The sequence below is a fragment of the Canis lupus genome, chromosome 14, assembly GCF_011100685.1.
Source record: "Canis lupus familiaris isolate Mischka breed German Shepherd chromosome 14, alternate assembly UU_Cfam_GSD_1.0, whole genome shotgun sequence".
Lineage (NCBI taxonomy): Eukaryota > Metazoa > Chordata > Mammalia > Carnivora > Canidae > Canis > Canis lupus.
This window is the reverse complement of record NC_049235.1, coordinates 38824155-38896243: the sequence shown is the minus strand read 5'-3', so window position 1 is coordinate 38896243 and position 72089 is coordinate 38824155. Positions and strand designations below refer to the sequence as shown.

Here is a 72089-nt window from a genome sequence, read left to right as displayed (position 1 = left end):
GCTGTGAGTTTGAGCCTGGAGGAGTACCAGTGATCCCATGAGAGTTTATCAGGACAGATAAAGCACAAATGAGCAAAACTGATATATTAGAGTCATGAATTGGATGGACATCCTGCTTTTGGTAGTTAGCACTTTCCTAGAATCTCCTGGATCCGGTATGAGACTTTTGATATGAAGGGGACTGAAATATGGGGAGAATCCATCTAACACGTGATTATACAATTGGGAAATAGCACTTGTGGGGAAATAATAACAAAACTGGCAGTGTACAGTTTGGAGAAGATGGGAGAATGATTATATGACCACACTATACAAAAGCCTTTACTATGAAAAAAGAAGGCCTTTTTAAAAACATGCCTATGCTTGTATCCCTGACATAATTTATGGGTGGATTTGCCTGAAGCATGTTGAAAAGGACCAAGTGACCCTTTCTCAAGGAAGAATTTTTATTCCTTGGTTGGAGAGGTCAAACTGTCAATGAACATCCAGAATTGGTCATTTTTGCCCATGGTAGACACTTCAGATTCTCTTGCGACAAATATTTTTTACCTAAATCCTGTTTACACCTGCTCACACCCTCTTCCTTAATTCCCAATTAAAGAGAAGATGGAATTGCCAAATGGACTCCGTTCCCTCTTGCTTTCCCACTCTATTTCAGACTGAGTCAACCAAATAGCTCATTATCTTCATCTGCTGTTTGCTAGTAGCATCAAAGTCTTTTTTCCTGTTACTCCTAATAAAGCTCTGTTTATTTGTGCCTTAATTGCTAAGCCCTTATTGCCACAAGAGACAGAATTCTTGTGCAAATTATATTGTATAAATTTGTTCAATAAATAAAATTCAAGTGTTACCATGCCTTTCTGATGGAGGTTTGAGGAAGTCCAGAAGCTGAGGGCAAATGAATTATTTGCCCAGGGAGTCACTAAGAAAGAGTTCATTGTTGGATAGAAGATAGAACGCATCTATCCCTAGAACATGGAGAAATTTGAGGCCCTGTCCGAGGGGATCCAAATAACATTAAGAATCTGGGCTACAGACTAAGAGGAGTTCTTTGTATCTTTCTTTGCATACAACCACACCCCTCCCCTTTCATTCTACCCCCCCTTCACATTTCCCTGGAGGCTGCCCTCTAACAGCTTGTGTATTGGCAGAGGGCCGGCTGCCCGCCTCCCTCAACCAGAGGGCAGCCCTGACCATGATCACACCACATGCTTAGTGAATCTGAATCGGGACTCTTGCCTGAGCCAAGACTGTCAGAGTGCCAAGCACTGCAGGAAACACCAGATTCCAAGTACCATCTTGTAGGACCCACTAAATAGACCTGCCACCTTGACTATCAATCAAGCTGCAAAGCTGTCCGATGCTCTGTCGCTCTTTGTGGGAAAGCTATGGTGCCTCAGAAGCTTCCTTGTCACCAGGCTGAATAAAGCTACTAATTTGTATCTAACTTATTTTTCAAAACTCCTCCAAGCTCTCCAACTTCGATGTCAAACTATGTTAACAACGGCTGGCTTGGAAAGTCCCTGTAGGATTTGTAAGAAATTAATGTTAGCTTCCTCTCAACAGAAAGCGAGGGCTTTGCAAAACACACCATATGCTTGTCACTTTGCCAATGAATCAAGATGTTTTTGCAGTCTTCTGAGTCTAAATAATTAATGGTAATGTCTAAAGATTACCCCAAGGTTCAGGGAGTAAGGATAGGGTCTTTGCACTGTCCAAAGTTACCCAGCCTCAGTACAGTCCAATATTTCATGTGATAAATGGTCGGGCTTCATGACCACCCTCCACACACACACACCCACTCATCACTAGTGTTCATTCTTTCATACTTTCTTCTTCTTTCTTCCATAATGAGGTTCTCTGGGTTGCTTTAAGTGAGGGCTGCTGCTTCTCCTCAATCCTCAAATAATAGGCTTCCACCCAGGTTCCTCCAGTTTCCCTTAATGGATAAGAGTGTGTGTCTAATATTTTATCTGTTAACATTAGCACTGTTCTTATCAAGAGATTAATCTCCTTTCAATACACTCTCACCAACTAATTAATCCAAACCAATAAATCAAACTAAATAAATCAATAGCCCCACGAATTTAGATGATTGTAGGGATTATAGGTTTTGCTAAGATTTTTTAAAAGAGTAGATTCTGAGCTCTTGCTTTATAAAATATAAATAGAGGGGCAGCCAGGGTGGCTCAGTGGTTTAGCGCTCCCTTCAGCCCAGGGCGTGATCCTGGGGACCCAGGATCAAGTCCCATGTCGGGCTCTCTGCATGGAACCTGCTTCTCCCTCTGCCTGTGTCTCTGACCGCCTCCCCCCGCCCCCGTCTCTCATGAAAAAATAAATAAATCTTTGGAAAAAGATATGCCTTCATGAGCTTCTAAAATATTTCCTCTTAATCAGCAGAACCCTTCTTTAATTCTGTGATACTTCAGGGGGTGAGAGGGAATGAACTTAGTACTTATTTTTGATGCATCTCATCTCTCATGTCAGCTTGTCAAAATGAAGTGCTGTTCAGCCCTCCCCAGAATGGGCCATCATGGTATTTTAATTGAATAAGCAGAAAAGTCTCATTCATTGTAGGAGACGATAGTAATAAGAGTTCATTGTAATAGACTATTTCCTGTGTGCCAGATGTTATGCTGAGAGTTTTACAATCATTATTTCATTTGATTCTCAAAAAAACTCATTTCTAGATGAGGAGACTGAAGCTTGAAATAGTTTCAAAACTTTTGTCCCAAGTCATACAATCATTAAATAAAAGAGCTAGAGTTTGGACTGGAATGTTCTGTAGAACATCCTTCTCCTTGGATTCACTTCTCACTGAAGGCTGAACCTAGCACAGCCTTCCAGGACAGAATGTCATAGATGGTGGGGGTAAAGAGATCCTTGCTACTAATAAGGAAGCCTTGATATAGCCTCCAGACTAGGATTCAGCTGAAGCTGCCTTCCAAAGGACCCATTTGTTAATTTACTTCAAATAAATTAGCAAGAAGTTTGCTGACAAAGGCTTTAAGATGTACCATCAATTCCTATAAGAGAAAATACCTTTACTCTAAGTCCAGGCTATTTTATTCATGAAATCATCATTATCATTACTTATGCATGTTTCATGGTAGTTCATATTCCTATTTTTCTCTCTTAAATTGTATGGATCTTCAGAAATATTAACTGGAAATGATGAAAGTCAGCATGGTAGAATGACTGAGTTCATTATCTATATTTTGAAATAATTATGAAAAGAACAGTGTATTGCCCAAAGCAAGAGTCAGTCTTCCAAGAATTCAGCAACCTTTCAGATACATTTTAGTATTAGTTCAGCATAACTGTGAATTAAACCCAGAATTATGCTTAATGTCTTATTTCATACAGAATGGCACTGGGCAGAAGAAAGACAGAGTCATCCTGGCTTCAGAAGTGTTGCCACCTAGACCAAGTAAGTCTGTAACCAGTGGGTGAGTACAGTGGCCATTAGAATGGGCATAGGACTGGGTAATCAGGAGTCTAGGATTCTGGGCCCAGAGCCCTTAACCTGCTGGGTGATGTTAATGTGCTTTCAGTTGGCTCTCTGAGCCCACATTTATTCACCTGTAAAGTAAAAGTGTTAGAATAGTTGACCTCCAGGAACCATTGCTAAGTCTAGGATTCTAAGATTCTGGTGACAACAACAAAAATCATATTATTTGTGATTTAAAAAATATTGGTTCTCTAAAATATGAGCAGAAAGATTATTGAAAAATTATAAATGCATAGCTGTCAAGATTGAGCTAAAATTTCCTATTACTTTCCAGTAATAGGAAAATATAGATTTCATCACTGAATTACTAAGTACAGCTTTTACTAAGTATGACTGACTACTAATCCCCAAAGGAATAGGGTGTACAGAATCTTCGTCAAGTAAAAATAAAGGTCATCCGATAATATTTTAAAGAAGTTTTCTTTTGTATTCCATCTTATTTTGAAGGACAGACAATAGGACAACTGCACACATATTCAGAATCTAGACATTCTTTGGGACAAATGACTGTTTCTTGAACAAACAATAGCATTTGAAAGAGAAAAGGGGTTGACACAGATTAAGAGAAATCTGAGACATACTAAATGCAAGGTATGGACCTTGTTTAGATCCAAACTGTAAGACAAGCAAGCATGATCTTGTTATTCATTATTGTTAAATCTGTTAGGTGTCATAATGGCCTTGCAGTTTTTTCGTAAGTACCTGCTTATTAGATTCGAGAGTCATACGGAATTGTTTGTGGGTTATTTGATTGTGTCCTTTGTTCATGGTCCTGCATTACCATCTTACATATTTGTTTTTCTAGGAGGGAACTTCCCTGGGATGCCTGGGTGGCTCAGTGGTTGAGTGTCTGACTTTGGCTCAGGGTGGGATCCTACAATCTGGGATGGAGTCCTGCATTGGGCTCCCTGCATGGAGCCTGCTTCTTCCTCTGCCTGTGTCTCTGCCTGTCTCTCTCTGTGTCTCTCATGAATACATAAATACATCTTTTTTTTTAAAAAAAGGAAGCACTTCCCTTAGTGTGAATATGGTCATCCATAGATTATCTAAATGTGAATTAGCCACTCTGATAACATTCTGGGACAAAATTCTAATCCAAAGTGTTGTTTGTTTGTTTGTTTCTTTGTTTGTTTGTTTTTGTCACCAAGTACATATGGCTAGGTAATATCAGTGTATTTTTATATTGGCCTAGGAAAAATATCACCAATTCCAGAACCAAGATCAAATGGACTTTGTTTCAATTTATCTCCCCACCACTCCTCTCAACTTTCATATCCTTGCTTAGGCTCCTCAGAAAGTAAAGCCTGGAACTAAGGCATACGTGTGAGCATTTGATTGATACAATCTTTGGGAACAAGAATGAAGGGCAAGAGGAGAGATGAAGGAAAGAAGAAATACCAGTACAAGAACGTATCATAGGAGTAAATGGTGACTTGGTCCTCCAGAACCAAATAACCAGCCACAGGATTATAGATGGTGTATCTGAACCACCCATTCAAGGGGAACATAGGGAAGAATTGATGCTTCAGCTCCCACCCTCCATGAGGCAGGAGTTTGTCCCAGGGGACGTTAATTACTCTGCACTGCTAGTTAAGCATGTGTAAGCCCTGAGTAGTTCCATAGTGACTCCATTGAGAAAGAGAGTGCAAGGGTACAAAGGAAGTAGGTTGAAACCCATGCAGATACATCTAAGAGGCTGTCTGATATGCATAAATGTTGAGAATTGACTATTAAATGATAAACTTTTGGATGTGTTAATGCAGAAAAGAAAATTGAGGCCAAAAAAATAAAATAAAGAACACCTTTCACTTAAGATCCCTATATTTGGAGCTAAAGAAAAGTTTTGGAAGCATGAGTTACCTAATTTCCTCAGTTCTCAATTTCACCTTGGGTATATAGTATTAGTAGTAATATACCATATTGTTCTATATATTATTATTATTGCATTAGGAAAAGTGGAGAAAAGGGACTCTTGAAGCATAATAAAAATTGAGAAGTGATTCATTATTACCATTTTTTTCATAATGAAAGGGTAGATATAATCCAGTTAAGTTTCTGTAAGGAGTTATTTCTAAAATTCATTTTCATTTTGAAACTCTACTCTTGGTAAAAAACAACAACAACAACAACAAAACACTTCCATTCTTTGTTATTTGTGACTATTAACCAGAGAAAAATGTTAATTTTAAAGTACAAAAACATCAAACTACTGTGAATTATATTCACCGGAGTTCTTGAGGTTGAATGAGTAGAAACTATGTAATTTAACTCAGTCAATAGTGATACATTACCTGCTAGGTCATCACCCATCAGGTACTTTCTATAGTTGATACAAATTAAAAAGATATCTTCCATCCCTGTGGTATCTATAATCTGGTTAGACAAACACACATACAAAGCCCTTATATAAAGCAGAAAGTAAGTGCTTTAACGGAAGTAATAAGATCCAAGGGAGAATGAGGTTTGGGGGCACTGTGGGGAGTAGTAGCAGTGGTTTCTGTGGGGGTGATCTCCACAAAAAAAAAATAGTTTAGGGGGATTTAGATTCCCACAAGAGGAAAACTGAGCCCTCTGTTGAAACCAAATGAATATTATCAGATACTTGGGCTGTAAGCAAGATAATTTCTCCAGGGAATTCTACTTGTAATGTTGTTTGATCACTTTTTAAAAAAATATTTATTTATTTTAGAGAGAGTGATGGGGGGTGTGGCGCAGAGGGAGAGAGAGAATCCTCAAGCAGACCTCTCTCTGAGTGCAGATCCCGACCTTGATGCAGGGCTCCATCATAGGACCCTGAGATCATGACCTGAGCTGAAACCGAGTTAGACACTCAACCGACTGAGCCACCCAGGTGGCCCTCTGTCTATTTGCTTTTATGTCACTAAATTATATATATACACGAGTGGCATAATAGTTTTGAGGCTTACTCTAGGACTATAAAACAGTCTTCAGCAGACATACGAGATGTTTCTCTTCCTCAAAAGTTTGTTCCCAAACTAGGAGACCTCCATATTATCCTTAAGGAAATGACAACTTTATTCACTGAGAGCAGGTTCCATGATGCTGGGTGAGATTAATGAGAAGGGAGCATGTTCATGGAATTCCATCATAAGTGGATCTTCTGAATCCTGGGAGCCCAATCTCTCAAGCAGGTTTTCTCCAAGTGAGTCCATAGTTGAACCACCTCTATGTTAAAAATGCAGACAATCGGGCTTCAACTCAGACTCACTGAATTAAACCATCTACAATTGAGGCCAGGAATCTATACATATATACATTTTTAAAATTTCTCCAGATTATTTTTGTGCATGCAGAAGGTTGCAACCTGTACTCCAGAAAGGAGTTGATCTGAAGGGGTAGAGAGGCAGCTGTTTCACATTATCTAATCTGACTCTTTTGCTGATGTCATTCTCCCCAAATTTCCTTGAAAAGGTAACTACAAAGGATATTGAGCTCCTCTCAGGGAGTTGGGTTGTGAAGGGAGCCAAGGGTCTGTACAAGCTCTAAGAACTTTGGGGACCAAAAAAGGAGCCTCCTGACATATGGCTGGATTTGTATTTAACTTTGGTTTTTCCCTCTTTGTTCCATTCACGTTAGCTATTTAAGAGTTGAAAGAAAAAAATATGGCTCATGACTCCAGACAGAAAAAATGTATTTATTTTTTAAATGGCAGTAAAACAAACAACTCCAAACCCATAGATTTTTCCTTTTCACCCTTGTGAACTTCTGTTCAGGATGTGAACATTTCTAGCTGTTCCTAGCTGTCCTTCTGGGGATATCCCTTCACTGTCATCCTTGCAATTATCTTTCCGTCTCCTGTATGTAACCCCTTTTTCTTGGATTGTGTGTTGTCTTCTTTCTTAGTTTACCTCCTCAACATGGTAGAGCACATCATACAATAGTCTTCTCAGAAATGGTGCATGTGAAGCAAACTCCTTGAGCTTTTCTAAGAGGAAAAGGATAATTTGTCTAAGACTGATATCCTACAAACTGACCTCCCAGGAAGTGCTGACTTCCTTCAAAGCTCAGTTAAAACAGAGTAAGCCTAGTGCTTCGGGCAATCAATGCTGATCCTCAATAATATTTAGAGAAGGGCTGGTACTTTACTACCATGAACACTGATGACATAAGGCCCACCACTACTTGCCTCTTCATACAGCTGCAACCTCAAGGCTTGATCCTAGCACCCTGATCATTCCAACAGAGGGGTTGATGCTATCTCCACTTAAAAATAGTGTCTTGGCAGAAGAGGGCTGGAAATAAGTTTCTGCCAAGTACTATTACCATTATATCCTGACCTCTAATTACACAAAGGATGTACTGATGCTTCCTTAATCATGCAGTTTAAAAGCCCCGAAGCCCAAGCCACTGAGTACCTTCTCCAGTCTGACATTTAGCTCAGAATGTGCTCTTTCTCCAAGTGTGGTGGGCAGAGGGAGAACTTTACACCTGCTACTGATGCTGTTACCATGAATTTCCCCAGCAAACGTCTCTTCAGCAGCCCTGGAGTATATGCTCTCTAGACATTAGTCACTGTTGGGACAGTATCTTTAATATATGAAAAATCTCCACTTTCCTGCCCTCACCTCACCCCTACCACCTTTAGCACTCACATCACCCCTACCACTATCTAAGTGATAGTTTGGCTGGGCAAAAAATCCTGGGGTGAAATAAGTTTCCTCTTATAATGAATAAACACATTAATCCATGGTTTACTCATTTATATTGTTCAAGAGTTCAATTCCACTCTGATTTCCAGTGTTTTGTATATGATTTCCAGTTTGTTTGGATTTTTTAATTTTTTAAATTTTTTTATTTTGTTTTTTTATTTTTTTGGATTTTTTTTTTTTTGGCTCTATCTTCCTTTCCTCCTCTCCCTCCCCTCCCTTCTCCTCTCCTTTCCTCTCCTCTCCTCTCCTCTCCTCTCCTCTCCTCTCCTCTCCTCTCTTTTCCTTTCCTTTTTATTGAAACTTAGGATCTTCCCTCTGACCCAGTAGTCTGAAATTTTATACTTATAAACCTTGGCATTGGTATTGTTTTAATCTATTAAAAAAAAAAAAAACATATCAAAGGCCAGAGTTGTCGAGCCCATTCTACCTGGAAATTCACATTCTTTGGGTCTGGAAATTTTTCCTTGAATTCTTTCTTTGATAATGTCCTCTATTTAATCCAGGTCTCTTTTATTCAAATGTTGACTCTCCTGGACTAATCCTCACTATTTTTTGGTTCCCTGTTTTCCATTTCTTTGTCCTTTTTCAACTTTCTCAAGATTTCCTTGTCTTGAAAGTCTTGTGAATTTTTCATGTCTGCTCAGAATTTTAATGCCCAAGAGCTCCTTTTTGTCTTTTAAACATTCCTTTTATACAGTCGCCAGTTCCTTGTTTCATGAAATATCTTCTTAGTTCTCTGCGTATACTAATGAGTTATGTATTGTTGTTGTTTCTTTTTTTTTCTTTTTACTTTTCCCTGCATTATTGTCTCTATTCTTTATTTTTATTTCTTTCATTTTTTTATTTTTATTTATTTTATTTTATTTTATTTTATTTTATTTTATTTTATTTTATTTTATTTTATTTATTTATGATAGGCACACAGTGAGAGAGAGAGAGGCAGAGACATAGGCAGAGGGAGAAGCAGGCTCCATGCACCGGGAGCCCGACGTGGGATTCGATACCGGGTCTCCAGGATCGCGCCCTAGGCCAAAGGCAGGCACGAAACTGCTGCGCCACCCAGGGATCCCTATTTCTGTCTTTCATGTTAGGATTTATCCTCAATTGTCTGTTGATCCCTAATGGAACAGTCATGTTTAAAGGTGGAGCCATAAAGACCTGACAGCTTAAGAGAAGTTAACTCTTCACATGGAGAGTTAATTAATTGGTTTGTAATATGAAAGAGATTATAATAAAAAAACTCCTCTAAAAATGTGCACCTAAAAATAATTCTATATGCATGTTTGTGAGGTTCACAGATTAAGAACTCCTTAGTTCAAGTAAAATGTTCATTGCTGTTTTTACACCTTAAAACTAGTTAATGTACAAATACTCTTCTAGCCTTTGCTTGAACACCTTGAATGAGGTGAGCCCACCATTAGCCAAATTAGTCCATTATCTTGGAACAGTTCCATCATCAAAAACTATTCTTTGTTTGATACAAAATATGTCTCTCGGTAACTCCTATCCTTTTGTCTTACTTATACTAATTGGATATATTAAAATCCAATCAATGGCTTTTTCCCCCATACTTGGAGCTTTTTAACATAATCAATATTAATCCTACATTAATTCAACCTTTCTAGACTATTGCTATAAAACTAATACCTCTCTTTTCCTGAAAACAACTATAAAAAAATAGAAAATAGTGTATCTCCCACTCAGCTTTTCAAGAACAATCTTGGATTACTGAGTACTTAGGTTTGGGTTCTGCTTAAGATGCAGAGTTGCCAACTGGAGTAGTCAGAGAGAATAGATTCATTTATATTGGGAAGAGTTAACTATTGGGAGTCAGTGGCAGGTCAAGACAAGATCTGGTTAACCTGGTAGCCAGGGAAGAGCCTGAATCAGCAACATTTTAGGAGTCTTGAGAGAGAGAGAGAGAGAGGGAGAGAGAGAGAGAAATCCAAACTGGTTAGACCCTTATTCTCAAATCTCCAGTGACACCAGTAAACTCTTTGGCTTCTGACGTTTTATAATAGCTTAGTACATGACTTTATTCCCTATCTCCCCTACACTAACAGTGTTAATGAGATCAAGCCTATTTCTCAACTACACAAATCCTGGAGTACAGTCCTTATGCAACAGGGTGGCCAAGAAACTTGAAAAATCTTTCTCAGGCAACAAAAGCCGTTTATTTCTCCTACACACAGCCAAAGAAGAGCAAATAGCAAACATCCACCAATACACAGGGGCATGTTGCCTTGGCAGAGACCAAAATTGCAACTTTCAAAAAACTATTCTTGAAGTTACCATCTTATTCCTTTAAAAGCCAGTCATTCCAGAGCTTACTTCAGAATGGAATCAAGACTCCTTTAGGTTTTCCATCTCACATTCTCTCCCTTAGCTTTAATATCACAAAGGTGGACAAACTTCCAGTCTCTAACATGGCTCCACCCCAGCACCTGGCTCTCTTGCCTTTAAATGAGGACCAGCCAAGAATGAACTCAGCTGGAGAAAATGTGCAGAAAGGGTGGGAGCCAGAAAGCCAGGGGCAGAGCAAACCCTCCCTCCCGAGGTGATGGGCTCCACAGCTGTCCCAGGCCTCAGAACCCTACAGTGCCAGTCAGGGGGCTGGCTCTGCCTGTCTCCTCCTCTACATTCCTGGCAAGGGGTCTTTTTGTTGTTATTCCCCCTCCTACTCTCCTGATTCCAGGCCCAGTGTTTGCTTGTCTTGCAGCCAAAGATAAACTCCAGGCATTCAGAAGGCTACTCTTTAGATAACCAAATAGAGCACTGCCTAAGGGAAAGGAACAATTTGTCTTAGGTACTGCTCTCCCGTTTGTTTTTTCCTTTGTAGCTCATTTTGACAAGGCAACACAGTGTACATAGATTCAGAAAAACTCAGGATTGAATAGTAACATAAAATGCATTGAGGCTAACCCTATGTAATCCTTAAAGCCCATGTTCACACAATTCCAGATCTATCTTCCATCGACACCAAATTTACTGCCTCCCTAAAAAGTGCCCATATTTGCAGACAGTGCTATTCGAATTCTCTTCTTTCACTGCATTTACTGAAGGCAGGACATTTGAAAAGAAAAAAGTCAAATTTGTGGATATGTACTATGGACAGAAACTCTGTCCCTGTTTTTGGAGTTTGTGTTCAAATCAAGAAATCACACAGCTTGGGAAGTCTTTCTTTGGCTGCTGGTATATTAAAAAATTTAAAGCATATTAAAACTCTTTAGAGGACTAGGACTAAAAACTAAGTGCTAAAGGACATTGTTGTGTTTTAGACCTGTGTTCAGTTTTGGAGAGTCCAGCAGAGACAGTGGGAGACAAGAAGGCTAATCATTGCCTTCTGGAGAGGGCAGCTGATCTATAGTCCACTCCTGCTCAGTAAGAAGCCTTGTGTGTTCTGTGGCTTATTAAATGCAAAACGTGTACACTCTTTACTGAATAATAAATAGATGAAGCAAACAGCCCCTGAGGCCAACTAGGAAGAAAGACAACAGGGACAGTGGACACGGACACAGGCTAAAAAGAAAACATGGTGCAAAGCCAGAGGTGCCTGTTGGCTGTCCAAATCTAGGGCTCCACACAAAGGTGACCTCCTGACAAGTTGAGCAAAGGAGGCTCATGGGGGCACACCAGGGGTGTACTTGGAAGTCAAACCACACTTGCAAGATAAGGAAAAGCATGATTTGTTATTGTCTGCAAATAAGTGGATCTCTACTACACTGAAAATGAATGTAAAATAGGGATAGTCTCTGCTGCCCAGGCATTCAGCATGCCAATTAGAAAACCAGGGGCAGGGGCAACATGAGGAGGTGCCATGTAGTTTTATGAATGTTCCCCTGTCTCTGGGCAGACACTTGTGGGCCCTAGTGAGGACATAATGGATGGTGAGTGAGCTTCATGCCCTCCTCCGCACAGGAGGTGATGCCCATGAAGCCAAGGGCCAGAAGCGCTTGGAGGATTAGAAAATGGACATTTTCCTTCTGTTCTTAAACCATTCCGTGAACAGCTGGGTACCGAGAAAATGAGCAGGTGATTTCAGATTTACGAAGCTGCATCCTGACCCCCTAGGCAGAGCCTTTGAGAAGAGAAGGTGGGAGGCTGACAGAGATAGGTAGATGTGGGCATCTGAACCCAAAACAGTAGCTCTGATTACATATGGACCCTTGAACCAGCTGCTAGAAAGGGCTGCCATGGTGCCAGGAAACTGTCCCTCTCTCAGCGTGGAGAAGCCAGGTAAGGATCATCATTTATTGAAGATTTCTGTTGAATAGGTTAATTCTTGAATTGAGAATATAATTGAAATTTTCTTCTGGTCATATTTCTATGCTTTGGGTTTACTTCTAAAAACTTCTAAAATTTTCCCGTAGATCCTGTTGTCATTTATTGGTAACAAATTCATCTTCACTGGTGGAAGTATCTCCAACCCATCCCCCACCATTCCCTTCCTATGGCAATGAGAACAAAGATGGGAAGAATCAAAGGCAGGAGATGTGTAAAAATTCTCACATCAAGAAAGCAACATCACGTTAATTTTATAACAATTCTAATACTTGCAAAGGAGTGTAGAACATTAAACTAGCTCAGTGGCATAAGTAGTATTGTTCACAGATATTTGCCTGTGAGGATTATGTTTCTTGCCCATTGATATTAAACTTTGCCATTCATTTGTTTTCCAAAATGAAATGAAGGTCCTGTGTCACTTCCATGCAGAAGCTTAAGGGCCAGTGCATGATCTGTCATTTTCTCTTTTCTCTCTGCTAGCTGATTGTTCTAAACAGAGGCTGCTCCTTCACCTTGGTCCTTGGAATGAAGATAATATGAAGCAAAGCTGGAGCTGATAGGCAAGGGATGTGTAGCATGAATGAGAAATACACTTTTGATATTATAAGCCACTGAGACTTGAGGATCTTTTGTTATAGTAGCAGAACCTGGCCTATACTAATTAATACAAAGTATCCTTAAAGTACTTCAATTTTGTTTTTAAGTGTAATACTTGTATATTAATTTAAAAGATTGGTAAGAACCAGAGCAAAATAATAGCGATTATTTTCTGGGTAGGGGATTATGATTTTTTTCTACTCTGTGTTCTTCTATAATTCCTTAGTCTTCTACAGTCAAAAAAATACTACATTCATTATTAAAGAAAACATACATGTTATGTTCTGTAAAAGGCAAAATATGCCTAGGCTGCAAGTTCCATTGTGAGTTTCACAACATTTTCACAACATTTTTAAATGTCCCTAAGATCTGCATCACTAACTCCAGCTAGCCTCCTGTGTCACTTCTTCCTTGCTTCCCCTCAACCCATAGTCTTGCATTTACTCTCTCAAGCTGGGACTTAACTGTAGTGTCCTGGAGTCCGCATCAGCAGTGTGGTGGTCCACAAAACTAACATTCGCTTAGCACAGAAGAACCTCAATCATTCTTGGGAGCTCTGTGAACATGTCCTTCTTTTGTTTCTCCATCTGATCTCTGACCATCATAATCAGAGGAATTCTTTTCTAAAGCCTGTTCTTTCACCATCAAAATTCAAAAAAGGTATCTATTTGAGGGATTGGGAGTAGAGGAAATACCTCCTTCTTCCAGATTTCTCAGGAAATTAACAGTATATCCAAAAATTAAAACATCTTGGAACCCCTACTTGAAAAAAACAAGAATGAAGCCATGGCCTTCTGACCGTGGTGGGTATTCTGATTCATCCTGATTCCATTTTAAAATCCTTAAAAGTTGTGCTATGTTATTATGTTAAGTTATTAAGTTCCTTCAGGAATCAGGACAAGAAACACTATGCGCTATAACAATCCAAAAACCTTGGTAACTTATCCCCATGAAGGTTTTCTTCTCATTTATGTCAGACTGATGTGGGTTAAGAGGTAGCTCTCCTTAAAACAATGTCCCAAAATCCAGATTCTTTTTGTCTCAAGAGAGGAACATTTTCAACAGCAACACAATGGTTGCCATAAGAAGGGGAAAGAACAAATGATTGATTATTTAGGGATTTTTATGCAATAGATGGAATTGATATCATTTCACATCATTTCAACCCACATTCCAGGAACATTTTCAACAGCAACACAATGGTTGCCATAAGAAGGGGAAAGAACGAATGATTGATTATTTAGGGATTTTTATGCAATAGATGGAATTGATATCATTTCACATCATTTCAACCCACATTCCACTATCTAGAAACCAATCAGATGTACCAACCAAACTGAATAGGAAACCAGAAACTAGAATTTCTCTTAACTGAAAATATAAAACAAAATGAAATAAAATCACTAAGCATATGGCAGACTCCTCCCTTAGTTCTAGCTTCTAGTCACCAAATAGCCATTTCATTCTTTCTCCAATACATACAACTCACACTCACTTCTCCCAAGAGGGGCAATTCAAGTCCTATCCACTCACGGAGTCCAAAGTTGGGGTACTGAACCTCTGAGAGATGTGCAGACTTCTCTATCAGATCTAAACAAGACCACTCTAGACCTAAAAGGCTATGAACTAAAAGGAAAAGCTGCCTGCTTCACCCGCTGGCCCATCACCACCACATACATCCCACAGTGGGTAGTAAACACATTGAGAACAGCACTAATGAACCTTCTCATTTGGAAGAGGAAGAAGGAAAGTCTCATGTCAATCACTGAACTGTAAGGATTCTGAGGTCCCATGGAGCGAATATTCTAAAGGACCCCCAACACTAGAGTGGGCAAAGTGCCTTGACTAGTAGTCTAGGTTCTGCTCTCTGGAATGAAGTCCTCAGCCCACTGTTCTCCAGGGCCTTTGGCCCCACCCGTGAGTGCTCTTCCTGGTTCATTGTTGCCCTTGACCACATCTGAGGATGGCCTCCTGGAAATGAAACAACATTTGGAAGCTGTCTCTTTCCAGCTCCTGGTATCAACTTCCTTGCTACCCACTTACAATACCCCCCAACCATGCCACTTCCCTTAAAGAAATCAATTTCTGAAACTACAAGGCTTCAATCCAGAAAACAGAAACTGCTTTTGACATTCTGAGTAGGATGATGTTTAACACAGGGAATCAGAGGATATGCAGCTATTAGACAGTGAAGAGAAGACTAGTTCAGGAAGGCCACTTTTAGAAAATCCAGAAATATGGTATTGCTGGGAAGCCATCACCAGTGGTCTCCACTTCTACAGCACGAACATAATTGATTCTCAGAAAGACGTGCAATGCAGTTAGAAGTCCTTGCCAATTACCTTAGCTGCCTACAGTGTAGAAGAGAATGATTCTTAGGAAGATTTTCTAAACCAAGCCATGGCCACCAGCAAAATCCCACATCAGCTGTCTGCTCATGCTTATAAGAGGATAATAGCTTCTCCTTTCCTTCTGCCTTCCAAATCTCTGAGGAATGTGCCCTTGGGTGGGATGTAACTGAAACCCCCCCACCCACCCCAGAAGGGGAGTCTGGGAAATACAGTTGCCATGATTTGTCACCCTGCAGTTCAGAGAAGACTGTTTAGGAGTGTGGTGATGATATTTAAAAAATCAGAAATAATATTTTTCACACTGAAGTTCATAGAAATTGTTAGAAGTCGCAGCCATTTACCATTTTCCTTTTCCTGCCCATCTTAGCCTACTCTGTGTATCTTGCTTAGTATGTTCACAGTGCATGTGAGCACAAGACAAATTATTCTGGGACAATACCATGAGAAAAATAGTTTCCTTTAGGGTCTAAAATTGTGTGACTCTGATCCAAGAACATCCAATAAATCTGGCCTTTGATAAACATCATTGCAAAGCAGTAAAATGATACAATGGGGAATGAGCCCAGTGGGGTCCAGTCTAGAGTTCGCTACTAGTATTCCACTTGAAAGAAAGTTATATGCCTTCTCTAGGCCTCATTTTTTTTTCCTCACTTGGGATAAAGGGTTAGACTAGATATTAGACTAAATGCGTCATTTCCAGGCTTTCATGTAGCTATGGAGTCATTCTTCAAAAGAAATCTTACAAGGAGTTATAATAACTAAAATTGGTTAGGTAGGAGTTGCTTCTCTGTAGTAGCATGGAGTTCTCCAAGGCAGCTCCAGATAATTCATCTGGTTTCATGGGGCACAGTTTAAAAACTCCCTGGATGAGACTGCCTGAAAAATGCCCATCAACTTCCAAAGTAGTATGATGTAATCAACATTTCCAAGCCTTGACTCTGTTGGAAGTAATGCCAAATGCTCATCAAAAAATATATATTCAGAAAAACTCTAAGGCTAATTTGTATTTGCACTCAATAAAGAAGGGAGGGGATTAGAAGTCTGTTAAAGTGGAAAAATTTTAACATTTTGAAAGTACAATATTTGTGCCCCCAAACTCAGATTCCAAATGCTTTGAGACTTACTTAAAGATTTTATACATTATTCATATGGTACTCTGATAGCTGGAATAGTGTCACGGAAGAGTAACCATAAGCACTGTAAAAGAAAAATCAACAGGTACCACATAGGGGACAGGGGAGACAGCAATTAGATTTAACCAGAATCTATTGATTTTGTTCATATGGAAATAAAGCTAACATTGTTTCCAAGGGGGGGGGAAGGATTCCATAGCATTCACCAGAACTTCTCAGCTATATTAAGTGTAAGACCAGCCATGGTTAGGGTCCATTTGGAGTAATTTAAACTGTAGTAGATGCAAGAAGGGACAAAAATGTATGATTACTAGAGTTTTCTTGACAATTCTTTCTTTTTGCCCATTTTCCAATTGAGTTTCCATGTCTTTATTTTTCACCGTATGACCTTATTATTTGAGACACTCCATAGCCAGATCATGAACTCTGCCACAGAGAGCTCAAGTAGAAGTAGCCTGTTGTGACAACAACAGAGAGCCCAAGGATATCTATAATTTTATTATTGTCTTAGTCTGTTTAAGCTACTACAGCAAAAACACTAATAGGCTAGATGGCTTATAAAAAACAGGAATTTATTTCTCACAGTTCTAAGGCTGGGAAGCCCAAGATCAAGGCTCCAGGAGATTCTGTGTGTAGTGAGAGTCTGTATCCTGGTTCAAGATAGCCATTTTTTCTTTTTTTTTTTTTTTTTTTTTTTTTTTTTTTTGCTGTGTCCTCACATGGAAGAAGTGACAAGGGAGCTCTCTGTGTCTTTTTGTAAGGGTACTGATCCCATGACCTAATCACCTCCCAAAGGCCTCACCTCCAAATACCAGCACATTAAGGATTAGGTTTCAACACTGGGATTTGGTGGGGACAAAGAGAGGAATAAACATTCAGTCTATAGCAGCCGCATCCTGAGAACCATGAATTTGTACTGGCTATGACGTGTCCCCTGAATGTCTGGACTTAGCCCTTCTACTTACCTCTCTGATCTCTCTCAGAGATCACTGTGTGGCCAGAGATCTGCAAAGCACCAGAAGTAGTGTGGCTCTTTTGTTTAATCATAATTCCAAAAGCACCTCTAGATCATCTATTTCTTCAAAAATCAGCTCAAACCCCACATCTTGTTTGATTCTGCCCCTGACCATCAAACCATGATGACCTTATCATCTCTGTGACTTCATTAGGACCTGTTAAGGATTGTTAGTTATAACTCTCTCAGGTTACACCTTTCCTCTCAGCAGAACAAAATGGAGAGCTCACAGACTTTGATATCATAGCATACCAGGGTTTGAATCTAGACTCTGCCCCTCACTATCTAATGACCCTCATGTCATCACGAACCTCAGCTTTCTCATGTGTAAAAGGAATAGGATGATACCTCACAGCGCAGTTGCAAAATGCTCAGAATAATGCTTAGCATGTAGAAGTTACTCAATACTAGTTACCTTCCTCTCCCTCCCCTCTTCCCTGACAAATTCCATGTATTTGTCTGGGAAGATAAATAAATACACTACTCTTAATCTTTTTCCTCCTCCTTTAATATTGAAGATCCCATGGGCCTCCTCTGATAGGATCCTGACTAAACGATCATAGATGTTGTAGAAATCACCTATTATCCAAAGCCTCTGTTTGACTTGGCCTACACTTACAGTGAATTGGTGACCTGACCATTATCAGTGAACAATCTAAATATAGACAAACTACAAGTGACTAGTGCAGGGCTTTTGTTAATGATTACCTACAATATTGCCTCAAATTTCTAAGTCTCTGCCCTATTTCTATTGTGTTGGTGAAATATGAGTTTTTTTAAATCTAAGTAACACCTTGACAAAATTAGAGCATGAATCAGAATTCCCATCAACTAAACTCATTTTCCTCTGGGGAAAGAACCACACTAGTCATCCAGGACCCCAGTGCCCCATGGATGTCTAAAGATGTCTCTAAGCAAACTGTTTTAGTTATCAAATAAGGCTGAAAAAAATCATTTTTTGCCCATGGCCTCCCTCTAAGAAGATTCCTGATCGAACAATCATAGAAGTCACATATCTTTAAAGACCTCTCAGACTTGGTCTACACTTACTCATGGGGCTCTCGGTATTCTTCTTTAATTTAGCTCTACAGAGTTGTTTGTTCCATTGGGTTTTGGTTGCTCCAGAAGAGCTATTAACATATTGTAGACATTGGTGTCTACTGTAACACAATCTGGGAAAAGTTCATCTGGTCAAAACCCCTCATTTTAGAGGTGAGGTCATGAGACCCAGAGATGTTGTCTATCTCATGACAGAAAACCCAAATTTCTAGATCTTTCTCCTTGTCTCCCACAATCTCCTTGGCTGGATGTCGATCTCATCAGACTCTGCTCCTTTCCCTTGCTATCTTTCTGTTGGATTATTCTGTATGTGCGTGCACGCACATGTCACAAAACAGAAAAACGTCCTCTTGAGAAATGTTGGCTCTCAAATGTTGGACAATAATTCATGCATTCATTCCCCAGAACGAGAAACAGATGATAACGGGAGGGGTGCTGTGATGGCAGTTTGATCAGTGGACAGGATGCCTGACTCCACTCAGGAGCCGGGTTGTGATGATTCACTCACTCACTACTCATTTGTTCCCCAAAAGTTTCCTGGGCCCCAAACTGTGCTAGCTGCTGTGGATACAAAAATCCAGTAGGACGCAGCCAGGGCCTTCAAGCCGCTTACAGTCTAGTGTGAGATGCAGGTCTGCAACAGCCAAGTGTAAGCAAGTGATGAAGCTTCTATGAGAGAAGCTAGTTTCTACCCGAGACCTAGGAAATCAGGGAATGGGGTTTCAGGCAATAAAATCTTGAGCGCTCCTAAGAGTTGCATATTGACTTGGTTCCCTAAAGCTTTTGGGAGATCTCTTGGGAGCGGGAAGCGCAGCGCGTGTCAATTGCTCAAATCAATCAGAGGGCAGCACAGATAACACACAACGGGGACCAAGAAGAAGCCAATGCTCTGCTGTCGCATGTGTCATAGGACTCCCCCCCACCCCACCCCGCTGCCCGCAGCAGCAGCTTGCCTTGCTAATTGTGTTTTCTTAAAGCAAATGCTAACACTGGTTTATATCCCTCGAGCACACACCAGCTGGATAGTAGGAGGAAGCCGGTTCAGCATTAAAAATTGACCGCCCATAATTTACGGGGCCGACAAGCCACAGGCAGGTAAGAGGGACCGTGTCTTGCGTAACTGGCACCCCGCGAGGTACCGCGGCCAAGGGGGGTGCTGGTCCCCTTACCAGTCTTCCCGACCCTTGGCAGGCACCTATCAGTCAACAGGCTCATGGGCAATGTCGGGAACGTTGATGAGACCTATGTGAATTTAGACAGCTCGGAATGCGGTTGTTAGATCGTTTTCAAGTGAATAAAACCTGAAATGTGCTTTTCACTTTGCAAATCATCTCACCAGCTACTGTCCACTGCGAAGTACTCTCCCAAGCCCTGAAGGCAACGGGCCTATAAAGGATGTTGCATGGCATAACTGAATCAAATTAAACGGCTGTTTACTTGTGCCTTGGAAGCTCTGACAAATAAAATGGAAGATGCCGTTGCCGTTTTCATCGACTAAAACAAATCTTTACAGGGGAGAAAAAGAAGAGAAAGAAACTAAAATGTCAGTTGCTGACACTGTCATTCCCTGCCAGTCAGTAAATAAACATAACATCTATTAGTTGTCATGGAAACGTTCCGCCCGATGCCGAGCATCAAAGCTCAACAATAAAGAAACCCTGATATTTGTGGCTGGGCACAAACAACTCTTTTGGCATTTCTCATGAGCTCACTAGCGTTAAGAGCTAACATTTTCCCTGTTTGTTTTCTTTCTCAGGCATGAATGCATTTGCTTTGGAAAAAGACACATGTATCTTAGAAACCTATCAAAAATATGTGAATCCAGCTACCTTGCCAATCTCAGCTTTCCACACTCCCCCTGGCCCACCTCTCTTTTAACCTTTGCCTGAGAAGAATTTAAATGGCATATTTAGTCACTACATATTGTGCTTCCTGTACCCGATGCTGCACAAAAGGGATTGATTTAAATCATTTACAGTAACCGTGTGGAGGAGGAGGGTCCGGTTTTCTGCACCAAATGCTCTTGGATCCTTAATGAGCAGCCAAAATTACAGACAACAAATGAATACACTTGTATTTGTCTCTTCTTGGGTAAAGAATTATTCTTTAGTGAAAACTTATTGCATATTTACAGCATTCAACAAAAATGCAGCTCAGATATGTGAGCAGAGATAAAGGATGCTTAACCCTCCATCTCCCAGGAAACGAGTCTCTGGCTTTAAAAAGTCAGAGAATGTTCCTATTATAATTTTTTTTTAATCATGGAATTTATAACACCTCACAAAGCAGGAATGGACCAAGTCTAAAGGTTACAGCTGAGAGCCACTAAAGCTTTAGGAGCAACCATTGTTAATAATAATCAGCTGAAAGCAGAACACAGCTCACCCTTCAGAGCTTCACTCAAACATTTAGCATTTCTAAAGCTCTAGAGCCTTTGACAAGGTAGGCATAAATCAGGGGGGGATTTAAATTCCTGATTTTCTGGCATTTTCAAGCTATAAATCCCACACGTTCCTAAAACCACATCATCCCATAATCAGAGCTGAGGCCCAGAGTGAGGTCTGACTGCAACTCAAGTCAAATTGGAATAAGGGGCTCCTGCTTCGGCTCTGGGCCTTAAAACAATTCTCGCTGAAGGACAGTTAAAGATTTTTTTTTTAAGCCTTCTGAAGTGAAGCCAAGAGGGGATTACATTTATCCCAACACTCTACCAGACCTTTCTCATCTTTGAATATAGCCACCTCTGGATTTTTCTAGAAGATCCTTTTAATCCATGTCTACATACTCCAAATGGTTTGCATAGTCAGAGGTAAGGGAACAATTGAAAAGGGCCTGTAATTGAATGAAGTCAATTCATAGTTTCTCAAAGTGGGCTCAAGGACCACTGGCATTGGAAATTCAGAATCACCTGTGATGTTGAGATTCAGATTTTCCAGCCCAACTGAGACATACATACTAAGTCAGAGCTCCCAGGGGACAGAGGACTTAATCAATTTAGCAAATGTCACCAGCTGATCCTTTTTGTCTGGAAAACTGTGCATTAAACCTTAATCTGGAAAAGCAGAGCCCAGAAATCTGCATTTTTAACCAGAGGGCCAGGCCCAAGTATAGATCCGTGAATGCTTGCTGTGTTAAATTGAATGTACCCATTACCTGTTATATTCATTTCTCCAGAGAAAAAGTCATGGTCCACACTTCCATTTTCTTTTTTCTTTTCTTTTTTTTTTTTTAATATTTTTCAGAAAAGCTCTTCCCTCATGTGACAGTGTTGTCTCTCCCTGCCTGGGAGCCTTTGCCCCAGGATCTCTGTTCACCCTGGTGGCAGCTAACATCACAGCAGGAGCACAGGGATGGGACCCAGAAGACCTCTGGGGCCTTGATTAACTCCTGCTGCTCTGAGCACCAGTCTCCTCATAACTTGAGCTTGTCAAACTCCAATTTTCCTGGCTCATGGTCTAGCTTCTCTAACACTGGCTAGTAAGGAAGTAAGGAAGCAGAAGAGGGAGAAAGGGGAAAGTCTGTATAGTATTCTTGGCCAGTTAACACTTTTTTTTTTTTTTTAATAGTTGGGGAAAATGGAACCAGGGCTTCCAACTCTAGTAGTGCCTTGTCTCCCTTAAGGTAAAGTTCCCTGCTCTTTAAAACATGGGAGTCATTACCATGAAAACCCCTGTGTGGGCTCACTATAGGCAATGTGATTCCAGAAGAGCCTTTGGTATGAGAAAGGTAAGGACAGGTCCCAAGTGTACTAAGAATAATTGAACTGTTGATGGACTGACTTTTTTTATCCACTTCTTTCTCTTGAAAGGACCAGGGCAAATATATTTGTATGGTTTCTTGCCTTTTTGTCCATTTTGAAGAGACTACAGAAAGGAGGTAATCAAAGGGCTTAACAACACATTATGTTTTCACTCAATAGTTATAAATCTATCCCATAAAACTAGAAATAGAGGAAGTAGAGAGCTGGGGGCAGGGGAAGTATGCATCACTGGAGCAAAGGAGAGGAAGAAAATAGTTGACCCGCGTTGTAGGTATGTGGCGGGTATGTCAACAGCAACACCAGCCCAGGAGGATCCATCTCAAAGCCCCCAATTCCTCTTCAGCTTTGCTTGCCTTAGGACCTGCCTTTCGATGCCTCTAGCATGCAGGCCTCTATAGATTCCCCAAGATTCGTCTCTAGCCTGCCAAGGTATGGGGATACTCTGTTTCCTCTCAGTGCTGGGAAGGCAGTGTTTGACTTTTCCAAAGGGAGTTTTCCTAGCAAACTAAGGAAAAAAACAAAATCAATTTTCTATAAACACATAGAAGCATGATAAATCCATAATTCTAGATCTGCTCAGCTAACGTTAACTTACTTTCAACCAGGTTTGGTTTCCCTGGCACATATCCTGGAGAACCAGCTCCAGGATCTTCTCTTCATCCTCTTCTGGCTGAACTGGGTGCTAAACAAACATCCTCCAACTCTTAGCCAGAATTCAACTTGGATTTGTCTCACTTTTAGGCCTGGCAGGAATCCTAATGCTTTCCTGAACATCATTCCCCATGCCTTCTTGGAGGGAATTGTGAATGGAAGAGGGCTTTTGAGATAAGTAGTCAGGGTCCAAGTTCCCAGCTGTCAGTGGCAGGCTGTGTGACCTTACATGAGCTGTTTGGCATGTCTCACCTTACCATTTCCTCCTGTTAAAATGAGGTAACAATGCTGACCCCATGAATTGCTGACACATGAAATGCAAAAACATAGGACATCCTTTTCCCTTAAATCATATGGTACAAGTCCCCAGATCCGCCTATCCTCATGGTTCCTCAGCATGTATCTCCTCCATATTCTCCCTTCTGGGTATCCAGCCCTGATCCATGACTTTAGCACAGAGGAGGTATCCAGGGTGAAGGGAAGAGAGAACAGAGCAGAGTCAGGATGCCTTGCTAGGAAGCAGTAAGTCCAAATCAGGGGAAATGAGGACACAAACTGAAGGACAACACTGAAAATGGAGGATGAACATGAACAATTTAATGAAGGCAGGATCTCACTGGATGTGCATGATGAAAGCAGAAGAGTAGATCAGGCATGGCAGGGAGGGAAGAGCACTGCACTTAGAACCAGGAGACCTGGTTTCAAGGTCTTCATTCTACCATTTACCAGTTTCATAAACCCTGTGAAGCCATTCATCTCTGAGTCTCATTTTCATCTTTTGTAAAACAAAGCTGAAAATAGCTACAGATTCAATAGAAACTGCATAAAATGCCTGAAACATGATGGAATGGAACCATCATTCCATAATGGTCATTTTTAATCTTCTTATGACCTTGAAGTCACTTAGCTCTCCTGTGCCTCAGTTTCTCCATTTGTAAAGGGTGGACCTAAGTGAACCCTATAGGCCCTTACAACTGTAACATGTTTGCATCTATCAAGAAATGATGAGTTTGGTTTGTACATGTCAGATGCAGGCTGGTATTCCCATGGAAAGTTTCCTGGTCTACTGGCTAACCCAGATCAAGACTCTAGAGAAGTAGTTCTTAAAGGGTCACTCCAGCCCCTAGGGGGTATTGAAAAAATTTCTAGGCATTTATGGTTGTCACAATGATGGCAAGGCACTACTGACATTAGAGGACAGGAACCAGAGATACCATGATGTGTACAATGCGTACAGTACAAACACAATAGTGAATTGTCCTGTGTGACTTTCACATGTTTTCCTGGATATCCATGTAGGACAATAGTTCTCAGAGTACAGTCTGGGGACCCCAGGAGATCCCCTAGACCATTATAGGGATAATCAAGGTCTAAACCATTTTCATAGTCATACATCATATTATTTGCCTGTTTTTCTGAGTTGACATGTGCAATGATGAGACAAAAAGGAATGATGGATAAAAATGTTGGTGTCTTGCACACATCAAGGCAATAGCATCAACCTGTATTGCACTAATGATCACTGCATTCTTTATCACCATGCACTTGCAGTTAAACAAACAAAAACAATAACACCCTCTATTTTCACTTTAGAATGTTCTTGAAGCAATAAAATTGATCAACTTCATTAAATCTCAATTCTTGAGTATATACCTTTTAACTACTTTGACAAAATGCTACATATCAAAATACAATTTGAGTTGCCGTGTCTTTCATGGAATGTCAGTTTTACTTGAAAAAACAACAGGCAGACAAATTATGATTATTCGGATAAGTATCTTGCAGACCATTTTCTCAAAAATAAACAATTTTTTCATTTTCAAGGAAACAACTAAAAAGTACAGTTGTTATCTGTGATAACAGATAACAGTTGAGCATTCAAGCAAGAATTAGAATTGTGGGAAATTTGCACCTGCCACCATGAGCTTGCTAACTTTTCAAACTTAAAGCCCTTCCTGATGAGATTGGTGGCAATATTAATGAATGTGATTTTTTGATTTTGTATGATAAAATGTGTCAACATTTGGATATCTGTGTAACTCGGTGAACCAATACTTTACAAATGATCAATGTACAATGTTACAAAATCAAAAAAATTCATTCAAAATGCAAGATAGATCAATGGGGTTTAATATAACAGAGTTTAAAAGAATCATTGATAGGATTTCAGGTCTCATTTTGAATAGCCCTTAAGAAACCATCATTTGGGAGTACTTGGGTGGCTCAGTTGGTTATGCATCTGCCTTTGATTCAGGCCAGGATCCCAGGGTCCTAAGACCTAGCCTGAGTCCGCTCCCAGCTCAGCAGGGACTCAGCTTCTCCCTCTCCCTCTGCCTCTCCTTCTGTTCTTGCTTTCTCTCCCTTGCTTGCTCACTCTCTCAGATAATAAATCTTATTTTAAAAAAAAGAAACCACAGCTTGCTAAATAAATAAAAGAAACTATAGCTTGTTGAGCTTTGTGTCTTATCAAAGAAAAATATCCACAAATACCTGAAAAGTCTACTACCAAACTTCTGCCTTTTCCAACTACATATCTGAATAAGGCTTGGTTTTCTTCAAAAACTTCAAGCAAAATATCATATTGTAATAGATTGAATACAGAAGCAGATAAGGGAGTCTAGCTGTGTTTGATAAGCCAGATATTACAGAGATTTGCAAAATTGTCAAACACACCATTCTTCACACCAAATTGTCTTTTGTCTGGGGAGATATAGTTACTTCTAATAAAATGTTATTTATCTTAACATGTAATTGTCTTATTGCTATTTTAGAATAAATAATAAATACTGTTAAAATTTATGTTTTAATTTCTAATAGAGTAAATATCAATAGATATAACCCACATGAGCAAATGCTCCTGGGGTCCTCAATAATGATTAAGAATGTAAAGAGATTCTGAGACCAAAAAGTTTGAGAACCACTGACATAGGACAAAATTCAATTATCTAAGCCTAGAATCTAATTCTGTTTTATATATAAATTAAAAGTACTTTTATATCTCCTAATGTACACCAACTTCCTGGCATGCAGCTGTCATGTGAATCAGTGGTAGACTGTACATTGCTTGGCTTAAAACTTGACCAAGATCTATGGACCATTTCATAAAGTCATACCACCAATGGCAACACTAGTCATGATATTAGAGTTGCTGATAATAGTACACCCATATATTCTGGCTTCGTAATTGTGTCATCCCTGATTTTTTGGTAAGGCACAGACTTCTGGCACTTTATTTTGTCTTCTGGTATAATTTCATGCAAGGATTTGCATGCAGAAATACATACTGTATTATTAATTTTCCTTTACTTTTTATACTAGAGTTATGTATTTTAAAATTATGTATATAGGTAATTTATGTTATTTGTGAATTTCATAATAATAAAAAGGACATTATAAAATATTTGTTATGAAAGGGGCATTGGGGGGCACCTGGGTGGCTCAGTGGTTGAGCATCTGCCTTTGGCTCAAGTCATGATCCCAGGGTCCTGGGATCGAGTTCTGCATCAGGTTCCCCATGAGAAGCCTGCTTCTCTCTCTCCCTATGTCTCTGTCTCTGTCTGTGTCTCTCATGAATAAATAAATAAAATATTTTTAAAAGGGGGGGGGAAGGTATTGGGTCTGATATGGTTAAGAATCACTGCTCTAGGAGGTAGAGGCTGATATGAGAAATTTGAGAATTATCTACACAGAGGTAATAGCTGAAGCCACAGGAAAGAGTCATCTTATGAGAGGTCTCATTCAGAGTGTCAAGCCTTTTAAAAGTGATGGAGGAATAACCACTGGGTAGAGGATGTCCCAAAAGAATGCTGCTTGTGAAAGTTGGCTCAGAGTTCCCCAGCAACATGCTACCTCATTGTCAATCTCTTGACTCTAATTTCCCATTTGCCTACCAACTCTCGTTCATATGCTTTTCCTCCTTGGACTTACCTTGTCTCCTTACTTGAATCAATAGATGTCAGACCCTACCTCTAAACCCGTTCTATGAGCCACACCTTGGACAATTGACCTGAGCTCACCTCACCCTGGGATAGCTACTGTTGCTGGACTTTAACCCCAGAAAACTACCACAGAAAGGACAGTGATGAAACGGGCAAGTATAAAAAAAGGAAATGTGAAAAAATGAAATTCTTTGATAAGATGAGAGGTTAAGTTCTTGCTACAAAGAGCCTCTCAGTCTCAGCTATGCCTGTTCTCTCTCTCCCGTGAATTCTGAAATTCATTCAATTTCACATTTTTATAAAATGGCAAAATGTCTCAGTCTCTTAGCTCATGATTAAAACCCAGTTGTTTATTTATAGGGCCATTTGTTGCTGAAACCTCTCCTTAAAAAAAAATAATAATTGCTTCTTAAGATGGTTTTCCTCTATCTGCCAGAAGATGTCATTTTGGGATGAGGCCATTCAAACTTGCTCAAATCTGAGCGATAACTCAGCTAAAATGAGGTCAATGTAAATGACTACCCACAACGGGGGGAAAAATCTGTTAAATTAAATCCAGAGTAAGTACCAACATATCATGTGGTGAGAGTTACATGTGTCAAATGAAGGAGTGTTATGAGGATTAATGAGTCCGTTATTAAAAAACGCTTTGGGATTCTTGGATGAATGGCATTATTGAAAGTGGGGGTAGGACTGGCATTTACAGATTGTAGTTATATCAAGGCCTTGTAACAGACTCTGGGGAAACATGGAGAAAGTAATGGAAGAACTTAAAACAGATTTTTTTTTTATTGATTGTTGTATTTTATATTACATTTAGCAGTCCAAATACTTCATTTGACAAAATATGTGGATAGATGCAGGTGTCTACTTTGCAAAGTTCTACAAAAAGTAATGTAAGCTCATCTGAGAATCTCAACATTGTGTTGTAGCGTATGAAAGAAACACTGGGACAATAGTAAGAATCAACTCAGAACAAACTTACCTTACCTCCCCATAGTGGTGTGTGCAATAGGCAAATGTCAAAGTTGGAGAATGTTAAGGAATTCTCTGTTGGGTAAAGTACAGACTAAACCAGAGCCAACCCTAACATGATTCCCGGCTGTTTCCCTACAAGTTTGATGTTGTCATGGATAGTGGAAAATGCAGTCAATCTCCTGGTTGTTTCTAAATGCCTGAAAGTCTCAGGCTTCCAGATGACTGTTTTTTTTTTTTTTTTTCTTTTTCACTTGAAGTTTTCACATCATAAAATGTGTGACTGAGATTGTATCCTTTGAAAACTATAAAATTGTCCCAAGTCTCCTATCGCCCTTCCTGCAGAGCCTGACACCCTACGTAGCTCTCTGTGACTTCCCAGGGACTGAATCTTCATGGTCTCTTTTGGCTGTGAGCTCCTGTTGTACCCTGATCCTCCCTCAGTCTCCTGCTACTGTGTTGCCCACCCATACTCCCCAATCTAGTCATGGAGTCCAGGCCTTTGCCCAGATTTCACCAAAGCCTGCTGACATAAAGCACTTGGTGTGTAGCAGCACACTTTACCAGACAACTGGAAAAGCAAATGGCATTTAACTGACAGAAACAAAGACAATTTGAAGTTACAGTAATAAATATTCCTGTTCTCAGGGGTCCTCCAATCAACCCAGCATCAAGAATTGCCCATTGGCCCGTTTTCTCCTTAAGTTTCAGTCTCCTGTAGTGCCAGTGCCACTTGGCTCCAGGATCCCTCTCTGCCTTCCTCTGCCTCCCTTTTCCCCTACTCTTTCCTACTTCTGAGCTCCTATTCATTTTCTAGACAGAGCTGATTAGATACTTCTTTGTGATCTCCTTCTAATCCATGCCCTCAGAACATCATCGTCCATCCCTGATGCGGTTATCAAGGTATTTTCCTGATTAATACTATCTGTTCAGGAAAGGAATGAAAACAATTCTTCTCCCTAAGAAGGTTCTGTTGCCTTCCATGCAGAAGCTTTGGTCACACTGCAACCACTTAGGGCCTTTGGGAGGAGACTTAGGCATCAACTGCATTGCAGAATCCTTCATTTCCCTCCCACTTCCAGGTGAGAATCTTCCCCTTCCATGAACCAGTGCCTGCTTGTCATTTATGGTGTCCAGCAGAAATGCCATCATCCATGCTGAACTCAATCCAAATTATACTGTATGCAGTCCTGTTTAACATTGATACACTTTTAAATGTTCCAACAGTAAAAGAGGTCTCTCACAGCAGAAAATAACAGATTCCAATATGAAATACCACTTTGCCTGCTTGAAGAGGAAGGAAGAAATTTCTAGGTTGAAGAGATCAAAAGGATTGTTTATTTATGGATTTTTTTTTAAGTCAGAACTTTTACAGCTGAATTGAATGTATTATTTTGAACAGATAATATATGCACGAAGTGTAAATTTCAGAAGGTAAAAAGAGTGTAGAATGAAAAGTAACATTTCTCTGTCTTGTCCCATAATTGCCCAGCCTCCCTTCCCAGAGACAGCTACAGGTAACAGCTTCTTCTGCAACCTCCCAAAGATTTTCTGTACATTTACAAACGTACATATTATTTATTTTTCCTTAGACAGCTTGTGACCACTCTACATATTCTTCTGCCCTTTACTTTTCCATTTCACAATAGATCTTAGAGATCATTCCTCATTAGTAGATACAGAGATTTTCATTATTTCTATTGACTCTGTCATTTTGTGTTGTATGTATACACCATAATTTAGTCAATCACTGATGGACATTTAGATGGTTTTTCAGTATCTTCCTAGTACAAACACTCCTGCAATGAATTCCCTTGTGGATAGGTATTTGAACCCTGTACAATATATTTATAGGATAAATAATTGGGGATGAAACTCTTAGACCAAATTGTATGTGCATTTTAATTTTATTAGATATTGCCCAATTGCTTTCTATAGAGATTCACTAATTTGCCCTCCAGCAATGTGTTAAAGAGACACAAATTTACCTGCACTTAAAGAGATGGGTAAGAGTTGGAATGACATATAAAAGAGTGAGCAGAAATCTGCTAAGAAGAAGTGTCACACTCCTGGTGTATAAGCACCTTGAAGGCAAAACTATGCTGTTTATCATCATATCATCCGGCCTTTTAGCACAATGTCTGGCATTCATAAAAACGCAGATACTTTTGATAAGTGAATGGCATCATAACAGTTTAGAAGTGAGAACTAAACTTAGGCTGTCTGGAGGAGACAGAGTAGTTCAAATGACCTAAGGTGTATGTATAATGGGAGAAGAGGCCAAAAAAAAAGTTGAAAATGTGAATTGTTCCTTTTATGTCATCACCTAGGAAACAATTTTTATAGTCAGAATGAAGGGAGAAAATATGGTAAAATGTACCTTGGATACTATAAACTTCCATGAGAAAAAAATATTGATCATATCATCCTAGAAAGTACATGGACTATGCTATTTTTCCAAGTAGAGATCATTAGTTTTGTCAATATGTAGCCATTGGATCAGGATGTTTTAAGTCCAGACTAATGGTCTTAGCTGCCCCTTAAGGTCAGGCCAATTGCTTGGGTTGCCTCACTGGCCAGCAATCCATCCTGACCACCACATTGGGAGATATAATCAGATGAGCTTTTCTGTGGCCAGTCACTCTGAATGTGCAGAGCCAACTGAAGATTATAAAGGGAATAGAATTCATGAATCCAGCTACTGGCCTAGTAATTCCATAAAATCAAGGGTTTGTTATGAAGTGGGTACATTGATGATATAGAGATTACAGAAAGATTTTATACACACACATACATACAGAGAAAGGTATAAATATACCCCCATTGTCCCTACATTGTTGCTAAGTTTCACAGCTCTAGGTTACAGTATTATTGCCCCATTCTAGATATAAATAAACTGGTCTAAATAGGTGAATTGACTCTCTTGTAATCATTTAGCTGTAAAGTGAAGAAGTGAGAATTCCGACCTAAGTATACGAGGCTCTAAACTCAAATTTCTACTACATTGTTAGACTTGAATTACAAGCATGAACTAATACCATGGGCCATTCACCATTCAGGCCACTATTACACATTTTTTTTTCGGGCTGTTTCACTGAGTCAGTGACATGGCAACATTTACAACACACAGTTAAATCTCAGTCTTACTCACATGCAGGCCAATTTTTCTAAGTAACCGGTGTTCTATCCTTTCCACACACACACACACACACACACACACACACACACACAAAGAAGAAGGCTTAGATCTAGTAATGGCACATTTGTAGTGCATGACTTTCTTTCCAGAACACATCTGATCATGCTGGGCATTGGGGATATTTCAGCATTTATACTCTACATTTATCACAATATGTTGCCTGCAATGCTCTCTCTCTCTCTCTCTCTCTCTCTCTCTCTTTTTTCTCCCGGTACCTGGCTCATTAAAGAGACCACTAGTCATTTTAAAACCAAATTGAGTTTAAATACATTTCCTTGACACATCTGTTTTGTTAAATGTATCCCACGAAACCAACATTAAAAGCCAATGCCATTAAGAGGGCATAAGGTAAGCTCATTTAGTTGACCAAATTGTATAACACAATGAATTAATATGGTAATATGCCTTTGGAGACTAGCAGCAGATAATGGAGGTGAACAGAGGAGCTCGAGCCTGGTTTTGGAAAAGCAAAAGCAATTCATCATTATGCTGTAACAATATAGGAGAACATTTCTCATTTCCCACTCGCCTGCCCCCATTTCGAAAACCTTTTGGTTGTACTTTTTCAACACCAACTTCGACCAGTATGACTTTGCTCAGTTAGATTGCTGCATTTTGGCTACCCCAAGAATTCTCTCATTTGTGTTTTGAACCAGTAGCAAATAAGCAAAGATTTCAGTTATAAGTAAGAGTTGGTGGGACATCAATCGATGAAAACCATGCCCTTGTCACTCTGCAGAACAACTAGCAAAATATTCTCCAAATAGAAGGCAAAATCAAGGAGCAGAGAGGAGCAGGTAGGTCAGAAATACTATCAAAGATTCTAGCCATCCTTACTTCAGAATTAAGCTTTAGAAATAATGTACTACATAAATTGATAGTCATTTCTTGAACTTAGTCCTTCTCTCAGTAGCTTGGATTTCTGTTTCTATCCTGCCAGAAAAAAACTAATTAAAGCTTATTGTGTCGAGTCAGCAAGAATGTATCCTCTAGCTGCTAAAAAAAAAAAAACAAAAAACAAAAAACAAAAAACCTTTCTAAATAATGTTACCCTTCAATTATAAAATTAGATATGTCAAAAAAATTAGATATGTCCATATTATAGAAAATACAGAAAAAGCATAAAGAAGAAAGTGCAAAATCGTTTATAACCTCCATGCTCAGATACCACTATAAATATTTTAGTATATTTATATCTATTTCACATTCCATTGAATAGCCTTCAAAGACAGGATTTTAACTGCTATGTAAAATGATTTTAAAAGACTCCTGAGGTTGAACATTTAGGTTTTTCATTTTTCTTTTCCATTACAAACAAAGCTATATAACAAACACTTATACGTAAACGTTTCATCCAGTTTCAGTTTCAATTAGGAGGACATATTCCTAGAGTGGGATTTCTGGGTGTGAATACTTTTAGAGTTCTTATGTTAAATCCATTACCTTTCAATCCCTTTCTTGGCTTCTCTGTAACTTCCGATACCCCTGACCACTACTCCTTTCCTCAATCTCTTCTCCTCTGTGACACCAAGTTTTCTCAATTCCCTCTTATCTCTCTTTCACAATCCCTTTCTGGGTCCCCTCTGTCTCAACAATCAATGTTGAAATTCCTTAGCTTTCCATCCTAGGCCCTCTCTTCCTCAGGATCTCTACTTTCTCTGAGTGATCCCTGAAATCTCTCAGGATTTCACTAACAGTTTCTATCTCTAAAATCCCCAATTTAAAAATCTGTCCCAGCTCCCTTTCCAACCTCTAAAATGCATATCCTCGATTCTTGGACTTCTTCCACTTCAGTGCTCACCGGCACTTCAAACTCACGATCTCATCACACCAATCCTTTTGCCTGTTTTAGAAGAAGGATAAGTAATAGGAATAGTGTGTCATTTTCTTGTTCCTGATTTTAATGGGAATGTCTCCTACATAGCACATTTAGCAAGATATTGCTTGTTGGTCTGAGATAGAAATTTTGATCATGTGAAACTCTACAAAGGAAGACTTTCCCTCCTGATATATGGACTCAACCATAGGCCTGCAGTATGTTAATCCTACCATGCAGCCTGACCCTGGGCCTTTTTATTCTATCAGTGATCTTAGCTTTGGATGCTAAAATTAACCAGTGCATAATGAATAACATAAGCTTGACAAAGGCCAAAACTGCACAGTAAAATAGACCAAAATAGTAAACAGTCACATCTTTTTAAACACTCAGAAAATTAAATAAATGAAGACAAAAAGAGTCTATAAAAATATTAAAAACAAAATCAAAATCAGTAAATGCTAAAGTGCATGAGACAAGACTAGTATGGATTTAAACTGATAGAGGAATTAAATTTCCTCCCCAGAATTAGGATCTGCAAAATTTGACACATGAAACTGGAATTGGAAAAAATAATGGCCACAAAAGAAAACTCACAAAGGCAGAAATTATCTGTAAGAATTGATATACGCCAAAAGGGAAAGGGGAACTCAGCTAAATAATGAATCAAAACTTTACTGAGCTCAAAGAAACTCATTTCAAAAAAATAAAAATGGAAATGGGAAAAAAGTGGGATCGGTTTAACCACGCTATGAAAAATTAAGGAATTAGGTCTTACCAGTGGATTCTTCATGAGACAAAGGATAAATTATTTCCTCTGAGTATGTCTCTACAGGCAAGGGAAATATAAACAAAAATAAACTACTGGAACTACACTAAAATAAAAAGTTTTTACACAGCAAAGGGAATCATCAACAAAACAAAAGGACAACCTAATGAATGGAAAAAGATATTTGCATATTATATATCTGATTAAGGGGGTTAATATCCAAAATATATAAAGTGCTTATATAACTTGGAAAAAAAATATATATATAACTTGATAAAAATACCCCAAACAATCTAATTAAAAGATGAGCAGAAGACTTGAATAGATATTTTTCTGAAGAAGACATACAAATGGCCAATAAATACATGAAAAGATGTCAATACTCATCATCAGGAAAATGCAAATCAAAACCACAATGATATATCACCAGTCAGAATGGCTAGTATCAAAAAAACAAGAAATAACAAGTGTTGGTGAGGATGGAGAGAAAAGGGAGCCCTTGTGCACTGTTGGGGGAATGTAACTTGATGCAACCTCTGTGGAAAACAATGTGAAGTTTCCTCAAAACGTTAAAAATAGAAATACCATATGATCCAGTAAATTTCACTACTGGGTACTTATCCAAAGAAAATGAAAACACTTATTTGAAAAGACATATACACTCCATCCCTATGTTTATTGCAGCATTATTTACAATAACCAACATATGGAAGCAACCTAAGCACCCATCAATAGATGAATGAAATGAAAATGCTACTAAATTAATCCTACTGTTTTCTCATTCTGTGTCTTTTCAGTCAACAGATTCTAAATGCTCAAGAATTATCATGTGGGAGTTCATGACATCTTTTTAAGAGTAAATGAAATCTTCAAAGCCGAAATAGATCAAGTCCAATCTCTTCATTTTATAGATGAAGATTGGGTAAGTTAAGTTACTTACTCAGGGTCACCTATTTTTTTTCAGGGTCACTTATCGAATGAATAAAGGCTGGATCTAAATCTTTGTGATCCTGATTACACATCAAGGCCTCTTTCTACTAGATTCCTTTCTAAGGAAGGTCAAACTCACACCATGGCTTTATGTTTTCAAATTTGCTTCATGTGAGTTTTTGTTTTGTTGTCTGGTGTGTGTGTGTGTCTCTGTGTGTGTGTATGTGGGTGTAATTAGTGGTGGCTAAGCTCAAATATCCTAGAGAAACTGGAAAAACAGATGATCATGCTGATCTTCAGAACATAATTATTGTAAGATTTTCTTAAAATAATTATCATGGGGAAAAAAAGAAGCCTTTTTTTCTTTCTAAGCCACCTTAGAATAATGGCAACAAAGTCTCCATAATTGTTTCCTACTGTTCTCTCTTGCAGGCATATACTCATTTGGGTAGAGATCACATTTTCCAGCCTCCTTTGTGGTCAGGTGTATCTATGGAATGAAAGTGACTAAGTACTGGTCAGAAGAATGTGAAACAAAGGTGATGTGGGCTTTGTATGCCTCACTTGGTTGGAAGGAAATTTCTTGCCTTGGATATTTTTCTGATTTTTCTCCGTCCCATTAGCTGGAATATAAACATCTATGACATGGCTTTGGTTTAGTAGACAAAGTTAATGCCCCCACATTCTGACAGAGTAAAAATAAGACAGGCACTAAAATAAATGTCTGAGTGGCTGCATGGAGCATAACTGCCCATCAGCCCAGATCATAAAAGCTTTGGTCCAGGTCACTCGCTGCACTTTGGGGACTCCTGGTTATAGTTACTTTCCCTGAACCCTAACTTATATAATTAGCAAATATTTTTTGCCCTTTGTTGGCATTGAGAACAAAAAATAAGCTCATCAGCCTGTCACATTGGCCAAGATATATTCAATTCTAGATTAGCCTGTACAGTATCTGACTGAGGGGAAAAATGCCAACTCTGTGTTTTTGGATCAAAAGGGTGGGTCTGGTTCATGTTATAAAAGTAATCCATAGATGTCTAACCCATGTTTTAGGGATCTCTAGCACCTAACAAATGCAAAAAAAAAAAAATTCTCCTCCTGTTTTCATAATTCCTAGTGAAAGAATTATGTGAGCAGGCAGAGAGGAAAACATGAGAACTATGCTGTGCATTTCATTGAAAAAATATTTATACTTCTGAAATCTTGATAGGACATTAATTTAAATCATATTTGACATCATTAAAATATTTTCATGTTGATTTTTTAACCATTCTTGCCACTCTCTCTTTTAAACTAAGGTAGCTTTGTAATGGGCCTTATGGCAAGGAGATCGGACTTTTAGGTCCCTTTCCCCTTTTGCCACATCCTTGGATGCCTACTCTGACATTGTATCTGAACTCATATCCAGCCACAGCTGAATTGGAAGAGCAAGGCCTGTAAGTTTGGGTGTCTGGGTCTTCCCGAGAAATAAAGTGTTTCCTGGTGACCCCCTTTTTTCAAGGTTACAAGAGCCTGAAAGCAATGCTATTAATGCCCCTGGCAGCCACCAACAGAGGTGAGTATTGGAAGCTCTATGGAGCCCACACACAGAGAAAAAGGATGTTCACCTTTCTTTCCTCTCTCTCACCATCTTGCAAAACAAAACGAAGATCCACGCCTGTCCTAGAAAGTACCACTCTTCCCCACTGGGCATCTTCCAGGGATAATGGATTAAATGAAGCTTCTTATTACTTCCTGGTCTAAAAAGCTCATAATTCCATTATTTCTAATTGGATGTTTTTTCTCTCCAATGGGGAGAAAAGTACTGTTCCCCTCATCTGCTATGTCTATCTGAATCTTTCTTTCTCAGCCTATTTACAACTCCCATTGTTCCCCAGAGAACCGAAGGTGATTGAGTGCTCTTTGACTCAGAGTACATCTTTTTGTCCTTGACTGACCATTCAAGTAATATCCTGTTGGTAAATTAGTGATTTGAAATTAGTTGCTCTGAAATCCACAGTCTGTCATTAAAAAAAAAAAAAAGAATTATTACAGTGAACATAGTTCCCATTCCCCCCTCCTAACATGTGAAACAGATTGAATCAGGTTGGTCTACTGCATCCATCTAAAGTGCAGAAATATGTAACAGAGTAATCCCCACCCCCACTATAACCCCAAACTATACGGAAAGGATTTCTTAGCTCTAAGTTTTTCTACTCTGATCCAGGGATGTTTAGGGGCTTTCCAATCACTATCAAAAGGAATTGCAAGTTGTTCACAAAATATAACCTTCTCTTGTTTTGAAAATTAGATGATACTGAAATTTTTTAAAGGCTGTGGTATGATAGATAATAAATACTTAATAATTTGTAATAGATTTCTGTTCACGATCTGTTCATATTCATTTAAAGGTTGAATTGACTAGCATATCTTCAAAGAAATAAATAGTAAAGATACCATTATTTTATTGCTTTGTAACAGTGAGCAAGTTCTGTAAAACTTTTTCCTCATTCTACCCTGTCTTAAAACCATTCCTTATCTAGAAACATCTTTGACGGACTTTAGTCAGGATAATTCTCCCCCCAAGTTTAATTCTTGGCTTTTGCATGATACAAGTAGCTGACTAAGCCTAAATCTCAAGTCTGACCTGAAAGTGTTAGAACTTTTGGTGGGATATTTGGCAAATGGTGTCAAAAGTCATGTAAATACAGAGTTCCAGTTAATTTATTTTTAAGCTCATTCTCTCCATCTAATCCAGACTCCAACTTAGATCATAGAAATCTCTTCCTTCCTTTTCTGGCAGAAGCAAAAGTCAACACAGCATCTCTCCCAGCTATAAAACAGACAGACCAATATATTTTTGAAGACCATATTCAGTGATAGTCAAGTTTAGAGATAATGCTTTATTGCAACCATTGATTATAAATAGTGCAATAATTCAAGCATTCACCTTCCTTCCATTGTTTGACCCCAAAATGTTAAGTATAAATATGTGATGCTCCTCTGGACAAATGAGATTTCAGGAAGCAGAATTGCTTTATGATCAAACTAAAACCTATTTAATAAAAAGCCTTTAGTAGAGCTGTGGTTTAAAGCCAGTCAAAAGCAATGACATATGATAAATGTTCTACTTCAAACGTGCACATTATAATCAAATCACAAGGATAATTCAACCCAATGCTTGAATTGTTCCTATGTTCACCATTTATATGTTGAAACTCCATATTGTGACTCAGAACTGAGGAGAAATCAACATATTTTTTTAAAGTATTGCTTTTCTGACTTCAGATGGATAGAAGCCTGGCTGTCTTTATTTACACTGTGAATACACACACACATACACACATCACAGGTAAATATATACACTTCCCAAGCGACTTTAGGAGCTCATTTTGTATGAAAGCTTTATGAGTATTACAGAACTCATCCGTTCTTCAGGAAAAAAAACTCGGAACCCTCCATTTTTAATAGTTAAAAGATCCCTATTTCTTAAGTTAATTGTAAATATTCATGCAAGCTTCAAGTTAGATTTAAAGAGAAATATTTGCTAATTCACTGTCATAGAATGGATCAAGTTTGATCCATCTCGATGATTTGAGACCACTTAAATGATCAATGATAGTTCAAGTCCAAGATTGTAACCAACTTGTTTCCAAATTCCTTACAGATATTAGTTAGAATTCAGGATATAAAATTAGAATTGCAGGAATTCTCTGGAATTCCCCAAATCCTTTCAAAATTCCTCATACACTTGACTCATTATCATGGATATCTTAAACATTATTTAATTAATAAGAAATATTAACTTTAGCAACATTTACAAAAAACTGTAGCCTATAGAAAATATTAGAATGTTGGAAAACATCAGCAAACATTATTGGTTAGTATTTAAATAACATTCAGATCTCCTAGCAAAGTTAATAGCACTAAACAGAATCAAAGTCTATATTGCCAATTTAAGATCTCATTTTGCTTCCAAAACTCATTATTTCTTGGAACACCACTCATAAGATTTGTAGAAAGTATACTATACATATAAATTTATTAATACTTCTTTTATTTGCAAGAATGAGTCACCATTAGCAGCAGACTGGCCCATAGAGACATACTGATAATGGCCTCAGCTACAAGCAAGCCTGGCTGATTAGATTGTGACACTTCTCCTTTATGCTCCTCACCAGGCTCCTGGAAATGTCAACCTTAACCTCCAAATCACATGTTAATGTTTCCTGCTCTCACTTTCAATTTGATGTCCATGGACTCCTTCTGATCAGTAGTTGCTCTGTTGATCACCAAATTTTAACTCTCACAGGGGAATTACACTTTTTTCCCTTTTCCCCAATTTCTTGACAGTTTTTTCTTTGGATTTAGAAAAACATAAGTTTCCTGAGAAATGCTGGAGCTGAATTCCCACACGGACACACTAGGTTTGACAGGGGAAACAGATCAGTGAAATAATGCAGAGTTTCATAATAGCACTTTGCTGTATTTCCAAATGGTGCCCAGCAAAAATACAAGGAGCATGGAAAAACGATGCATCAGCCATCTTTTCTCCTAAACCTCACCACTAGCTCTCCGACCCTCACCCCCCCTTAGCCCCATACAAACAGCATCTTTCTTCCCTAATACCAAAACCTCTGGGGACTTCATTGGCATCCAGTTCATTCTGGTCACTGAGCTGATTTTGGCAAGACTGGGACTAGAACAGGGGGTCCAAATCATGTTCCACAGAACCCTCTGAACTCAGGGAACACCAGAAGAGGGCCTAGGGGTAGGACTCGTGCAGCCCCTCATCTCCACTTTCAGCCGGCAGTGCTACATCTATCAGTTTAACATAGCTGGCTTTTTCCAAGAATTTATTGTTTGTTTAAAAAGAACAGTTCCGCTACTAAAAAAGAAACAGAAAAAGTTTGACAACTGCTGACTCAGAGAGCCTTGCAAAGCTTTGGTGACCCTTGGTGGGTCAGATCTCTGGGAAACTGAAGTCAGTTTCAGGCTGGGGCCTACAAATCCAGTGCAGAATGGGACCACAGGAAAGTAGTGTCTGGGTACCAGAGACCAGCTAGAGTGATCTCCCGTCTGCTCAAACCTGGGTGATAAACAAGGAAGGACTTAGCCTTTACAAACCCAACCAAGGACTGAACCGGACCTTCTTGGTCTTTCTGGCCATGCATAGCCCATTTGAATCACCCCCAGGAGACCACGGAAAAGCTAGAAACTGAAAGTCCTGCAAACTCTCCATTTGTTTGTATTTCTAAATCTTTGTCCCCCAAAGTGAGTTTCATGTGATGTTGTAAACATTTCCATAGAGATTACAAACCAGGAAGGACTACTTATCCTCCTTCTCCTCCTCCTCCCCCTTTTCCTTGTTGCTATTGCTGCAACTGTTCCCTTTTACTAGGTAACAGAATCATTTCCTTCCTCAACTGTCATCCAAAATGCAGTCTACTTTGCCACCCAATCAGCTTAGACTCTCTCCCTTCCTCCTCAGTCCCATGACCTCGAAGCTCCAGGCCTGCTACACTAGTGTCTGGACACAAACTGCATTTTTTTCTGCCCCATACCTTTGCCCTGAGAATGGGTGTCCATCCATACAAAATCTCAACCTAGTGAAAGCCAACTGGCTCTCAAGGCTCTGCTCACACACACCTGAGCTGCCAATATTCCCCCAAAGTCATTGCCAATTCTCCTGAAAGTCGAATGATCCATTATGGCACAGAACACTGTGCCTTACATGTAACATATTTTCAACAAATATAGGGAAGAAATTAAACCAAACCCCCTCCTCCCAAAACACATATTATGCTCTTAATGTAGCAGGCTTGGAAAATAGTCTATTGACTACCCAAACAGGAGAAGATGAGGGAAACATCCCAGAATGTTTATGTTGTCTTTGGTCTTAATTTCATGGTATGCATTTTCTCATACAAAATGAAAAGAAACAAAAACATCGGGATTTTATTCAAGCAGAAAATGAATCCAGATTTTTTTCATAATTTCACAGATGTTCATTTTATAAATTTTTCAAATCTTATGCTCAGCATTGTCAGAACAAGTCTCAGCAAAAAGCTCCCTAGGTAGCAAACACATAGGGTGTGTTAGCAACAAGAACTTAGGGTGGGGACACCACACGTATCATTTGGGACTGCATGCTTTCCTCACTTGTCTTATCATCCTGGCCAGGTGACCTGGAGCACCAAATCCCCCCAGCAGCGAGGAAATGGAATATTATCTCACAGAGTACAGATTAGACTGTGGAAATGTATACACTGAATTCAAAACAAAAGCTGTCTTGTTGAATTATCTCCAACTCTGATAATAAAGGACATACAGACCAAAGAAGGACATACAGACCAATGTCCACTGCTGCCTCAACTTCCTCTTCTGTGAAATGGGAAGAACAATTATATGTAGCGCTATCAAGAAGGTTAAAAGACGTACTTTGCAAACTCTGTGAAAACAAGGATAATGTCTTATTTACAGTCCTTGCCCAGTGCCTACCAAAATGCCTGACACATAACACGCAATCAGCATATTTCTGGGGATTCGGACAAAGATATAAATGTCCCAAGAAATGTCAGAAGGAATTCTCACATGGGAATACTAAGTTTGACAGAACAGGTTGGTAAAATAATGCAGAGTTTCATAATAGCATTTTGCTGTGTTTTCCAATGAGACCCAACGAAAGTCCTATGAACACTGGAAATAGATGAATAAGTGAATAAATAAATTAACAGACCCTTAGCATGAGGCTTAGTATCTATTAAAAATTTACTGAATGGAAGCATTCAAAGTAGACTTCGTAAAGAGAATAACTCAATCAACAGAACACATGCTGTAAAGTGCTCGCTGCTCTTTGTGGCCAGATCAGGCTGAGGTTTGCATATGTGGTCTTGTACAAGGGAGAGGAAAGACCTGAGCTTGAAAGCTTTGTGGTTGCTCCTGCAACATACTTCACATTGGGCTTTTATCAACCCTAACTCTGTATTTGAAGAACTCCAAAGACCTTTCCTTGAACCTACAGAGAACTAGAACATTCTGAAGAGTGGGAGCAATCTGCCCTTTTTTCAAAGTCCCAGAGGACTATCTTCCAATTCCTCATTGCCCTACTAGGCCTCTTCTAGGGCTGTTCACCTTCCTCCCAGCATCTTCTGCCTCCTGAAAGTCAACAGAAAGACAAGGGAGGTGAAGCAGGACAATCATGGGTGATTTACTTTGTTCTTTTATCAAATATTTTTACTGAGTGCCTACTAAGTAATGCCCCTGAGAATACAATGGTCAATGAGGCATGTTGCTGCCTCAGGCAAGGAGGTGATATAGATACTGAAGTTGGATGTAAGGATAGCTGAAGCAGGAGCATGTGCTAGGCTAGGAGACAGCAATTCTATATGCTGGGTAGGGCGGGGGCAGGGTATGGTTTCTGTAGTGCGTCTTTGACATTATCTAAGGAGTATGAGGTACTCATCTGCCCCAAATACCTCCTCATTAGGTATTAGGCCCACCTAACATATGAACTATCATCATTCCATTAGAAAAGAGCACCATGAACTCTGAGGCCAGCAAGTCTGACCCTCACTCTTTTAACAGATGTGACACTGAAGTCCACATGGGCTAAGTGACTTACTCACTCAACTTACTCAACACCATGGAGCTAATCCAGAACAATGCTAAATCCACCAGGGCAAGTCCAAACCCGGACTCAGGCCTTGTACCTTCCTTTTCGTGTTAACAAAACCACATAGGGGTCTCCCTCCTTTGAAACATAACAGTCTCCAAAAGGGAAGGGACTTGGAAGGAATCACAGCCCTTCATTACAGCACTATTAATGCACCAACTCCAGTGACTGCACACAACAAGCCAGTTATGGAGGACGTCCCTCTGTTCTCACATGCCTTGGCTGCTACTGACTGAGCCAGTCTTTCTGAGAGCCTCTTTTTAGAAACATGGCGGCTAACACATGTACAGTGCTTGCTATGTAGCAAGTAGTGATCTAAGTGCTTTTGCATGTACAAACCCATTTAATGCTCACAGCAACCCATGAAGTAGTTAGGTACTACTATTAGTGTCACTCTGCAACTGACAAACCTGAGGCACAGAGTGATAGGTAAATTGCTCAAGGCCACAGAGCAGGTTCATGACAGAGCTAGGGTTCAGACCCAGGCAAGGGGGCTTCAGAATTCCAGCCCTTAAGTGCTACTTTATACTTAATCTGTCTGTTACTTACTGCAACAGAAAAACGCTTCCAAATTTAGTGGCTTAAAATAATACAGATTGGTTTTTTTTCACCATTTTTGGATGAGAACAAGCAGAAAACAGCAGAGACAGCTCCCCACTCTTCCACAATGTCTGGGGCTTCAGCTGGGATAGTTCAAATGACTTTCCAGGGGTTAAGTGCCTGAGACTTCAGTTCTCCTTCATGTGGTCTCTTCATGAGGCTAGTGCGGGCTTCCCCACAGCATGCTGGTCTCACGGTTCCAAGAGGGAGTAAAATGTCAGTGCTTATGAAGCTTCTGCTTGGATAAGACTTGCCAAGTGGTCTATGTCAAGTTGCATGGGCCAAGTCTGGAGTCAATATGGAAGAGGAATATATAAATGGTGAGCACCAGGAGGCATGGTTCATCTGGGACCACCAGTGGAACATCTTACTGCTGAAGAAAAGTGGGACATAAAAGTGGTTGAGAGCAGCAGATCCTGGGGCAGGGTTTCTGCTTCTTCATCTTCCTATACCTTCTTTTATAAGGAACATGTCCCCTACAGGAAGAAGAAGCTCCTTCTAAAAGCCAGTGCATACTTTACGGAGTGTGGGAACAAGGCTTTCTGGCCTCAGAGACAGTTGTCATTCTTGTACACAAAGGAAGGTATCAGTTGATTCATAATCAGAATTTGTTTTCACCTCATTTGAAGAGACCTGAGTTTGATAAACCACAGGAGACCGAACAAGTTAATAGAAAATTTTCTTGACAATAATAAATTTCCAGGTGACTTCAAAATGTACTATACCAGCTGTAACTGTTACAGTTAATAAGATAAAAGAGAAGAAAAAATTTTGTCTTTACAAAATTTGAGTTTGTCACTCAGTGAGGCCTGACTAGGGAACCTATTGCAAAGAGAAAATGACAGACACCAAGAAGTATAACAGTAAATAAATTAATTAATACTAGGTTGTTAAGACATCATTTTTTTTTAATGAGCAGGTTAATAAATTTCTGAGTTACTAGGGGAAGAGCTTGAAAAAAACTACCCAACTACCCTTCCTTTTTTCGGAAAACAATAGAATCCCCCAAAATTTCAGCCCTGTGAAATATAATCCCATTTCTATTCCCCAATGATACTAGATGAATCATTTATTTCTCCACTGCTTTATTTCCACAGTTTTAACTTTCACTGGTAGAAAAAAAAAATTCCAATTTTTAATTCTAAAAGCAGTTTTGAACCCTATCCCTCACCTAAAATTGATCCAAGTTAACTATACTGTTGTAGATATTTCAATTATAATTAGACACTCAGTTTTTCTCACATAGGTACATTTTTATCAATGCCAGAAGCATCATTTTAAATATGAACTACTGATATGTGCATCTGTCCATATTGTGTATTTAGGAGCATGAACTTCCATTTATTCTACTCTGAAGTGTAACTGAAGTTGAATTAGGTAATGTGAGGCAAAGATGTGAACAGCACACAGAATGATCTGTTTGTGTTTAGAACTCACTTGCCCCAATACCATCATACAGAGATAACAGTACACACCCTTCAAAATACGGAGCACTTGAGTTCAATTATGTTTACCCTTGGGCAGTTAATTAGAAAGAATTTACTCAGTGATGTCATTATGTCACCCTTGGGACTAAATACATCAGAGGGATCAGACAAAACGTGGCAGCAAGGATTTCCAGGGCTGGAGAGAGATGTGATGGTATTTTTCAGAAAGCTTTCCCAAATCAGTGTGGAGAAACTCTTGAGTCATCTTCAACCACTAACTCTTCTAATATGAGAGCCCATTGCCAGCAAGTTCACAGAAGATCATAATTCACCGAGTTCCCTTCGGAAGCTGAGTGATCTTTTGTGATTTAAGACTCCAAAAATACAAAAGAAAAGAAACATGCAATTTTTGTAAGAGCCTTGGACTCTGTACTTCTAGAAATGGAGACATATCTGAGTTCACATTGCCAACTTTCTGGAGTTCAAGTAGAGAGGTCAAACCTACATACAGAATTTTTAAGGTTTCTCTGGTGTTCTCATATGCACCTGAGCACAGCGTTTTGAGAAGTTCTGAACCCACTGAAGTGAGAATTTTAATTCACAGCCACTAAGAAATGTGATAATCCTACTCTACCAGAACAATTTACACTTTCCAAAGTGCTACCAGTTATGTGATCTCATCTGATCCACATGTCTATGCTTGAAAGTGGGTATTAGAGTCCCCATTTTAAGGTGAAGAACGCAAGATGGGAGAATTTTTTTTAAGATTTTATTTATTCATGAAAGACACAGAGAGAGAAAGGCAGAGACATAGGCAGAGGGAGAAGCAGGCTCCAAGCAGGGAGCCTGATGTGGGACTCGATCCTGAGACCAAGGATCACACCCTGAGCCAGGGGCAGGTGCTCAACTGCTGAGCCACTCAGGCATCCCAAGATGGGAGAATTTTAAATGACTTATGACATGACCCCTTTGACCTCATGCTAGATAGTGCTCTTTCCATCATTCAGAGCCTCTCCTTGCCACCTCCTCTGTCTCCTTTTGGTTCTTAAAAGTATTCCTGAAAGATCATACCTATTGCTGAGAAACTTGATTTGCATATTTAGTCAACTCTGTGTCTCCATGGAGTAGGGATAAATATCTTTGAAAAGATTAAATCTGAAATAAGAATTTTATAATGCAATTCTTCCCCGAGGACTTCTGTTCTATAGATCAGAAAAGTAAGTTGAATTAGAGTAGCTACTCCAATGTCTTAGAGCTCTAAGATTCAGAGTCCCTAACTTCTTTGGGTAAAGATTTTCTCATCAATACAGAAGGTCTCAACTAGAAGATCTTTCAGGCCTATTCTGAGCTTAAAATTCTATGATGATAGTTATGACCCCAAAATCTTCTTTGAGTTATGATAGCTAGAACCCTCCTCCTCTATGCCAACCAGAAATAACTGCCATCAAGGTATTTTCCTCCTTGGGAAAAGCTATCCAGATAGGGACTTCACAAAAGGAAAGAGAGTTAAAATTTATGACTGCCCACCCTGCTAGCTGCCTTATATTTATCTCAATCTGACCCTCACAGAATTCTATTATTCCTATGTTAGAGAGGAGGCAAAGCAGGTGCAGAGAAACTGACTGGTTGGCACAAGGTCACAAAAACTATTATCAATAGAGTTGGGATTCAGCCTCTTTGCTTTCAAAGCCCCTGTTCTTTTCTAGAGCTATTTTGATAATGAACAAGCAAAAGATCCAGAATACAGACAAAAGGAAACATTACTCCTTAAATAACAGAAAAAGTAACATGGAAAGGTGAACTCCTCCAGTGATGAGCAGTGACAGGATTCAGAGTATAAATGTTATGGTGCCGTGTTCCCAAAATCTGTCCAATGGAAATGCTGTGAAAGCAGAAAAAGCACTTATCTGGGAGATAACAGACCAGGCTTCTGGTCCTGGCTCTTTTGATGTTCAAGCAAATACATTTTTAAATGCATGCTTTAAGTAAGTAGTAGTTCTGCCCACAGGTGGAAAATAACAATGACAGCAGCTAACATTCTCAAGATGCTTATGTTGTTCTGGGTACCATTTACAGCACTGTACCTGACATCACTTCATTTTCATCCTTACGATAACTTGGAAATATAATCCTATTTTGTGGATAAGGAAACCAAAGATAAACAAAAAGTGATGTGGCCTCTTCAACCTCTGCATGGTAAGTGGCAGAGCTGGGATGTAAAACCAACAAACCTGATTCCATTTCCCAAGTGCTTAGCCATCATGCTTAAAGTATAAGGCATGTATATATGTGGCTAGACAAGCATTTAGAAATGCAAATCCAGGGCAGCCCCGGTGACCCAGGGGTTTAACGCCGCCTTCAGCCCAAGGTGTGATCCTGGGGACCCGGGATCAAGTCCCACGTTGGGGTCGGGGTCGTTGTATGGAGCCTGCTTCTCCCTCTGCCTGTGTCTCTGCCTCTCTCTGTGTGTGTCTCTCATGAATAAATAAGTAAAATCTTTAAAAAAGAAAAGAAAAGGAAAGAAATGCAAATCCAAAAAGCAGATGAGGAGAAAAAGACTTCAATGCATAGCTAGATGCTGCACAAAGTTATTATTTACTATTTAACTTTCTTCAAGAATTGCCGCTGCTTGGTAGCCGCCCGCTGCAGTCCAGGCCATCCTGCTCGCTGGGGATCGCGTGGTTCCAAGGACATTGCAAAAGGCTTAAGCAGGAACTGCCGAGAGTGGAGGGCTAAAGACACCCCAGAGATGTAGCGAGCAGCTCGCCGGAGTGGCGGCTAGGCTATTCGTGCAGTTCAAGTGGGGCAACTGGGTAGCTCAATCAGTCAACCATCTGATACGTGATTTCAGCTCAGGTCATGATCTCATGGTGGTGAGACTGAGCACTGCATCGGGCTCCACACTCAGCAGGTAGTCTGCTTGAGATTCTCTCTCCCTCTCCCTCTGCTCCTACCTGCCCCCTTTCAAAAATAAATACAAAAGTTGAAAGAAAGAAGAAAGAAAGAAAGAAAGAAAGAAAGAAAGAAAGAAAGAAAGAAAGAAAGAAAGAAAGAAAGAAAGAAAGAAAGAAAGAAAGAAACTGCCTCCTCCAGAGGCTACACTTGAGTATCTGAACATTTTGATCAGAGTACATAGTATAATCACATAAAGCTACATTCAACAGAAACCCAACAACAGTGACTTAACTGAATCAAGGTCTATTTTTCTCATGTTAACAAGCAGTCCAGGACTGCACAGCTACCGTGCTACTCGGGGACCTATCCAATGGGCTCTTCTTGCATTTTTCAGCCACTGCCCTTAAAAGTGTTGCTTTCATCTGCTTGCTTGAAGCATGAGTGCTGTACCTTCTCTATGCACCCAATATGTAGCAACTAGCCATATGTGGCTATTGTTTACTAAATCAAAAATTCAGTTCCTGGGCAGCCCTGGTGGCTTAGCGGTTTAGCGCTGCCTTCAGTCCAGGGTGTGATTCTAGACACCCAGGATCAAGTTCACGTCAGCCTCCCTGTATGGAGTCTGCTTCTTCCTCTGCCTGTGTCTCTGCCTCTCTCTCTCTCTCTGTCTTGAATGAATAAATAAAATCTTAAAAAAAAAAATTCAGTTCCTCCCTCTTACACTATTTATGGGAATGCAAGCTGGTGCAGCCACTCTGGAAAACAGTGTGGAGGTTCCTGAAGAAGTTAAAAATAGAGTTACCCTACGACCCTGCAATTACACTACTGGGTATTTACCCCAAAGATACGGATGTAGTGAAATAACAGGATACTTGCACCTAAATATTCATAGCAGCAAAGTCTACAATAGCCAAACTCTGGAAGGAGCCAAGATATCCTTTGACAGATAAATGAATAAAGAAGATGTGATATATGTATAGAGAGATATATACAGATATATATATGGATACACACACACACACACACACACACACACACAATGTAACATCACCCAACCATCAGAAAGGGTGAATACCTACATTTATATCAATGTGGATAGAACTGGAGGGTATGACACTGAATGAAAAAGTCAAGTGGAGAAAGACAATTATCATATGGTTTCACTCATATGTGGAATATAAGAAATAGTGAAAGGGACCGTAAGGGAAGGAGGGGAAACTGAGTGGGGAAAAAATAGAGAGGAAGACAAACCATGACTCTGGGAAACAAACGGGGGGTTGCCGAAGGGGAGGTGTTGGGGAGGAATGGGGTAACTGGGTGATGGGTTTTAAGGAGGGCATGTGACAGAATGAGCACTGGGTGTTATACTATATATTGGCAAACTGAATTTAAGTAAGAAAAATAATTAAACTTTTTAAGAATTTTTTTTAATTCAGTTCCTCAGTCACACTAGCCACATTTCAAGTGTTCAACAGCCACATGGGCAACTGTATTGACCAGAGCAGATAGAGCTCATTTCCATCATCACAGGAAGTATTACACAGCATTGCTCTAGAGATCACATCTGCAAATTTGGCAGGAAGATGAGGAGGGAGGGAAAACTGAGTGTCAACTGTTTCCTTTTAACAAGAAAACAATAGTTTTTATGGAGTCCTTGCCCAGCAGAATTTTGCTTTCACTTCATTGATCAGAATTAGATCACTTGATTACTTCTAGATGCAAAGGGAGTTTTGTTAAGTGGCCCTATTGCTGCCCTCAACTAAAATGGGAACTGTGGCTAAGGAGGAAGACAGAATGTATGATTAGCTAAGTAAGTAGCTGTCTGTGTCAGACTCAAAATCATGTGTGAGTTGTGCTTTAAATTAGGCCAATTTACCAAAACAGAATGGAAAAATCAGGCAGTAAGCATCTGTCATTTCACAGATGTGGGGCCCTGGGCATGCAAGACAGTAAGTCAGTGATTACTGCCACCTGGTAGCGGCTTGCAGGAAGGAGAGGACAATGAAGCAGGAGGTAAAAGAGTGGAGGAAGAAGATATTGATCCAGGTTCATCCATAAAAATCCCTGGTTCTTGAACCCTCAGGCCTTCACCAGTTGGGGTCCCACAAACAGAGATTGTGGTGGGCAAAGAGAGTAGCCATGCTGTAGGGGACAGGCAGCCTGTGGTCTGCCCCGTGGACAGTGAAGCTGATTTAGCTAATGGCCAAGTGGGCAAGGGCCAACTTCTCTGAGGTGGCCAGATGGTTTGAAACAGACTCTGAAGTGCATCTCCTTGCAGGCTTTCTGCAGGAGATGCGCACTTTAGCTGAGCTCTGGATGTACATGGCATGGAAATGTTCACCTAATGGATCTGATGGCAGAAAGAAAGCAGTAGATAGCTTTCAGGCCACCAGCTGGCAAAGTCCTAAACTCCTTGGTAACAAATTCAAGTTTTAATGGCATAAAATTTAGAGTTAACAAACACCTGGCAGCCTGTAGAGGCATAAATGGGCTGTCTTGAGATGATACTGAGCAAGATGCGGGGGCTGTGGCTGAGAGAGGGCAGATAAACTTTGCTTCAACATCTTGTCTCTGGCTAGTCTTAGAGAAAAATGAAAACTAGTTGTATATAAATATGTAAAGACAAAAGCAATGAGCTTACATCTTTTCCCTATTGTCACTACCCCTTTGCCTGACCAGTTTTTGACAGATGCTTGTTTTTTGCTGTTGATAGAACAAAAGGATGACTTAGTTTAAAATGCATCAGGAGACAAAAAGAACGATTTGTTTGCCCCTAAGTAATTTTCCACAAGGAAAATCAACGATGACACTTGGTTATTTCATCTCTAACAGATGCAAACTCATCCTCAAAAAGACATCTGGAGGCTGAGACACCAAACTGATATGTTGCATCAATGATCATGTTAATGGCTATTTCAAAAGAAGGAGATGGCAAAGAGAAGTTTGAGAACACATTTGGAAAATAAAATCTATTGCTATCTAGGGTTTTTAGTAAATAAATAAACACCCAGCCCTGAGGTTATGAATCAGTATGGGGTGAAGGAAGGATGGAGAGAGGAAAGGGGAGGAATTCTGTCTCATATGTGCTGCAAAACTCTGAAACTTGGAGAACACGAAACACTTAGCTTTCCTTGAAGAGAGAGGAGCCCCATTGCTAATGCTTAGACCCATGACCAGAGTTACATTTACCAAAGAAGGTAGAGATTGATTCATATATCCAGATGTATTAGTTTCCTGGGCTGCCATGACAAATAACACATACTGGATGGCTTAAAGAACAGAAATGTAATGTCCCACAGGACCAGAGGCTGGAAGCACAAAACCAAAGTGTTTGTAGAGTTGGTTCCTTCTGAAGGCTGTGAACTCTTTCTCATATCTCCTCTGCTCCATGCATCTCTGTCAGCTTCTGGGGCTTTGCTGCAAATCTTTGGTGTTCCTTGGCTTGTGGAAGCAAAACTCCAATTTTCACATGGCATTTTCCATGTGTGCATATCTCTGTGTCCAATTCTCCCCTTTTTATAGGGACACAGTCATATTGGATGAAGTGCCATCCTCATGACCCCATCTTAACTTCATCAACTGCAAAGACCCTATTTCTAGATAAGGTCACATTCATAGATATTGAGGGTTAAGTCTTCAACAGTGGGTGAGGAGGGAATGCAACTCAATCCATAACACCAAGTAATCTTGGGCAGAGTTGTTTCTCTTTTTCTTCTTGTCACTGTAAAGCAGGTCATGTAAAACTAAACTTTACGGTATCACTTCTGTTCCTTGGGGAATTACTGACATTGAAAAACCAGCCCCTCTCATTTCCTGGTTGTTTGCCAGCGATGGTCCCTTTCTTTATAAAGTTCAAAAGTTTATAAAGTTCAATCTAGGATTCTGTGTTAGAAATTCCCACCAGTTTCTCTATTTCCTCATCTTCAACCCACTCCAGAGAGTCAAGACCTTGAACTTGGAATGTACTCCTGAGAGTATACTGCTTCCATAGTTTAATACCTTCCTGAATCTCATTCAAAAACTGGAAAGTTGAGGTGCCTGCGTGGCTCAGTGGTTGAGCATCTGCTTTTGGCTCAGGTTGTAATCCCGAGGTCCCGGGATCGAGTCCCCCATTCAGGCTCCCTGTATGGAGCCTGTTTCTCCCTCTGCCTGTGTCTCTGCCTCTCTCTGTGTGTCTCTCATGAATAAATAAATAAAATCTTAAAAAAAAAAACTGGAAGGTTTGGATAGTCGATTCAATTCAACCAATCTTTACTGAGAAATGTATCTGCATCAGGCATTGTGCTGGGGATTTAAATATGAACTTCATGCTTTACCCACTGAGGACTGCTGAAAGGAAAGTCCAGATGGCTGGTTCTTCCTGACCTAATCACATTCTCAGCCCTCATGAGGGGAAAGAGTGGAGGGCAAGGTGGGGAGCTCTGCTCTTAAGCAGGTTGCTGCATTTTTAAGGCAGCAATAAAAGAAATTAGGTGATTTTATTTTGAAGGCTCAGATATTCTTTGAGCCCAACCCTAACTCCATGCTAATGTTCTTTTCCTATTCTGCTACTTCAGGTCTGCTCCCAAGAGTTCTCAAATGTGGAATGGAATCACCTTCCCTTTACCTCATCCTCTACATTTCCTATTCTGCTCTCCCCCCCCCAAAATAAGTGAATAAATAAGAGAAAAATATTTAAAATTGCTTCCTGTGGAAAAAAAAAAGCCAAGAGATCATGGATCAAGTGAGTATGTAGGGGTAGTATGGATTTTTTTTTATAACCTCCCAGAAAACAGCACTTATAGACTTCATTGAACACTATTAAGTCACCCATCATCATTCTCTTTCAAAGCTAAATAATCTCAATTTCTTTAACCTTTTATCCCTGGTCCTATTTTCCAACCTTCTGATTATTTGTGTTGCTCTCCTGGACCCTGAGTTCTTTTAAATCCTAGAGTCAAACTGGATGCTATAATCAAATAAGCACTAAGGCTATGTGAAGGATACTGCAAAGAACATTGCAGTACCCATAAAAACACTATTGTAGCCTAAGACATGTGTGGGCTGGGGCAAGGAGGGGAGTGGGTGTCGAAGAAACAGCATAGGATTATAAAATGCTTGAAAAATGAAATGTGTGCCATAAATGCCAAATAGCACTGGCGCTAATTGGACAGGCATCCCCCCAGACACGTCGGCCTGTGATATAAGGCATAGGAAACGTTGGGGCTGACAATTTCTCTGTTAGGAACAGCCTTGTGTCAGCAGGGTTTGGGCTGCTTACCAGGAGGATGTCGGCAGCATGACAGGTTAGCTCACAGGCCTTTACTTACAACATAATCACATTTACTCTGTGACAGCAATTTGGCCATCGGGTTCATGGGGAGATTTGTCGGTCTTGTCAAGAGTTCTCCAACAAGCCCCTTGGAAATGTGTGGCAGTAAGGACATGTCATTGCTGATGCTGTCCTGTTGCAAACTCCTTTGGCCCTGAGATACTATCACAGCCTTAAATTATATTCAATTTGACAAAAGTTCTCTACAGTTCTCCATGTGCTACTTACTAGGAAGCTCACTGCTTCCCAGACTCACCTTTTCTTGTGCACCCTGAGCCACATGGAGACCTTTCTCCCTTTAGAACCAAGGGGATAGGAGGAGGAGCAAGCTGGCGGAAGAGTAGGGTCCCCAAATCACCTGTCTCCACCAAACTACCTAGAAAACCTTCAAATTATCCTGAAAATCTATGAATTCGGCCTGAGATTTAAAGAGAGACCAGCTGGAATGCAACAGTGAGAAGAGTTCGCGCTTCTATCAAGGTAGGAAGACGGGGAAAAAGAAGTAAAGAAACAAAGTCCTCCAAGGGGGAGGGGCCCCGCGAGGAGCCGGGCTGAGGCCGGGGCGAGTGTCCCCAGGACAGGAGAGCCCCGTCCCGGAGACGCAGGAGCTGCACCGACCTTCCCGGGCGGAAAGGGGCTCGCAGGGAGTTGGAGCAGGACCCAGGAGGGCGGGGATGCCCTCGGGCTCCCCGGGACAGTAACAGCAACTGCGCGCCCAGGAGAGTGCGCCGAGCTCCCTAAGGGCTGCAGCGCGCACGGGGGACCCGGAGCAGCTCGGGGGGCTCGGGGGCGGCTCCGCGGAGGGGGCTGCGCGGCCCCGGGAGCAGCTCGGCCGGGCTCGGGCAGAGGAAGAGGCTCCGTGCAGAGGGGGCTGCGCGGTTCCAGGAGCAGCTCGCGGGGGCTCGGGCGGCGGCTCCGCGGAGGGGGCTGCGGCCCGGGAGCGCGAATCCACCAGCGCAGGCCCCGGAGCACAGGGCGCCGGGACACAGCCCAGGATCCGGCCTCCCCCCGGGACAGGCAGAGGCCGGGAGGGCCCAGGACAGCGAGGACGCTCCTGCCCCAGCTGAGCACATCAGCGGCCCCGCCCGGGAGCCTCCAGGCCCTGCAGACGGAGAGCTCCGGAGCTACTGCGGGAGCTGAATCCAGGTTTCCAGAGCGGCCCCGCCACTGAGGCTGTTGCTCCTGCGGCCTCACGGGGTAAACAACCCCCACTGAGCCCTGCACCAGGCAGGGGCACAGCAGCTCCCCCAACTGCTAACACCTGAAAATCAGCACAACAGGCCCCTCCCCCAGAACACCAGCTAGACTGACAACTTCCAGGAGAAGCCAAGGGACTTAAAGAACACAGAATCAGAAGATACTCCCCGGTGGTTCTTTTTTTTTTTTTTTTTTTTTTGTTTTGTTTTGCTTTTTGATTTGTTTCCTTCCCCCACCCCCCCTTTTTTTTTCTCCTTTCTTTTTCTTTCTCTTTTTCTTTTTTTTTTCTTTCGTTTTTTTTTCTCTTCCCTTTTTTTTCTCTTTCTCTTTTCTTCTTTCTCTCCTCTCTTTTTCTCTTTTTCCCAATACAACTTGCTTTTGGCCACTCTGCACTGAGCAAAATGACTAGAAGGAAAACCTCACCTCAAAAGAAAGAATCAGAAACAGTCCTCTCTCCCACAGAGTTACAAAATCTGGATTACAATTCAATGTCAGAAAGCCAATTCAGAAGCACTATTATACAGCTACTGGTGGCTCTAGAAAAAAGTATAAAGGACTCAAGAGACTTCATGACTGCAGAATTTAGAGCTAATCAGGCAGAAATTAAAAATCAATTGAATGAGATGCAATCCAAACTAGAAGTCCTAACGACGAGGGTTAACGAGGTGGAAGAACGAGTGAGTGACATAGAAGACAAGTTGATAGCAAAGAGGGAAACTGAGGAAAAAAGAGACAAACAATTAAAAGACCATGAAGATAGATTAAGGGAAATAAACGACAGCCTGAGGAAGAAAAACCTACGTTTAATTGGGGTTCCCGAGGGCGCCGAAAGGGACAGAGGGCCAGAATATGTATTTGAACAAATTCTAGCTGAAAACTTTCCTAATCTGGGAAGGGAAACAGGCATTCAGATCCAGGAAATAGAGAGATCCCCCCCTAAAATCAATAAAAACCGTTCAACACCTCGACATTTAATTGTGAAGCTTGCAAATTCCAAAGATAAGGAGAAGATCCTTAAAGCAGCAAGAGACAAGAAATCCCTGACTTTTATGGGGAGGAGTATTAGGGTAACAGCAGACCTCTCCACAGAGACCTGGCAGGCCAGAAAGGGCTGGCAGGATATATTCAGGGTCCTAAATGAGAAGAACATGCAACCAAGAATACTTTATCCAGCAAGGCTCTCATTCAAAATGGAAGGAGAGATAAAGAGCTTCCAAGACAGGCAGCAACTAAAAGAATATGTGACCTCCAAACCAGCTCTGCAAGAAATTTTAAGGGGGACTCTTAAAATTCCCCTTTAAGAAGAAGTTCAGTGGAACAGTCCACAAAAACAAAGACTGAATAGATATCATGATGACACTAAACTCATATCTCTCAATAGTAACTCTGAATGTGAACGGGCTTAATGACCCCATCAAAAGGCGCAGGGTTTCAGACTGGATAAAAAAGCAGGACCCATCTATTTGCTGTCTACAAGAGACTCATTTTAGACAGAAGGACACCTACAGCCTGAAAATAAAAGGTTGGAGAACCATTTACCATTCGAATGGTCCTCAAAAGAAAGCAGGGGTAGCCATCCTTATATCAGATAAACTAAAATTTACCCCAAAGACTGTAGTGAGAGATGAAGAGGGACACTATATCATACTTAAAGGATCTATTCAACAAGAGGACTTAACGATCCTCAATATATATGCTCCGAATGTGGGAGCTGCCAAATATATAAATCAATTATTAACCAAAGTGAAGAAATACTTAGATAATAATACACTTATACTTGGTGACTTCAATCTAGCTCTTTCTATACTCGATAGGTCTTCTAAGCACAACATCTCCAAAGAAACGAGAGCTTTAAATGATACACTGGACCAGATGGATTTCACAGATATCTACAGAACTTTACATCCAAACTCAACTGAATACACATTCTTCTCAAGCGCACATGGAACTTTCTCCAGAATAGACCACATATTGGGACACAAATCGGGTCTGAACCGATACCAAAAGATTGGGATTGTCCCCTGCATATTCTCGGACCATAATGCCTTGAAATTAGAACTAAATCACAACAAGAAGTTTGGAAGGACCTCAAACACGTGGAGGTTAAGGACCATCCTGCTAAAAGATAAAAGGGTCAACCAGGAAATTAAGGAAGAATTAAAAAGATTCATGGAAACTAATGAGAATGAAGATACAACCATTCAAAATCTTTGGGATGCAGCAAAAGCAGTCCTAAGGGGGAAATACATTGCAATACAAGCATCCATTCAAAAACTGGAAAGAACTCAAATACAAAAGCTAACCTTACACATAAAGGAGCTAGAGAAAAAACAGCAAATAGATCCTACACCCAAGAGAAGAAGGGAGTTAATAAAGATTCGAGCAGAACTCAACGAAATCGAGATCAGAAGAACTGTGGAACAGATCAACAGAACCAGGAGTTGGTTCTTTGAAAGAATTAATAAGATAGATAAACCATTAGCCAGCCTTATTAAAAAGAAGAGAGAGAAGACTCAAATTAATAAAATCATGAATGAGAAAGGAGAGATCACTACCAACACCAAGGAAATACAAACGATTTTAAAAACATATTATGAACAGCTATACGCCAATAAATTAGGCAATCTAGAAGAAATGGACGCATTCCTGGAAAGCCACAAACTACCAAAACTGGAACAGGAAGAAATAGAAAACCTGAACAGGCCAATAACCAGGGAGGAAATTGAAGCAGTCATCAAAAACCTCCCAAGACACAAGAGTCCAGGGCCAGATGGCTTCCCAGGGGAATTTTATCAAACGTTTAAAGAAGAAATCATACCTATTCTCCTAAAGCTGTTTGGAAAGATAGAAAGAGATGGAGTACTTCCAAATTCGTTCTATGAAGCCAGCATCACCTTAATTCCAAAGCCAGACAAAGACCCCACCAAAAAGGAGAATTACAGACCAATATCCCTGATGAACATGGATGCAAAAATTCTCAACAAGATACTGGCCAATAGGATCCAACAGTACATTAAGAAAATTATTCACCATGACCAAGTAGGATTTATCCCTGGGACACAAGGCTGGTTCAACACCCGTAAAACAATCAATGTGATTCATCATATCAGCAAGAGAAAAACCAAGAACCATATGATCCTCTCATTGGATACAGAGAAAGCATTTGACAAAATACAGCATCCGTTCCTGATCAAAACTCTTCAGAGTGTAGGGATAGAGGGAACATTCCTCGACATCTTAAAAGCCATCTATGAAAAGCCCACAGCAAATATCATTCTCAATGGGGAAGCACTAGGAGCCTTTCCCCTAAGATCAGGAACAAGACAGGGATGTGCACTCTCACCACTGCTGTTCAACATAGTACTGGAAGTCCTAGCCTCAGCAATCAGACAACAAAAAGACATTAAAGGCATTCAAATTGGCAAAGAAGAAGTCAAACTCTCCCTCTTCGCCGATGACATGATACTCTACATAGAAAACCCAAAAGTCTCCACCCCAAGATTGCTAGAACTCATACAACAATTCGGTAGCGTGGCAGGATACAAAATCAATGCCCAGAAGTCAGTGGCATTTCTATACACAAACAATGAGACTGAAGAAAGAGAAATTAAGGAGTCAATCCCATTTACAATTGCACCCAAAAGCATAAGATACCTAGGAATAAACCTAACCAAAGATGTAAAGGATCTATACCCTCAAAACTATAGAACACTTCTGAAAGAAATTGAGGAAGACACAAAGAGATGGAAAAATATTCCATGCTCATGGATTGGCAGAATTAATATTGTGAAAATGTCAATGTTACCCAGGGCAATATACACGTTTAATGCAATCCCTATCAAAATACCATGGACTTTCTTCAGAGAGTTAGAACAAATTATTTTAAGATTTGTGTGGAATCAGAAAAGACCCCGAATAGCCAGGGGAATTTTAAAAAAGAAAACCATATCTGGGGGCATCACAATGCCAGATTTCAGGTTGTACTACAAAGCTGTGGTCATCAAGACAGTGTGGTACTGGCACAAAAACAGACACATAGATCAGTGGAACAGAATAGAGAATCCAGAAGTGGACCCTGAACTTTATGGGCAACTAATATTCGATAAAGGAGGAAAGACTATCCATTGGAAGAAAGACAGTCTCTTCAATAAATGGTGCTGGGAAAATTGGACATCCACATGCAGAAGAATGAAACTAGACCACTCTCTTTCACCATACACAAAGATAAACTCAAAATGGATGAAAGATCTAAATGTGAGACAAGATTCCATCAAAATCCTAGAGAAGAACACAGGCAACACCCTTTTTGAACTAGGCCATAGTAACTTCTTGCAAGATACATCCACGAAGGCAAAAGAAACAAAAGCAAAAATGAACTATTGGGACTTCATCAAGATAAGAAGCTTCTGCACAGCAAAGGATACAGTCAACAAAACTCAAAGACAACCTACAGAATGGGAGAAGATATTTGCAAATGACATATCAGATAAAGGGCTAGTTTCCAAGATCTATAAAGAACTTATTAAACTCAACACCAAAGAAACAAACAATCCAATCATGAAATGGGCAAAAGACATGAACAGAAATCTCACAGAGGAAGACATAGACATGGCCAACATGCATATGAGAAAATGTTCTGCATCACTTGCCATCAGGGAAATACAAATCAAAACCACAATGAGATACCACCTCACACCAGTGAGAATGGGGAAAATTAACAAGGCAGGAAACAACAAATGTTGGAGAGGATGCGGAGAAAAGGGAACCCTCTTACACTGTTGGTGGGAATGTGAACTGGTGCAGCCACTCTGGAAAACTGTGTGGAGGTTCCTCAAACAGTTAAAAATAGACCTGCCCTACGACCCAGCAATTGCACTGTTGGGGATTTACCCCACAGATACAAATGCAATGAAACGCCGGGACACCTGCACCCCGATGTTTCTAGCAGCAATGGCCACGATAGCCAAACTGTGGAAGGAGCCTCGGTGTCCAACGAAAGATGAATGGATAAAGAAGATGTGGTTTATGTATACAATGGAATATTACTCAGCCATTAGAAACGACAAATACCCACCATTTGCTTCAACGTGGATGGAACTGGAGGGTATTATGCTGAGTGAAGTAAGTCAGTCGGAGAAGGACAAACATTATATGTTCTCATTCATTTGGGGAATATAAATAATAGTCAAAGGGAATATAGGAGAAGGGAGAAGAGGTGTGTGGGCAGTGTCGGAAAGGGAGACAGAACGTAAAGACTGCTAACTCTGGGAAACGAACTGGGGGTGGTGGAAGGGGAGGAGGGCGGGGGGTGGGAGTGAATGGGTGACGGGCACTGGGTGTTATTCTGTATGTTAGTAAATTGAACACCAATAAAAAATAAATTAAAAAAAAAAAAAAAGAACCAAGGGGATAAAGCAGGTGTACCCCTCACTACTTACTGTCTTTACTGATGCTGGCATATTTTCTTCTTCATCTATTTCCCAAGGTAGCTAATGTTATTCTAATTTCCTCCCATCCTCAATACAAAAGACTTCATGGTAAAATCATCAATTTCCAATGAGAGCTTGCCATTTATGACTTCATGAATGGACCCAAAGGGTATTATACTACTTGAAATAAATCAGAAAAAGACAAATACCATATGATTTCACTCATATGTGGAATCTAAAACACAAAGCATATGAATAAACAAACAAACAGAAAGCAGAAACAGACCCATAAACACAGAGAATAAATTGATAGTTGCCAGAGGGGAGTTGGTGGGGGAGGTGGCGATGAACAAAACGAGTGAAGGGGAGTGGGGGATTCAGGCTTCCAGTTTTGGAATAAATAAGTCAAGGGGATGAAAGATGTAGCATGGGGATTATAGTCAATGGTATTGTGACAGCATTGCATGATGACAGATGGTAGCTATGCTTGTGATGAGCACAGCACAACATACAGAATTTTCAAATCATTATGTTATACACCCGAAATGAGTGTAACATTGTGTGTCAACTATATTTTAGTTAAAAAAAAAAAGAATGCCATCCTCCAGTCTAGTTTTTATTAATGTTACCCCAACTTACTCTTCATATTTCTCCTTCTCTCCTTCTCCCCACCTTCCACTCCACACCCATTTTACACACACACACACACACACACACATCCCTCCTCTCTTCATACAACCATTTAGTTCCTGATTTGGGTCCCAGATGAACAAATCTACCTTGTTTTTATCTCCTGTTGCAATCTATTCAAATCTTATCCCTTAAGCATCCAGGATTTATTTTATCACTATAATCTAGACCAGAGAATAGATTATCCAAGCACATGCACACTCTCCTTTTTAGGCTTTCAAATTCACAGGCCTCAGTGAATGAGAGGAGATGTAATCTTGGGTAATAACAAAATTTCATGGAAATCCCCAGGCCTTACAAGGAGTGTATACTCAAAACAATCAAGTACAACAACAAACAGGATTTACTGGGAGAACAAAGGTTATGGGAGAGCCTGGGCTTATTTTGCATGATACAAACAATTCTATTGACTCTAAGTTTTTCATTCCAAGACCTTCCTGTATCATTCAGCATTTGATGAAGATGAAATGTAACAGGGTCACATGTCATGTCATTTATGATAACTTAGCATTACGGTTGGTTGGGAAATAAGACCAGGCATATGAGGCTCACAGATTTCTTTGCTGTAAATTCACAGCACCTGTTTATAATGTACTTTTACTGAGAAAACAGCTCCAATAACATTATATAGCATGGTTCATGAATGCTATTAACCATCTCTATTGCATGTTACAAATTTAAAAGGTTTTTAACTTTACAGACAATCCATAGGTTTATGAATTGAAAGCCACTGAAATAAATCATCCTTAGTAATGAAAAGGGAAAAAAGGGCATGATATAATTTCTATTTGTCAAGGTATAATGATGTCACCATCCATTTATCCTCTGCACTTAAAGGTTGAAGCTATTCAACAAATCTCTCCTCAGCCAAATACATCTGGTGCCTTAATGGAGGCCATGGCACAGGTTTCTGATTAGTTCACATATCACTCACCAATTAGAACAGAAGGTAAAACTTATTTTTTCCTATCATGAGCAATTCATTAGAACAATAACCTTTAATGTAATGAATAATGGCAGGACCTTAAAAATTAAGAAAAAATGTTATCACTTTAAGATTATCTCTCTGAATAGTTTGTCAATTAAACAGATTTGCTTATGGAGATGCTATTTTTACTTCAATCACTGTTTTGACTTGTTCCTTTAACCAATAATTCTGTTAATCATTAGGAGGACAGAATGTGGGCTGAGGGGCTGCTGGTCAAGTTTAACCTCAAAGATAACATATACCCACTTACAGGGCTGCCATGAACTGTTGGGAAGGTTGTTCACTGCTCAAGGGAGCCAAGCTGAAGGCTAGTATGGACTGAAATACAGCCTTCAATTCAAAAAGCAGTCCTCATGCCCTGGCACTGGCTGCATTTTCAGAGGGAATGGGGCATATGGACATGGTGTTATACAGACTAGTGGCAGCCTTTGCACTTATGGAATACTTGATATAGGATGATCTTAGGAAAACCTGTCTCACTTCTGACTTTTTGGCTGCTCACATGCTGGGAAGTACCAGGCAGTACCAAGTCTACTAGGACTCAGTGCTGGTTGAATGTAAATTAAACACGCCAAAGAGCTCAGTGAAAGGCCTGCTTAAATTCTGTTAGGTGGTAAAAAACTTAATTTTCCAGCACAGTCCTAGACCTATCCATTCCAGGTAGAAAAATGTTTTGAGAAATTCTTGGGGTAAAAGTGGAGTCTAAGAACATGAAGTTTCAGAGAGAGGGGGATGTTACTCCACATATTAAAAGGGAAAAATGGGGTGGCAGCAGGGAGACTGTAAGAGGGAGAAAGAGAGGCTCCAAAAGGAAAAAGGGAAAAGTTTATAAAAGAGAGAAAGGGGGCACCTGGAAGGCTCAAGTGGTTGAGGGTCAGCCTTTCGGCCCAGGGCGTGATCCTGAAGACCCAGGATTGAGTCCCACATCGGGCTCCCTGTATGGAGCCTGCTTCTCCCTCTGCCTATGTCTCTGCCTCTCTCTCTCTGTTTGTCTCTCATGAATAAATAAAATTTTTAAAAAGAGAGAGAGAGAGAAAGGAACAGCAACGGTGGATGCTTCCTATTGTGCAAACATTACCCTCTCTGTAAGCACCTCCCAACCATCAATGATGTCTAGAAGAATCACAAGATAGTTCATACAGAGGGTTGCTTGCAAAAAAAAATATATATATATAATATAAATAGATAAGTGATTCAACTCAGCTTCCAGATCAAAATAAACACATCTAATGAAGCTGCAGTTACCAGAAAACCACCAGAGGTGATTCTGATTTTCTTTCAGCCATGAAATCTGGGGCCTGAAGACGATCTTAGAACAGTAGGAACTCCCTATCCCAAAAACTGCATTAGACTCTTTTTCACTGGGTGATGAAGACAGACATCTGTAACATAAAAGTAGGCACAAAGTGCTCTCCATATACCATCTCATTTAATCTTCAGAGTTATTCTATTGGGCAGATGGGGTTATTCATCCCATTTTACAGCTAAAGAAATGGAAGTTTTGACACTGTTATGTCATCTGCCCAGAGTATCACAGCCCGTGAGGAATTGAGCTGGAATTGGTATCCAGCACTTTCCAAATCCAGAGGCTCTATTCTTTTTTTTTCTTTTAAGATTTTATTTATTTATTTGAAAGAGAGTGAGTGAGAGCACGAGCAGGGGGAGGGGCAGAGGGAGAAGCCGACTCCCCACTGAGCAGGGAGCCTCACAGGGAGCTAGATCCCAGGGATCATGACCTAATCTGAAAGCAGACACATAACCAACTAAGCCACGCAGGCACCCCATCCTTTTTTTTTTTAATGGTGATAAGTCCACATGACATAAAATTCATGATTTTGAACATTTTAAAGTATACAATTCAGTAGTATTTCTGGGCCTAGCAATAGTACATTCACAGGGTCATGTAACCATTTCCACTATCCAGCTCCTAGATATTGTCAGTACCCCAGAAGGAAACCATGTATCCTTTAAGCAGGCACCCTCTGGCTCTCCCCACCCTGCTAGCCCCTGGCAACCACCAATCTGCTTCGGTCTCTCTGGCTTTGCAGATGTCCTATTCTTATCTACAGGGTAATATTGTACCCTGCATCCTCTTGGTAAAATACAGAGCAGACCCGAGGATGCTCACAGCTGCCCTGAACCAGATCATGGGATTAAGATCCAGAGCTGCACAATAAAAACAGTGTGACAAACTGAGAAAGCAAGAGACTCTTCCTGTAGCTTTGCTGGATAAACAACATTTTCAGAGCCTGGGTCTCCAAACAAGATGCAGGTTAATTTAAAGACATGAAAGAAGTAGAACCTTGAAAACTTAAGTTATGGAAAGGATGAAAAGATCCCAGTGGATCCAGTTTGGCAGTGTGGTTACAAGGCAAAGAAAGGGAAGTAATCATTAAGTGAATGCAAACACATATAGAAAGACTTTTAAGGAAAGAGAGGTCCCCTCCAAGCCATGGGAAATGATTCATTAAAGTGAGCACTTTTAACAAGCAAACACAGTTTTTTTGAACTTTCAAAACATCATTTTGTCCTCAATACTATTTGACTGTTTTAAAAACCAGAATTTACTGCACTTTTGGCTGCATACAGACTATGTGCTCATATTGGGGAAGCAGGGACAAGAGTACCAGATACTCATTGGTCAACCAACTACGCAGAATGCAAAGGAGCTAGAGCCAGCCAAGTCAAACTATAGTCTTAGAATAGGTGTTCAACTTCTCTGGAAGAATATAACTCTTTCATTCGCACATCACAGAAAAAGTCCTGAGTTTCACTTTTCTTTGATTTTGTCTGTGGCTATCCATGTGCCACAAATCAGCCTAAGCCGGAAATTTTCACCTAAGAGTCAGGGAAAGGATTACTGAGGCCAATAGGGTATAGGAAGTTAGGGGAAAGAAAATACAAGGCAGTTTCTTCTCTCCTATGATTTAGGACTCAGTTCTTGCCTCTGCATAGTTAGGGGAGCGGACTGGGTATCCTTCCTCCAGTCTATTCCTGCTACATAAGCCTCCTCCTGGCACTTGGGCAGGTTCCTAGCAGGGAAGGCCTAAATGCCCATTGACAAGCCCTCCTTCCTGCCCACCCCTTCCCCCATTATTCTGGGAAGTGTGCTTAGCCACCCAAGCCTTCCTCATGGTAAGCTTGCTTTGGCTTTCACCCTTTGTTCACCAGCTCTCATATACACTTGCTGAAAGGTATAGCGCTCATCCCTTCTTCCATGAGGCCACCTGTAGCTTAATCTGGGTCCCAGGAATTTTCCCCTTTTCTCTATTTCTATAGTACATTTATAGCCTGTGCCACAAAATCTAGTATTTGAATGTAATTTAGAGCTTTGGTTCTCTCCCTGTAACTTTAGCTCATACTCATATGGATAACAGTGGCTCATCACGGGGACCTGTTTTTGAGATCAGAGGGCCTAGGTTCAAGTCTTGCCTCTGTCCATTACTGTGTGACCTTGGATAAATCCTATAACCTTTCTCTGAAAAATGAGAATAACAGCCTTTGCCCCACTCATTTACAGGATAAGCATCCAATGAGATCATGTGTGTGAAAGTGTATGGTAAATACACATGAACAATATATCATTTAAACTCTAGTTAAAGGTCAAGAGTCAAGAGTTGTTTCTTCCAATGAAGCTGTGATTTTCTTACTAGTCATCATCAAATAAATTTGAAAAATAAGGGGTGCCTGGGTGGCTCAGTGGTTGAGTGTCTGCCTTTGGCTCAGGCCGTGACCCTGGGGTCCTGGGATCAAGTCAGGCTCCTTGCAGGGAGTCTGCTTCTCTCTCTGCCTGTGTCTCTGCCTCTCTCTGTAGTCTCCCATGAGTAAATAAATAAAATCTTAAAAGTAAATAAATAAATAAAAATAAATTTTAAAAATAAAATAGCATTATCTCCTAAAACACTTTTTAAGTCAAACTATTTCCTTTCTCCTCTTACTGCAAATAAAAATTTAAAGGCTAACTTGAGCATACCAAATAATTCAATGTGGGCAATTTTTGTTAGGTTTCTGTATCTTATTAACCTTATGCTAAGAACCAAATTCAGTCTTATCAACAATACTACCTGCAGAAGTAAATGCTCCCAATGCAAAAGTTGTGAATTTAGACAAACAGGGTCAAAATTGGGATCGGTGTGCTCCAAGACATTGGGATGAGTGTATCCATTATGAGTTAAAGAGGGCTCAAGGCTGCCAGATGACTAAGTGTGCAAAGCATATTACATAAAAGATATGTATACTGCTAAAGAGAACAAACTCTGAGTCTTCCAAAAGTGCCTTTTTATATACAATTTATATGCTAATTATAAATCATTTGAATATATTAGATAAAGCAGGTTCCCTAAGGAACTAATGTTTGGTACAATTTGTCCTCGAGAAAAACAAAGAATACAATATTATAAGAGCCCAAGTCATTGCAATGGCCTCAAGAGCCTACCGAATCTGCCCCCACATGCCCTACAATTTTCTTTCTTGTTCTATCAGTTCCAGCCATGTTCGCCTCCTTGTGGTTCCTTGACTAGACCCATGTGGAGGCCTTGACCCTGGCAGCAACCTCTACTTGGAATCCTCTATTCTGATACATTCACAGGGCTGACTGCTTCCCTTCCTTCAAGTCTTTGCCCAGACATTTCCTTCTCAAACAAGCGACCCTGACTACATTAGGTGAATGGAACCCTCTAAGACTTTTTCCACACAATATATGGGTTGGGGTTTGTTTGGGGGTTTTTTTGGTTTTGGTTTTGGTTTTGGTTTTTTTTTGTTTGTTTGTTTTGTTTTGTTTTGTTTCTTGATTGGGTTTTTGTTTTGTTTTGGTTTGGTTGGGTTTGGTTTTGCTCTTTTACACTGGTCAATAAGGAAGTAAGAATAGAAGTGAAAAGATCTAAAGACTTCTGGGTGGCCTGTGGATTCCTAGAGGTCAGGGGGATTTGAGTACAAGCCCAAAAGAGTCCCAGCAATGAGACAAACATAGAGAAGGAAATTCCCTCATCATCCCCATTCCAGAAGGAGTCACCTTCACCCCAAAACAGAGAAGGACAGGAAGAAGAGGGAATTGGCCAGTTCTTTAGAAGAGTCACAACATTCATGGTAAATATCTTCTGGTTGATTAAACTCTTCAGGGTAAACTAGATCCTACAGGGCTTGTGAAGAGGGTGTGTGTGTTTGGTAGAAAGAAGAAATGTGGAGAAAGGAGGCGGTGGTAAGTTTAATCTGACATTCCCTTTTATAGTTCATTCTAAATAGAACGGAATATTCTGGGACACCCGGATGGCTCAGCGGTTGGGCGTCTGCCTTTGGCTCAGGGCACGATCCTGGGTCCGGGGATCAAGTCCCACATCTGGTTTCTTGCAAGGAGCCTGCTTCTCCCTCTGTCTATGTCTCAGCCTCTCTCTCTGTGTCTCTCATGAATAAATAAATAAAATCTTTAAAAAGAAAATGAACTGGATAAAAATAAATAAATAAATAAATAAATAATAAATAAAAATAAAAAATGAACCGGATATTATCAAATTCTGTATTGGACACCTGTGCCCTTCATGAGGAGGCCTCAAAGTGATGTTTTTTAAATCTATAATTCAGAATGCTCATGCCTGGTGAGCCCATCTTAGTGACATTTGATCACTTTAATTGGATCACTTTGGATCACTTTGCTCCAAAATATAAGTATAACCTTGGAAAAAAATGAGAGAATTGGGTTTCCTTACTCCAGATTGTGTATGATTCTGTCTTGGTCATTGGGATATATGTTAACTTCTTTTTTTTCTCTAGAACCCTATTTCCCAAAGTTTCCTAAGAAATTTCCCAGCCTTAGGATGGAAGAAAAGATTGAAGGAAGAAAAAAGAAGAAATATCACTTATTCTCCTGAAGTACCATCTTCCCTTTGTCAGTTTCTCCAGTGGGTACAGAGCCACCTCTGCAGCTAACTGGCCTTTGCCACACCTCAGAGCAGGTGCTTCATAAAGAATAACACACCTAATGAAATGAGGAAAGAAGAATATATATCAGCTTTATTTCTCAAATGAGAATTTAGCAAGATTCACAGCCTTGGCCTCTACTAGTTACTTAACAACTGCCCTCAGGTCAAGAATGATCCCACACTCTTGGGATATAAGACCATTTTCTGTTATAAAACATAGCAAGAGCCATGTTGGTTCCTCATTTCTCAATATTCCCCATCTCATCCTCTCCCAACAAGGTAGGCTTAATCCTGTTACACCTTCTGAAAGCAGGTTTTCAAAAGAGAATTGGGTTACTATTGACTGCCAGTTGAAGAAATTATTGCACACAATGGGTCTGTAGGCTGCCTCTTAGGGCTACTGCTCTGAGTGACATCCTGGGTACCTAAGTTCTTTCAAGAGATAGCCACACATTGTAATATAGTGGTTGAGGTTTTTATCTTTTCCTATTAGGCAGGAATTATTTCAGCACACTCTCCTTTGAAAAACTCCATGACAATCTGTCCTATACTGTTGTGAGCCTCCAGTCAAAATGACTAGAGTTTCTTTAAGCATAGACCTCCCTATAGATTAGGACATTTATCTAAAGCGCCAATGTTAAAGTTAATGCAGAAGTTCAGAGGTGCAAAATAATTTAAATGTGCCCAAGTAGTAGCAATAACATCTCTAAAAATCTCAGCAGTGAATTATGGATATGTGGAATATTAAAAATGCAAAGCTAACTCAATTTGCATTTGCAATGCCCCCTAGCTGTTACTGGGGAGGAGGAAATTGCTTTCTGCTGAATTCAAGGGCACACTACTTAGTGCTGTATTTAAGTCAAGGAGGAAAATCACTCATTTTTATTCTACCACTTAACGTGTGCTTATGTAATCTGTCTGGCACTGGAGTCAGTTGTCTGATATTATTTTCAATCACAGAAAGAGAATATATAATTCAATCATTACACCTTTATTTTCACTTGCTTGGCGATCTCTCCAAGCCTTATTACCACCAGTAAATGCCAGCCTGTCATCAATCAGTGCTCAGGACTGAGACTGCCTCTGACAAACAGCATTAGCCAAGGTATTATTATTTTTATTTTTGAGAAGGGGTATGAGGTGAGGGCAAGGTTACATTTGCCCTATCTGATGGGCAGAGAATGCAATCCTTCACCAGGGCCTCCCCGACCTCCACTCTAACTTTGCCGTCCATCCCTGGGCCATTTCTCTCCCAAGCAGGTACATTCTCAAATGCCCAACGCATACATGAAGATTAGTAGGTAACAGACTGCAAAGCAGGAGCCTGCTTTCAACTTCCTGTCTTCTCCCACCTTGCTCTTCCTCTTTTCCAACTAGTCCTCACCCAATCCCTTCTTCTCATCTTCCCTGCACACTCAGCTTCATCTGGTCCATTCTCCTCTGGGATGCTACTGGGTAAACACAGGAGGCATTCCAATCACTGCCCACTGGGTCAAGACGATGGTGATGCCTCATCCTTCTCACAAAGGGACTCACACAGAGCAGCTCTCCAGGCAGAAGAGTAAGCAGTTGACATTTCTTAAAGTGGAAGCCCCATAAGAAAAACTATGTGAAGGGCTGAGGTCTGTTAAAGGGGAAATCACATTCTTCTGATTTACAAATAATGTAGGAATACCTGATCATAATGAAAATGAGAGACAACACAGCTGTCCCAGTCTAGAGGACACTACTTGGTGTTAGTCTATTTCTCACTAATCTCTGTTGTGTTTAATGGTCATTTTGGTCAATAAGTTGCTTTGTTTCCCTTTTCTCCATGTTTCCTTGTATTTATCACATCATCAGAAATCATTGCTTTCTTTTTCACTTACCTTGGGTAGGTTTGATAAGATTGATTGCAGTAGAGCTTAGACCCCAGTTTTATAAGTACTGTGTAGGTAATACACCCAGGAATTCTGACTCCTTAGGTATGAAGAGGAGGGTCTAAGGATCTGCATTTAATAAGAACCTCTCTCGGTGGTTCTGTGGGTAGTTCCAGACTATTTTTGTGAAAGCCACAGAAAAGAGAAAGATAATATTGTGTGGGCTAGTGTGAATGGTCTATTCCTCCTATCCCTTTCCTTCTCTCTCTCTCTCTCTCTCTCTCTCTGTCTCTCTCTCTCTCACACACACACACACACATTTGGTCCATGTGACACAGGGTCAAGATTGTATCTTTGTTTCTGCCTTATAAAATCAAGAATCTTTTTGGCAGACTGACATAATAGGCTATAAACATTACCTTTACTTCCACAAAGAGGCAGAAATAACTCCCCAACATCAATGATGAGGCACACGGATCCCCAGAGGGTAGCACATGAGAAACTGAATTAGGGGTCAAGACTAGCTTCCTAAACCAATTCTCCTCTTTTTCTGACAAATAAAACATCCTTGGATTTGGTAGTTCTATATAGAGTACTCAGAAAGATGAATAATTGTAATTCAGGGGGTTATTCAAAAGCCACATAATTTCCTTATATATTTATAATGCATGTGAGCTGAAAACCAGGTGAGACAGACTAATTAGGAGTAGCTTAGACAACAGAAAGCCCATTTGGTCCTTGGAAATGTAAGCTCAGCGTCTGGTCAGATGGTATTTTAAAAATCAGAATTCAGGCTATTGTTTTGAAAAAATACATCAGATATAAATGAGAGCAGACAAATGAGAGATTTATAATCCCCATGGTACACAGTTCATAAAATGGCTGCCCTTTTATCTCTGCAGCGGGAGAAATGGGGAAATTCTGAAAACCCCAGAAGAAATAGACAGGATGTCTAAGTTAAGAATGCAAGGGGAAAAGGACTCCCTATTAAAACAAAATACTGCCCCCTTTGCCCTGCACATATCATAACTTAGCTCTTTTATTCCATCCAAGCTGGGTTTTGCTGGGTGATTTATTAGTTAGTCTGGATTTAGCGCTGGAAGGAAGGACAACTGGAAAGTGCCTCCCCACAGTGTTATTTCATGAATTTCACTTTCCTCTTGAAATTCACACATTGTGATTCCCAGTTATCATCATCTTGTCCCAGATGTAAGCAGCTTCCATTATAATTATATGAACTAAGTACAGACAAAAACTCCTTGTCAATGACTTTAGCACAATTGAAACCAAATGCAAGCTGTCCCTCTCTTACTACAAATTTATGAAATTTGCATTAGTCCAAAACTACAGACCCCTTTGAGCATGCCCTTTCAGATCTTTCTTCCAGGTCAACAGTGCCTGTTTCAAAGCTAGTGACTGGACACAACAAACAATCTAATTCTTTAGGGGAGAGATGATACTCTTTATAGGAAGGATTTTGTCCCCATGGGTCTAACAACATACCAATACTGTAACAATACAACATCATGACATCCATACAACAGATATTATGTACCTACAGTAACAGGACAGTCATTCCATCTCAAAGGAAAAGAAAGGTTAGATTCATGATAGATGTTGGGATGATAAATCAGAATATTGCTAAAGATAGGGCAGCATAATATGGAAGCTGGCCCAAGGGGAAATTGTTACAACATAGATAACACTGGGTTAAAGCTACAGGAAAATGAAAAGGGAAAAATCAAACTGTTTAAACATTAAACATTTGTTTAAATATTAAAGTAAAGTTAGCCTGACAGCAAAATCGATATTAAATCAGGCCTGGAAACTGTTTTACGACCTCAAACCCTGAGCTTCTTAACTGCCAGTGTCATAAATGATGTCACTTTTCAGCATGATCGTGGCTGCTAGCAGGCAGGTCAGAAATGCCAGCTTTAATTTTAAAATGTTCATTTGTGATGTAATTTAGAGTTTACTCTCAGGGACAAATGTCACTCTCTGGGCATGAGTCCCTCAAAGTGCTGTTGTGAGCAAAATGTATTCCCTCTCAATTCCCTTCTACCCTTGGCAGCATGGTTTCCAGAGAGGCCTGTGAGTTCTCTTGGGTTTGAACAATGTATTTGAGAAGAATAATACTTAGGTTGAGTTTTTTTTTTCCAGTCAGTGCAGCAGAGATTTCGAGGAAATGCTTCTGGCGTAAAAGGGAAAGAAGCTGTAGGAATCTGTACCTGCTATAGATCTTTCCATGAGCAGGTTGGAATTTGAGGCGAGCCATGTAGACAGAATGAGGTTTCAGCAGAGGGACAGCCTCAAGCTACCAACTGTACAAGGTGACTTGCTAGACATGCGAGAAAAGATTGCCTTTACTCTGGATCTCAGCTGCTTTATTCTCAGTCTCACTGGAAACTGTCCTCCCCCTCCCAAGATATGTACCCCAACCCCCAGAATCAGCCTGTCACAAAACCAGAAATATCTACATTATTGACTTCTTTACTTTGAAACCTTGAAAGACCTGCAAAAATGCAACATGTTTTGGGAAGAGAAACACACGGTTTTCCCAGGTCTGCCTTGTAGAAGTTGATGGTTTTCCTCATGGCAGGATTAGCTTGCAATGAGGGTAGATGCTTCCAGTAAGTGGGGGTGCATTTGGTTTACATTCTTAAGATATGGATTCGGAAAGGACATAGTGTGGACATCATTCACTTACAGAAGTCTAGTTACACGTTGGAGATGTGTGGTTTAGCTAAGCAGTCACCAGTAAGGTCCTGATAGAACAGAACAAAGGAAAGCTGAAGTTTAGAGTGTGTGTGTGTGTGTGTGTGTGTGTGTGTGTGTGTTTGGAGGAATGGTGATGATGAGAGACTGAATTTTTGCTAGAGCTTCCCTGACAACATGCCACATATCAGGTGGCTCAAACAATGGAAATTTATTGTGTCATAGTTCTGGAGGCTGGAATTCCAAGATCAAAGGCCATGCTCCCTTGGCAGGCTCTAGGAAAGAATATGTTCCAGGCCTCTCTCCTCATTTCTCAGAGTTTTTCGGTTTGTAGCAGCATAACTCCAATCTTCGCATGGAGTCTGCTTGTGTCTTTGCGTCCAAATCACATGGAGTCTGCTTATGTCTCTGTGTCCAAATTTCCCCTTTTGATAAGGACATTAGTCATATTGGATTAGGGGGCCACCCAACTTCAGTATGATTCCATGCGAAGATTGGAGTTATGCTGCTACAAACCGAAAAACTAATTACACCTGTAAAAATCCTAACATCAAAAATGGTCACCTTTTGAGGCAGTGGAGGTAGGACTGCAACATATGAATTTTGGAGGGATACAGTTCAATTCATAATAGAAACAGAGACAGGAATCAAGGAGGATCCAGATAATGAAAACCACTGAGTTGGGACCTAAGCAAGATGGGAGTGAAAGGTATGCAGTCAGCAGGGGACTCAAAGACAAGAACTCACT

General features: G+C 40.2%; 1 long non-coding RNA gene across 2 annotated transcripts; it reads left to right on the top strand.

Moving 5' to 3' along the window:
* Positions 1-12103: 12103 nt before the first annotated feature.
* LOC106559716 lies at positions 12104-41273 on the top strand. 2 transcript variants are annotated; one of them, XR_005369206.1, is made up of 5 exons: positions 12104-12417; positions 34526-34650; positions 35091-35197; positions 36163-36216; positions 40824-41273. It is a non-coding gene; the product is annotated as an uncharacterized LOC106559716 (long non-coding RNA). The 2 variants fall into 2 exon arrangements; XR_005369205.1 differs by lacking the exon at positions 40824-41273 and having other exon boundaries at positions 36163-36391.
* The last annotated feature ends 30816 nt before the right edge of the window (positions 41274-72089 follow it).